The 72,089-nt window shown below is 37.5% G+C and overlaps 2 protein-coding genes across 12 annotated transcripts; one reads left to right on the top strand and one right to left on the bottom strand.

Moving 5' to 3' along the window:
* The first annotated feature begins 1,591 nt into the window (after positions 1 to 1,591).
* Positions 1,592 to 19,421, top strand: LOC119779801 (homocysteine-responsive endoplasmic reticulum-resident ubiquitin-like domain member 2 protein). Of its 8 annotated transcripts, none has more exons than XM_038279602.1 (10): positions 1,592 to 1,712; positions 3,210 to 3,270; positions 6,349 to 6,401; positions 8,509 to 8,574; positions 9,404 to 9,495; positions 13,384 to 13,553; positions 14,311 to 14,436; positions 14,556 to 14,879; positions 17,856 to 17,967; positions 18,726 to 19,421. In XM_038279602.1, the coding sequence occupies exons 5-10, from the start codon at positions 9,424 to 9,426 to the stop codon at positions 18,906 to 18,908; spliced, it is 987 nt and encodes a 328-aa protein (XP_038135530.1). In that variant the 5' UTR covers positions 1,592 to 1,712; positions 3,210 to 3,270; positions 6,349 to 6,401; positions 8,509 to 8,574; positions 9,404 to 9,423; the 3' UTR covers positions 18,909 to 19,421. The 8 variants fall into 8 exon arrangements, with proteins under 8 accessions (XP_038135530.1, XP_038135529.1, XP_038135526.1 ...); XM_038279601.1 differs by having other exon boundaries at positions 9,401 to 9,495; XM_038279603.1 differs by lacking the exon at positions 1,592 to 1,712 and adding an exon at positions 1,718 to 1,732 and having other exon boundaries at positions 3,220 to 3,270; positions 9,401 to 9,495.
* Positions 19,422 to 32,467: 13,046 nt separating this feature from the next.
* tbx20 (T-box transcription factor 20) lies at positions 32,468 to 48,839 on the bottom strand. 4 transcript variants are annotated; one of them, XM_038279595.1, is made up of 8 exons: positions 48,347 to 48,839; positions 47,395 to 47,632; positions 46,096 to 46,260; positions 45,337 to 45,445; positions 43,303 to 43,461; positions 41,982 to 42,058; positions 37,529 to 37,641; positions 32,468 to 33,557 (listed from the first exon to the last, which is right to left on the bottom strand). In XM_038279595.1, the coding sequence occupies exons 1-8, from the start codon at positions 48,474 to 48,476 to the stop codon at positions 33,229 to 33,231; spliced, it is 1,320 nt and encodes a 439-aa protein (XP_038135523.1). In that variant the 5' UTR covers positions 48,477 to 48,839; the 3' UTR covers positions 32,468 to 33,228. The 4 variants fall into 4 exon arrangements, with proteins under 4 accessions (XP_038135523.1, XP_038135522.1, XP_038135519.1 ...); XM_038279594.1 differs by having other exon boundaries at positions 37,529 to 37,644; positions 48,347 to 48,838; XM_038279591.1 differs by having other exon boundaries at positions 32,468 to 33,560; positions 37,529 to 37,644; positions 48,347 to 48,836.
* Positions 48,840 to 72,089: the final 23,250 nt, after the last annotated feature.

Raw genomic sequence — 72,089 nt, 5'->3', positions numbered from 1 at the left:
CTTTGCCCCATTCGGTTTTCAAAACAATCAGTCTCAGTCGCTCTCGCGTCATCTTGTGCTGCATTCACTGCAGTCCGACATTGGAAATTAGCGGCCGTAATTCTCAAATGATCCATAATTTATAAGCCTCGCCACCCCTACCGCCAACTGGGGTGGCAGCTGGGGTGGCAAGGCAGTCATTTAGGGTGGCAGTTGCCACCCTATGCCACCCCAGTAGATCCGCCTATGCCGACTACGGAATGTATACTGAAGCTGTCGCAGTGGGTACCTTCAGAGTTTGCTACGCTGGTGAGTAAGTAAAATGTTGAATGAAAGGTGACGTTGTAATTTCGGAACTAGTGTAAATTACCGGGTGAATTGTTTGGAACTGCCGCCGCCATGACGGTCGGTCTGTGGTGCATGCTGGGAAATGTAGTGAAGGATGTGACACTGTGTGTGATAGACGGCTACACTTTGGGAACAGAGGGGGAAAACGGCTCCGTTTTCACAGTATTGATGACGTGAAAAATAATAACGGTAACTCCACTGAAATGATTCAAAACTAAAGTAACGAGCCAATTTTTTTAAATGTAAGGAGTAGAAAGTACAGATATTTGTGTAAAAATGTAAGGAGTAGAAGTAAAAAGTCGCCATAAAAATAAGTAGTAAAGTAAAGTAAAAATATCAAAAAAATCTACTTGAGTACAGTAATAAAGTATTTGTACTTCGTTACTTCCCATCTCTGAATCTCACAGATTATCCCACCCTGTCCTTAACAACCACAGGCGATGACTCACTAAACTGGGTTTAAAATCTGTCAACATGATAAATCTGCTTTAAAAAATATCTTTTTAAGCAGCCTAAAAACAATAGGAACGTTTCAGCCGTTGCGTTTTTATTTTCATTTTCTGATTATGTCATCCTTTTCCTCACAGTTTTCAACTTACCGAAATTAAAGTTAATTTCAAATCGACTATTTTATTAACTTTTTTTTTACTGCAAATATTGTTTTTAAAATATGATATAAGATATTTTCATTATTATATTAATATTTTTGAATTTGAATTAATATTTTCATTCAAATATAACAATATAACCTCAAATAACTTAAATGATATTGTATTAGGTCATCAAATCAATGGGCTCTATGCACAGCTCCACTACTTCCTGAATTTAAGGCAGCTCCTTTGTTTCCTGTCTTTCATTACTGGACAAACTGATTAATCCAGGTGTGTCTGGCCAGTTACTTAGGTCATACACACCTGGATTAATCAGTGCATCCAATCATGAAAGACAGGAAACAAAGGAGCTGCCTTAAATTCAGGAAGTAGTGGAGCTGTGCATAGAGCCTATTCAGTTCAGTCTGTAAAAATAAGCTGCCTGTAGTGTCTTTAAATGTCCAGCAGGGGTCACTATTATTCTGTGAGGCAGTACCAATAGTTTGGCAATGTGTTGAAACGCTTCATTAACCCATATAGGTATCGCCTCTGTCCGGATAATTCCTCCGTTTTCTCTCCCCGGTTAACGAAGGAAACTCTTGACATCCCTTTGTACTCGGCTTCAACACCCGACTGTAGCATAGAAACTTAGGATCGTGTGTTCATGACAGAAAAACGAGCAACAGTTGCATGTTTATCCTCCAGCATGGCCTCACCGGAAGCTACGTGTTGTCATCATCAGCTGTTATCGATGTAGAGGTCACGTGGGTTCCGCTCCAGAGTCGACATTACAACCGATTACAACAACAAGACAGGCGAGGAGACAACCACGGAACCGGGCCGGTGGTGCATGGCGCGTGTTTTGAAGCTGCTTGTGGAGAGATGTCCTGGGCCGTGAGTAGTGAGGAAACAGGAAGCGATTCTTGTGGGATGGAAGAAGGAAATAGTGACAATGAAGGTTGGAAGATAGCAACATCAAAAAATGAGAAAAAGCGGAAAAAACAGAGATCAGTTAAAGGGGAATCTAGTTCAGAACAATCCAGTGATGATCATTCCATACATTCCACAGCACAACAAAATGAATTCAAAGTCATATTCAAAGTCGTTAATCAGGCAGACTCTTTTACAAATTGGAATCCGGTTCACTTAACAAAAACCATCAATAAACTTGTCGGAGAAGTCAGAGGTGCCAGAATTCTGTACAGTGGAGACCTGCTAATTAACTGCAGAGACAGCGCCCAGCAAGGCAAAGCAATACGTATCAACAAAATTGACGGGATAAGAGTTCAGTGCAGCCTAATGGAGAACAAAAAGATCAGCAGGGGAGTCATTGGAGGAGTTCCTCTAAAAATTTCTGAAAAAGAGATTCTGGAAAACATAAGCGGTGCAAAAGTAAAAGAAGTAAAACGGTTAAAAACAACAAGAAACGGAGAAAGATCTGACAGTTTATCGGTGTTAATTAAATTCGAAGAAGAGCAATTACCAAGCAAAGTATTCATCGGTTACATAAGCTATAATGTCAAAATCTACAATCCTCCACCATTGAGATGTTTCAAATGCCAAAAATTCGGTCACATTGCAGCAGTTTGTAAAGGGAAACAGAGGTGTGGAAGGTGTGCAGGAGAACATGAGTACGGAAAATGTGGAAAAGAAGCTAAAATAAAATGCTGTAATTGTGGTGGAGAACACACTGCTGCTTATCGCGGCTGTGAAGCAAGCAAAAGGTCTGAGGAAATTAAAAAAATGAAATTTGAGCTCGGAATAACCTACGCTGAAGCTGCAAAAAGGATCCCATCTCAGTCAGAAAAACCCAATCCTACAGTTCAACACACAGCAAATTCCAAACCTCTAGAGAAATCTCCAAAAATTGATGAAGACTCACTAATTGTTAAAAAGACAAATTTTGTTCTTTTCATGGTAGAAGTGATTAATTGTACTGCACAGACAACAAAAAAAAACTGAAAAAATCAAAATAATAGTGAAGGCTGCAGAAAAATATCTGGACATTAAAGATTTGAACTGGGAGATGGTTGGAAGCATGATGGGAGGACCGATGGGACCATCAGAAACTGGCAGAATTACGATGACCTAGAGTAAATTAAAATTATATGGGCAAATGTGATTTAGTATTATGTTGGTTTAAGTTACACAGGTTTTTTTTTTTTTTTTTTTTTTTTTGGGGGGGGGGGGGGTGAATCGTTTCCTGTTTTCTTGCTTTACTCCATATCAGTTGGTGGCGGTAATGCACAATTCACAAGTCTGCCAACCGCCATAAAATCTCATTAGAAGAAGAAGAAGACAGGCGAGGCGAGCAGTTGAGGGTCAAGAGGACGGTGCTGGTTGGAGGAAAAAGGTACAGAAACGCAACTTTTTGACTATATTTGTAAAAGTAAATCGAACACATCTGATGTGAATAGCGCAGCGACCCGACTGCATAAATACTGAGCTAATTAAACTAGCTAACTAGCTAGCAGCTAACCGTGGCCCCAAAATGGTCTAAAAAAAACCTATCAGGCTTTAAAACTTAGCTTTTGTGCTTTTGAAAATACTAAAGCAAGCGGTTTAATTTGATAATGTCGAGGTTGTTTATTCCTATTTTATATTCCACGTCCTCTTGGGTAGATTTAGCTTTAGCGAACTGTTGAAGCAGTAAACAGAATATGCAACAAATATGGAAGGTGGTAGTGTTGAAATTTCGTTTCTGTTTTGTTTCTTTTTTTCTTTACTTTTCCGCGAAGAAAATTGTTCATTAAATTCAAATCCAAGACCAAGAACCACATTTCAGTTAGTTATGTTATGTCTTGTCTCCATGGCTTTAAAATTATATAATAGTTTTACAGTTTCATATGACGGTTAATAAAAAAAATATTTTCTAGTATCTTAAAACATTTTTTTTTTTTACAGTTTCAGACTTTTTATTCATTTTTATTTGTAAAAGTTGGTATTTATTCTTATTTAGGTCACAAAAATAGATAATAAAAATTGTATCTAATATTTTTGTTTTTTTTTTCTGAAGAAGGAAGGTGCAAGAAATCTACCAAACAAGAATGTTGTTCTTACTTAAATTTTTATTTTAATGGTGCAATCAGTAAGGTCCTGTTATTTGTATTTTATTTCCTCTATTGAGAGATGCCAGTTTTCCCCATATTTATTTTTATTTTTTGTTTTAATTTCCATATCTTGTTGTATAATCGCATTTTTTTCTCTCAAAATAAATAAAAAACACAAAATGTTTTATCCTTGTAGGATACATAACTATTGCAGCAAGTAAAAACTTTATAACCCCTTTTTGAAGATAAAAAAATTAGTTAATTAATGTGGTATTCGTGTTTTTGTTTTTTAAAGGTAACACTCTTAAACAAAATGCTTGTAACACATTAACCAAAATAGTTGGGCATATTTGCCTATTGTTTTGAGTTGGAAGTAAAACTGGTTTCTGAATAACTTGGCCTCATAGTTGCCTGAACAGACAGCTTCTTTTTCTTAATCATCGTTTTGGGTAGTAGACGGTAGATCATCTGCACGAAATTGTTTTCCTTTTTGCTTTCTCTTAGACCACTAGGAACGGAGTCTATGTTAGATAAGAAGAATATGCTTTGTCTCCTCTGTCTATGGAGAGGGTTGGCCTAGTTGTTAGAGCAATGTGCTTGTGCTCTGAGAAGGTTGCAAGAACCAGGTTCAATCACCATAGCCTGCACCCTGGGTCCCTGAGCAAAACCCTTAACCCCCACACTGGTGCCTGGGCCCTGCAGCCTACTGCTCCCCAAGGGGATGGGTTAAATGCCAGTATTGCACTGTTACCAGTATAGGGCAGGGCCCCGATCCAGCACTAAAAGGGTGGTATCTGCAAGTACCAATAAATAGGGCACTGATACCGTTTTGAGAGCCAAAAGTTTATTCAACAATTGTCAACCATTCCAGGTAGGCAATGAAAAGTTCTACTGGATTCACTTTGTATTAGTCTTTTTCCTGTTTCACAAAGGTAGGCAGCAGCTTGACAAGTTTGACTTTTATCAGTCATTTCACCCTGGACACACTACTTTGGAAATATACAGTGCCTTGCGAAAGTATTCCTATGATGGCAATTATTTTACATCGAAGTTGTATGTAGTTCTTCATATATATACACACATCAATTTCAAACATATATCTGTATGGTGTCTGCCAATACTGCACAGCTAGTATCGGTATCGGGGCCAAAAAATGGCATCGGCGCAACACTATTAAATGTGAGATGTGAAGAAAATTGTCTCAAAAACGCAAACTTGTGAAAAGTGAAAAAGTGAAGCCTCACACGAACAAGCAGACATGAGACAGCGGGGATACAGCAGACATGCATAAGCTGCATTATCTTCACTGCACAAACCGTATTTGCAGCGTTGTCTGTAACAACTAAAGGGTGGTTTGCTTGTCAGCCCCCATTTGTTAATGTCTTCAGTCAACCTATTGGCTATATTTGCAGCTGTCTGGCTTGAATTCATCTTGGTGGTCTGTAGCACGAGATGCGAGGCACCACTCATTATCAATGTACTGGGAAGTCACCTTAATGTCCCATGTCCAGCACATTATCTTTAGTTGTTTTAAATCTAAAATGGTTCCAGACATCAGACTTCAGTTGGGACAGCTTGCTGAGCGGTGTGTTACTCTGGTCGGTATTTGCACACACCTGCTCATTTGAATGTGAACGTCACGCGCATCACTATAAAACTAATCGATCTCATTCCTTACACATCAATTTTGCAAAAATGTAAAGGAATCGATCCAAAATCGATTAAAGCAATTTTTTTAACCAGCCCTAATTAAATGCAGAGGTAAATTTCTCCAACATGAGATAAATACATTTAATTTATTATAATTATCATTTTGAAATCATAGCCAGCCTGCTATTGTGTTTAAACCAACAAGTACTGTTTACTGTACAGAAAACTTCTGTTTGTTGCCTCACTTTGAAGCATTTTTTTCCCCAGCCAGTGGGTTGTTGGAAACCAGGCTAATCGTACCATTCCAGGAAGGCTCTTTTAACTCCTGCAAGTTGACATTTAGCCGCTCAAACACATTTCATGTTGTTTATGTTCGATTATAGCTAGTTTGTATTGTTGTTACTACAGTTGCTCCAGTTTAGGTCCGAAGTTGAGTAGCAGCAATGTTAATCAAGTACTTCAGTTTTAATGTTCAGAAATGAATGCGTACCCAGAAATCAGTTTTAAGCAGAGTTAAATGAAAAATGAATGAGCCAAATAATTCAAATTGAAAGTATGCTCTTGTATGTTCACTACTGAGAAGAAACAAGCCGAGAGGAAAGAGGGAAAAAAACCTAATGGGGAAAAAAAAAATCCAGATCAATAAGGGGATTTTGGGATGCAAACACATAGGAGTCACTTCTGGATGATTTAAATGATGTCAGCCTCATTTTTCAATCTTTCACTTTCAGAGCTCAATGTCGCACAGAAACAGCCGTCTTCAAACCAGACACCAAAGACAAAATTAAAAACCTCTGCTGTTTGCTTTTAATAAACACAGATAATGTTACAAGAGGTGAAAATACAGGTAATTGGCCAGCTGATGTTTGAAAAAAAAATTTAATAAATATTTAAACAATGAGGGTTATCATATATGAAAATTTCAAACTCATTATCAATATGCAGGAAAATATTTGATAACTAATGCTGATGAAGATTCTCAGTCATCCAGGTCATAGTCATTCCGTAAAAGTTTAAAAAACAATCCACTGGACTTGGTTTCCAAGGTTTGAAGACGTTTCACTTCCCCTCCAGAAAGCTTTCTCAGTTCAAATGTCTGGATCCGCAGTGAGTTTGAGGCTTTATATAGACAAGGTGTTTTATTGCTTGGAAACATGCAAATTGAAACCGACGAGCGGGTTGTTTGGTTCCATTGTTGGCCTGTATTATCTGAAACCTGTCTATGATTCTGAAGGTTGGTTTTTAAAGGAGGGATGGAAACCAAGTCCAGTGGATTGTTTTTTAAACTTTTATGGTTTGATAGCTAATATCATACTCAATTCAACTTGGATAAAAGTTAACAAATAATTAAAGGCTAGGAAAAAAAAGTAACTTGGAAAAGATTTTATCTTTTCATCTCATCATGGACCACGCTTTCGCAACAAAAAACCCAGAAAATAAATAACCCAGAAATCTGAAAATAACAATAGCAAAAATATCTAAACACCTCACTTTGGTATTGATATCATGCTAGCTTAGTATTGTATCAAGATATGAAGTTTACGTATCGACACCTTTAACAACCCTATTAACAATATAAAAAAAAAAAAACACTCTCTTCTGTTTCTGACTTAAATAAAAACATATTATAGTTGTCTATAAAGGCACAATCTAATTAATTAGAACCAGACAATAAAACCCCTGTTTATCATTGTTCTATGGGTTTGTTTCTTGCTGTAGGCCTGTGTCAGTATCTGCCACTATGGCTGAGTTTAATCAAGCCTTTCGGGGCTCAGAAATTTCTCCTCTTTGCTGTAGCCCTTCAAGCACACAGGGGTTGTTATCCTGAATCATTACCCAAGATCCAATGCGTTTTTTTTTTTTCCCTCTCTTGTATTCTGCTCCTGCTCGCCTGAACTGTTTCAGTTCATAATAGTTTTTATCACCTTTCACAGCAGCAGGTTTGTCATCACAACCTCCATCCTGAACAAATTATTTTTCCTTTATTTCTGCAGGGCGCCTGGAACAGGGAGTCTGGTTCCCCCATGGTTTATTTTCAGCTTTTTTTTTTCTTTTCACTACTGCACTGGACATGGTAGTAGAAACGCCTAAATAAAAACTGTAAATGGCTTTTTTAAAAGAAGCAATGAGGAAGACAAGACCTATATAATGTGCCTTAAAAGTTATTGTTTCAGAAAGTTGATTACTGGTGCTGCCCATATAAATAGAATATCATAAAAAGTAGATTTTTGTCATTAATTTCAGCACCACCTTCACATGCTGACAGTTTCTCAGCAGAGGTGAGTTTCTCTCCGTGAAACAGTCCCTCAGCTCTGATGCAAATGAATCCCCTCTGTCTCCAGTTCACTGAGCGCTAAATCATCAGGCTTGTTTTCATGTTAAGAACAAGCTCAGTTTACATATATGCTGTTTTACTTTACTCTTAGATGACTTCAAGTGATAGTCTTCAAAAATAAAACTGAATTACTTCTTTTTTTCTTTTTTTTTTGAGGGCCAAATGATTGGATGGCCCTGGTTTAAAGTTGGTTGACCCACCAATAATCATGGCCCTGATAGAAAAGGACATTCCCAACAAACGTCCCATGTTTTCCTAATATGTTTTTGTTTTATTGCAAATATAAAGCGTAGCTTTGCTCAGTTGACATAAACATATACATTTACTAAAACTTGTTGATAAACAGAATTTGATTTTATTTTATGCTTTTACATTTCAACAAATGTGAAATCCATTATAGTTGCCTATAAAGTAATGCATAAGGACACGAATTAAAATCTTCCAGCTTTTTTCGAAGATATGTTTGGTCATTATTATTTTGTTCTTGCTTCTCTTTAGTTTTGTCAATTGTCATGCAAATAAAGTAAACTTGGCTGTATTGTTGTTTGTTTTTAAGTTATTCAGAAAACTGGAGCTGATTTACTAAAGAACACTTCATCAGCACCACAATGGTATCGCAGAGGTAAGATATCCTATAACACTATCCGTAGTATACTTTATTATACTGGATTTTTTTTTTTTATCTATATTATATTCATGGGTTCTTAGTGTTTAATCTCAATATTTTGTAGATGGTTGTTTCTGTTTCAGGATGTTAGATGAATCCAAATGTTAGCATAATTACACTTAGCATGACATTTGTTTGCTAAATGTTGTATGGCCTCATTTTAATTTCTTCTCAAATTTTTAGATTAGCTGTTGGTTACTTTTACTATGTCTGGCTGGAGCCCAAAAATTTTTTTTTTTTCATTTATTTATTTAACCTTGTCCAATTATTTCTACCAGATCAAATCTACTTACTTGTTATAATAATTTTCTTACAATTTCTCCATGTGACTGCTCTGATGTCACAGTTTGTCCAACCTCTAATTTCTGGGTTACTCACCAGATCAAACCTAATCCCTTTATGTCCTTGTCATAGTTTTAGCATAGATGAATGGAAGCATTTCAGCTGAAGCAGTCTAGTTTGATAACACTTGTGGAGTTTCATCAACATATTGTCCTGCAGTACGTTTTAATAATTAGACATTGGGCAAACCTTTCATTTTACAGATCCAGCTTTTTAGGGAACTGATAATCTGCAGTGGCTTTGGTTAAGTTGTTTTGCGTGCTTCTTTGTACGTCAGTCTGTGCGGGAACTGAAACGGGCTGTCTCTCAAACAATGGCTGATCTCGTGTGTTACTAACAAAATGGGTTTACTGTGTGGGACTTCCCTCCTCGTTCTCTCTAATTTCTCCCCTGCTGTTTTTTTTTTTTTTTTTCAACTCTAAAATGGCAAACCATTCAGCAGGACCGCATGATGCATCCAGTATGTCTTCTCTTAGTCCCTCCAGCTCGCCAATGCCTCAGAGTCCCTCCAACTCCTCTGCTTCTGACTCCAGCGTAAGTAAACAACACTTTCCTCTGTACAAGAACAGTCACAAACCACATCTAGTAGATGCTGTTCTTTGACCTTTTAATAATAATAATAATAATAATAATACATTTTATTTAACAGCGCCTTTCTTGACACTCAAGGTCACTTTACAAATAATACAAAAAAAATAAATAAAAAGAGATGAAAATACAGATACAGGAACATAAAAAACAAAAAAACAATCATGGATAGGGAAAAGAGCAGTATATCACAAATAAGCGAGCTGGAACAGATGGGTTTTGAGTCTGGCTTTGAATAAGGGGAGAGAGTCAATACTGCGGAGGTCGGGAGGAAGTGAGTTCCAGAGCTGGGGAGCAGAGCGGCTGAAGGCTCTGCTCCCCATGGTGACAAGTCGAGCTGGGGGTACAGTGAGGTGGATGGAGGAGGAGGATCTAAGGGAGCGGGAGGAGGTGGCAATGTGAAGGAGGTCTGACAGATATGGAGGAGCAAGGTTATGGATGGCTTTGAAAGTATAGAGAAGGATTTTAAATTGAATTCTGAATTGAACTGGGAGCCAATGGAGTTGGTGAAGAACAGGGGAAATATGATGGAAGGAGGGGGTTCTGGTGATGACACGAGCAGCAGAGTTCTGAAGAAGTCGAAGTTTATGGAGAGATTTATGAGGGAGGCCAAAAAGAAGAGAATTGCAATAATCAATACGGGAGGTGATGAGGCTGTGGATAAGGACAGAGGCAGTATGAGTGGTGAGGGAGGAACGGAGACGGTTAATGTTGCGAAGGTGGAAGTATGCAGACCTGGTAATTTTATTTATGTGAGACTGAAAGGAGAGGGAGGAGTCGAGGATGACACCCAGACTCTTGACCTGAGGGGAGGGGGAGACTAAGGAGTTGTCAATGGGTAGTGAGAAACTTTTGATTTTAGATAGGGTGGATTTAGTGGCAACGAGGAGGAGTTCTGTTTTATCACTGTTTAGTTTAAGGAAGTTTGAGGTGAACCAGTCTTTAATTTCAAGTAGGCAGTTAGTAAGGGACAAGGGGGGGAGTGAGGAAGTGGGTTTACTGGATAAATAAAGCAGGGTGTCATCCGCATAACAGTGAAAGTGAATGTTGAATTTCCGGAAAATACTGCCAAGGGGAAGAAGGTAGGTGATGAAGAGGAGGGGGCCAAGAACTGAGCCTTGAGGAACACCAGAAGTGACAGGGGAAGGGTGCGAAGTGAAAGATTTGAGCTGAATAAACTGAGTGCGGTCGGAGAGATATGAGCGGAACCAGTCAAGAGGGATGTGAGAGATGCCAAGAGAGGATAATCTATTGAGGAGAATGGGATGAGAAATGGTATCAAAGGCTGCACTGAGATCGAGAAGGATGAGGATGGAGAGGAGTCCGGAGTCAGCAGCTATAAGGATATCGTTTGTGATTTTTATAAGAGCAGTTTCAGTACTATGAGAGGGGCGAAAACCAGACTGGAAAGGCTCGTAAAGACTGTTGAGGGTAAGAAAGGTGTGGAGTTGAGCAGACACAGTTTTTTCAAGTATTTTAGAGATAAAGGGAAGATTAGAAATGGGACGAAGATTATTAAAGTTAGTGGGATCAGAACCAGGTTTTTTCAGAATCGGGGAGACAGATGCAGTTTTGAAAAGTGAAGGAACAATACCAGAAGAGAGTGAGGAATGAATAATGGAAGTAATGAAGGGGAGGAGGGAGGTAAGACAGGTTTTGACCAGAGCTGTTGGGAGGGGGTCAAGAGAACAGGTAGAGGACTTGGATTTTTGAATGAGGTCAGAAATTTCAGAAGAAGTGGGCAGTAGGAAGGAGGAAAATGACTGGCTACGGGGGAGGGGCGGAGGGGAAGTGGGAGGCAAGGTGGTCATATGTAATTGCTGGTGAATGGAGCAGATTTTTTCATTAAAGAAGGTTGACAAAGAATTACAGGTCTGAGTAGAATACATGTAAGAAGGCAGGGTGTCAGGGGGGTCAAAGATCTTATGCATTATGGAAAAGAGAGACTTGGAATTTCCATCATTGGAACAGATAAGGTCAGAATAGTAATTTGATTTAGTAATGGCTATTGAATTTGAATATTGAAGTAGATGAGTTTTATGCATTTCTTTGTGTATGGAGAGACCAGTTTTTTTGTGGAGGCGTTCCAGTTGCCGACCTTTGGCTTTCATGAGGCGGAGCTCAGGAGTAAACCAAGGGGCAGAGCGGGAAAAGGATACAGACCGGGTTTTGAGAGGGGCAAGGGAATTGAGAATATTGGAAAGCCCAGAGTTGTAGTGTGTGACAAGGTGGTCCGGAGAGGAAAGAGCAGGGATTGGGATATTGTCAATGTGGGAGGATAAAATGTCTGTGTTTATGTTCTTAATATTGCGGAAGGAAATCTGACGGACAGGCTTGATTATGGAGAGAGACAGGGAAACGTTGAAGGATAAAAGAAAGTGATCTGAAATATGGACATCATCAGCAGAACAGTTAGATGGGATTAAACCAGAGCAGCAAATCAAGTCCAGCGAATGTCCTTTTATATGGGTGGGAAAATAAACATACTGATGAAATCCAGAACTGTCCAGGCAGGAGGAAAAGTCTCTGGTCAGTGAAAGGTTTACATTGTCCATATGGATATTGAAATCACAGAGGAGAATGACATTAGGAGAGAGAGTAGTCAGATGGGTAAGTAGTATGGATAATTCATTTAAAAAGTCACAATGTGGTTTGGGGGGACGGTAGACTATGGAAATAAATATTGGAGTAGGACCAGGCAGTTCAAATGCAAAGCATTCCATAGAGCGGAAAACAGGAATAGAAACAGGCAACAACTTTCACTTCTCGCGATGAAGTAACGCGAGACCTCCCCCGCGGCCGGAAACACGAGGAAGAGAGTGGTAAACAAACCCAGGTGGAGAGGAGGCGTTGAGCTGGGAGAAGTCTTTAGGTTGTTGCCACGTCTCCGTGAGGCAGAGGAAGTCCAGCTTACGGTCATTGATGGGATCCTCGATGAGCTGACCCTTGTTTGTGAGAGAGCGGATATTCAGGAGTCCAAAGTTGACGGGAGAGTTGATATGACCGGAGGCGGGGCTTGCTGCCTTAGCCAGGCTAGCAAGCGAACTGAAGTCAGCGGTCCGACCGGGATATCGGCGAGAGCGGCGTGAAGTGGACCAGAATGATGGTATTGGATTGGAGTCATCGATGTGGAAATTCCGACGGGATCCGCGGTGGATGTATCTCCGGCGGGGAAGGAGCATGATCTCCGGGTGTAGCTGGAGAACTGGCGGTGGAGGCGCAGACAGAAGCCCACGGAGCAGGAGGAGATCAGCAGCCGAATACTGGAACCGACCAGCCCCAGGTCGGTGTAGAATGGAGAGGACAGTCCAGAGGAGGATACACCAGATGTAGAACTTGGAGGTTGACATTGTTAACGGCAGCGGGTGGCTAACCAACAGCAGCAATGGCGTCGAGTCAGGAGAACAGTTGGAGAGTGAGGTTAGTTAAACACACTCAGACACAAAAACAACGGGATGGCAGCGGGAGTTAGGATGATCAAAGCGAAGGCAAGTGTCTTTGCTCTCACTTGAATGTGAGTACACGGCCCAAAGTTCCGTAAAAACACTTAAAAACAGGTAGCGGAGAGCAGCGGCTGCAAAAACGCGCCAGCGTCCACTCAGCGCATGCGCATCAACTAAATTACAAAAAAGAAATGCTTGGTTAAGTGATGAGTGATGATTTAAGTGATGATTTTGTCCAAATTATCATAAAGTTGCACCAAAGTATTTGAATTCTGTTAGTTTTTATTTTTTTATTTTAAGTTTTTCTACTTTTGGTTCAATTTTAAATCCTTTGTTTGTACAAAGCTGTATTTTCCCTTTGTTGCCATGTAATGTTTGCATGTGGTTCCAGAGTTCAGACAGCACCAGCTCCTCCTCGCCTGCCTCAATGCCGAATCTGGACAGCCAGTCATCCTCTTCCTCCTCTGCTAATTCCTCTTTCCCAGGAACTAATGATGGGTTGAGGTATCGAAGTGGCTTTCCCTCCTACCATCCTCATACTCCCCCTGGTGTCCCTCACTGGTAAGCAGTTTTAGTTGATAGTTATGTTTAACCCACCATAAATTTTGAGAGACAACCAATACAAATGACCCTCCCAGCTGCGCTGATAAAAAATCCTTGTCAGGATCCTGGTGTTTGTCAGAATAACCTTTAATAGCAGCCCCAAAACGTCATCTGTTTGTAGAAGTTATTCTAATGCTGCAGTTTGATTTTTAACGCACACTTCAAAAGGTTGGCTTTAAATATCACAGATCTTCTAAACATCCATGGATTGTTGAATGGTTATTAGCTAGCAACATTTTTAGATTTATTATTTGGTTTATTATTATAGATTTTATCGGGCGTGCTTTGGTGCCGCAGTGGTTAGTGCACATGACCCATTTACAGAGGCCTTAGTCCTCGACGGGCGACTGGGGTTCAAATCCAGCCTACGGTCCTTTCCTGCATGTCTCTCCCCCTCTCTCATTTCCCCTTTCCTGTCAGCCTACTGTCCATTAAAAACGAGCAACTAGTGCTGTAAAAACTCAAAAAAAAAAAATATATAACCATACTATAACTTCAAACCATTGGTGTTTTTAGATCATGACCTTTTGGGTAAATGTCTGCATTAAAAACCGTATAACCATTAAGAAGTAACAGATACAAACCCAGTCACAAATCATTCAACAAAGAATTAAATGAGTAGAGAAAAAAAAAACATTGTTGACTTTTTTTTTTTCTTTGCTGTTTTCTTTTTTGGCTCATTGTTAAATAATGAATATAAACAAATATTCCACAGCCCAGATGCAGCAGAGTTCCCTCTGCAAGGTGGCCTCCCGGCCAGCATGCCCCCCCATCCAGCCTACATCCCCATGCAGATGCTGTGGTGGCAGCAGATGTATGCACGCCAATACTACATGCAGTAGTAAGTGTATTGTTAGAGCTGATCTTTACCTCCTTATTTTTTTTTAGCAAACTTCCCAGTGGGAATCTCTTCTTGGAATTTCCCACAATTTGATTTTTTTTATTCTTACCTCTTTGTAGTCAGGCTGCAGTAGCTGCCTCACAGCCTCCCAGCAGTTTGTCTCCCTCCTCATCACCCCATCAGCCAGCCCAACCCAATGAAGCTGTGCAGGCTCCGCTGGGTCCCAACCCAGCCCAGGACCCTAATCAGGAGAACCTACCTGCCAACCCCATCCAGATGAACGCACAGGGTGGGGCGCTGCTGGATGATGACGAGTTGAATCGGGACTGGCTGGACTGGTTGTACACAGTGTCACGTGCTGGTGTTCTGCTGAGCATCGTCTACTTCTACTCCTCCTTTAGTCACTTTGTCATGGTGGTTGGTGCCATGTTGCTCGTCTACTTGTAAGTCCCTCCACAGAACTGTCTGAAACCCTTAACACACACCTAATTTCTTTACTCATTACTTGGAAAAATGCACCGCTTAGTTTAGTTTAGGGCGACAGTGGCGTTGGATGTAGGAGTTTGCCCTGAAATTGAAGGATTGACGGTCCAAGCCCCGTCTCCGACTTTCAGTGTCGTTGTGTTCTTGGGCAAGACACCTGCATTGTCTATTGATGGTGGTCAGAGGGCCCGATGGCACCAGTGTACGGCAGCCCCGCTTCTGTCAGTGAGTCCCAGGGCAGCTGTGGCTACAATGTAGCTTGCCACCTTTAGTGTGTGAGTGTGTGCGTGAATTGGTGAATGAATGTAGTGTAAAGCGCTTTGGTCAAGTCTCCTGACTTGAATAAAGGTGCTATATAAGTACATGCCATTTACCATTTACCATCTATTAAAACAGATTCTAAGATTCGTTAAAAGGATTTGGATCTCAAATTGGTTGCCATTCAAAATTTCCCCACTTTCCTAGATGGACCCTTGGCTGGTCCCTTAAAATTCCTTTTTTAAACATCAATATTCTTTCTATCATGATTTGTGGACCTTAAGATCTAAAGAGAAGCGCCTTCTCCTGGTCAGACCCTGTAATTCAGGGAAGGGTGGAGTCGGAGTAAAAAAAATATGCACGCCAAGGGGAAGGAGGGGGTCACTCAAGTGGCTGGAAGTTGGAGAGGATTTTGCCGGGAGTTGTAGGGATGTGGGCTGCTATTCGGCTGGCGTTTCACTGGGACGGGCCGTTTTTAACGGCTGCTATTGAATGTGACCCGTGTAGATCCAAACGTATGCAGAGCATTGGAGTTATTGCTGAAATAATTTTATTGATGTTTTTTGGATGATTCCTTGACGTTGGTTTGATATTGAACTAACTGGTAGGGAGCCCCGATTTCAATAACATATTTATCTAATAGAACTACAGCATTAACATATGAGCGTGAATACTGCAATCTGGTTGGATTGTGCTGACCAGAGCGGGAGCAGCCAACAGTTACAACTCTGTGATTTGAAAACTTGGACTTTCGTGGACGTTGAAGGATCCAGCTTGAGAAGTTTTAAAGTGATGTTGACTAACAAGCTACCATTAGCTTTAGTGGCTAAACTAGCTGCCTACATTATGAATAGGGGTTAAAATAAACCGCTAGTGCGAACCTTAGAAGTCAGCAAGGGTACCCAGTACTGGCCACAAACTGCTGCCTATTGTAATGAGGCTTATTTTTGTTTCACCAGCTTCAGCACACAGTTGCCAATCTAAGTATATAAGGAGACTGGTTTGCTTTCCAGTCTGGCATACAGTCTCAATAGGTGTCTGACATACACTAAACTGACAAACTCTACTTCTACGGAAAAGCCTGTTAACATCAGCTGTTTACTCAACTGTCTCTGCATTCATCAGTTGATATACTGTATGCAAACTATGCTACTAGCCACGTATGAAAAAAATTTTTTCTTCAGAATTTTATTTCTCTTTCTTCCTGCTCCTGAGGGGTTATGCAAAATGTCGTTTGTTTGGATGCTTGTACTTACCCAGAATAAATGTTTGCATTATCTCCCACTAGATCTCTCTCCTAGTTCCCCTATTTCTGTTTAAGATGTAAACATTTCTTTGTATTTTCACAAAGAAAAAGATCTCTTCTAGTTTCTTTGTCAGTTCTTACATTATAGTTTATATTATTAAATAAAGCTCTTATTTTTCACAACATTTTTAGGTAGTGTCACAGACTCTTTGTAATTGGCATATTAGGTTAATAATAGGAAAGTCAGAAATTTCAGTGGGTGTGACGCGGCCAAACTGTTAGAACTGTAAAAGTCTGGTTTTCATTCATCTGAAGATAAAATAACTGCTAATCTTTTAGATATTTCTGTCAATTAATGGTTTTGTGGGTGTTGAACTAGTTAATGTTAAGCTAAAAAAAATAAAAATATCCCTTGCAAGGTTTATGTAAAAGGTGTGTAATAAATGAAAGGCTGGGATTATGAGAAATAGTCTGCAGGTAAAGAATGTCTGCATCTTTTAACTTTGCTTGATTTTTCTGTAAAATGCACTAAATTAGCACTTTTAATTTAAATGCCACAAAATATTCTTCCAGGGATGCATGCCCACAGACTTAATGGCTTTAATCCTCCCACCTTTTTCACCCCTGACTTGTTTTCTCAGCTCACATAAAGACAAGTAATTTCAACAGTTTAAGCTTTGGTTTCCTCATCATTCAAAATCACCTTGAGATAACAAAGCACTTATCCAAAGACAATAAGATTGGGAGACTTTTTTAACATGGCAACTGAAGTGAAAAATTGTGTCAAATAATAAAAAGATGACCATGGCAAAAAGAAACAAATAAAATTGAATAAAATCTGTCATAATGAGAGCGCTAACTAGAATATTAATAATGTGATATCAGATATCTCATCCAGTGGTTTTTTCATGGGCCTCTTATTTCTTTTTTTTTTCTTTTTTTTTCTGCTTATTTATTAATTAATAATATAAAGTACATTTACATCAATGTTAAATTGTTAACCTTTTGTGAACAACGTTTAAGGCAAGGCTAAAGCCTTCACTCATATGGCCAGATATATGGTTCATCCATTGAACAGGTGAATCGGATAAATCAATACGTTCAGCCCAGGTATCGATACGACTGGATCGGAAAAAATAGATCGGTGCATCTCTAGAAATAAGCTTGATCTCTAATCCTCATATATAAACAATACAACAGGCAAGCTTAAAATATTGTTTATGAAAGATAAACAACTTGTCTCTGTCTACACAAGTGGGCCCCAGCCAGGATGAGACTGAACCTGCAATATCCTGCATGTTTTATATTTTAAGTGTCAAGTATGCTCGTGTTTTAAAAAAAACGTTTTTAAAAATGTTTTGTTTTGTTTTTTCTTTTTATAATTTTTTTATCTTATTTTAATTTTAGCTTACAAGGCTGTTTATGGTTTCAGGCACCAGGCTCAGTGGTTTCCCTTCAGACCACAGCAGCAACACTTTAGAGGAGAAGAAAGGGCCGACGCTCCTCCAGGAGAAGCTCAGAGGCAGCAGGACATTGAGGAAATTGTAAGTTTTTAAGTGTAATTTTTCTGTTTTGTGTGTCTCGTTATTCTTGGAAGACAAACTAAATGCTCTTATAAGTCCTAAATCCAACAGATGGAAACCACTGAAAATAACTCTGTATCCTTCATTCTTTCCTCTATATTTGGTTTCCCCTAAAAATCTATTTAAGAATTAGAATGGAAATCTTCAGGGTTTAATCCCCTAAAGAGCCATAATAAAAATATAATTAACTACACAAAATACAAAAGTCATGTGAGATGTAGAGAAATATCTTTGTTTACTATTCTAACAAATTTTGCTGTGTTGCACTGCAGTGAATCTCATTAACCCTACTGACATGCAAATAGATTTATTTATAACTCAGTGATGGGTAATCTACCAATACATTTCATGCAGTCAGCAATCCCTCTGATGTGGACCTGGTTTCTTTTATACTTGTAAGCTAAAGCTAGAAAGACCAGCTCCTCAAAAAATGGGCTAAAAAAAACCATAAAGTGGCTACAGCATCTGTTTCCTACACGTTGTTCTAATAGCTAGCCTGACCCTGTGAACGCCTCTTTTAGCAGCTGAGTGGTACAGCAGCTGCAGGCTGAGTTTATCTAAGCACAAACTTATTTTTTTTTGGCAATAATGGTTTATTAACACATAATTCATTAAAATTCGTTGTCATTCAACAACTAAATGCAAGAAAAAGGTTTTCTTTTCCAGTTTTGAAAAATAAATCATTAGTATCTGATTATTGATGCTTGCGATTGTCACAGGAACGACTGATGGATGAGGGATTGGAGGATGATGACAGTGGGGAGGAAGGTGGTGTAGGGAGCAGAGATGGGGCTCTGGGTGCTGCTCTGCCTGAGCCAAACATCCTCACCGTAGCGTGGTCCTTCATCAGCACCTTCTTCACTTCACTCATCCCTGAGGTTCAGCCCCACCCAGCTAACTAGGAAGACATTCTGCCTTTCTTCCTCCTGCCAGGCTGGTACCGCTCTACAGTTTCCAACCTTCATCTTCGCTGTAATACAAAGTTAAGTCTGCAAAAACAGCTTGAATGGTAACAGCCGGTTTAGTAGATGCCTCCTACTAATGGGAGCTGAGGAGAGCTGCGAAGTGACCTTGCTGAAAGGAAAGGAACTGGGAAATGGATAAACAGGAAATGTGTTTTAAGGTGTCAACTATGAAGAAAAGGATAAAAGAAAAGAGAACTGTTGCTGTTTCAAGCAAAGATTGAATTAAGTGGGTTTATTTTTTTTATTTTTTAGATGAGACTGACATAAAACGGACATCAATAGGTTTGTCCTTTTGAAATACTTTGACATATGCACACCTGCTGCATATAAACATTGCAGCTACTAAAGCTCAATTTTACACACTTTATCATCTAATTACACATGTAAATAAATACATCTATAAATTTAGTGTATATGCCTTTTGAATAAAGTTTTGCCTGCATACAGAAACTGTTTATCTCATGGAGTTCTTTAGGTGTCCTACAGATGGCAGCATCTTCTCACAAATGTTTTATTTTATTTTGTTGGGTTTTCTTCGAGTTGTTTTTTTGTTGTTATGTCTTGGATATATTTAATACCTCTGGTTACAAAAGACACTTTGTGTAGCAGATCAGAATCTCAGAATGCATCTAATGGCTGCCTTTTTTAAGTATAACCAGATTAATTAGGCAACTGATGAATCAAGCTAAGCAGCATTATTTTAGTTTTTGCATTTAATTTCAAATGCTAAATAAACTGGTTGTTTGTATAGTTTCCAATTCAGCTATTATTCTGCTTGTGTAAATGTGACTAGGGTTTTTCTGCAGCCTTTTCATATTTAACCCCTCCAGGTCATAAAGAGAATACCTGAGAACATTCAACAGAGGAAAAAGACTTTAAAAACACAAGTTATTTTAGTTCTAATCAGTTGGTATTGATCAGGAAAGAGGCAGCACTTCACGTTCCTGAACAATTTATTGATAAAGTATTTGTTGCAGAAATTGACTAGGTAGTAATGTGTTATCTTGATTCTTTATACATACAAGTCATATTTCCTAGAGAATTCTAAGGTCTAAATATTTTATAGGCTTAAAGGCTAATTTTGAATCCTTATTTGAAAATCAAACATAGTTTTTTAAATAATTGGATTTAAAATATTTTTACAAACAAAGTAGTCTGGAAAAAAAAGACCCACTGGATAACAAAAGTTTACTAGAACTAAAGTCCTTGTTTGAAGTAATTATTTAATATTTCTAAAATTTGCTTTTTAAATCTGATCAAATATTGTTAGATTCTTTGGACCTAATCTGTTTAGTGCATTTAATTTTTTTGCTAAACCAATAGGTTTTTTACACAACTGAAGCCAGCTTCTAAGGCGACACTAAAACAAAGCATAACAGTGGAGAAATAAAGGTTTGCTGAGCAAAACTTTATCAGCATATGTATCTTTCAACATTAACAAGGTAAGTTCTTCAATCTGATTTCCCTACCTGAAGCTATGTCCCGCACAACAAAAACATCACAGATTCCAGTGAAAAAATATCTGATCTCCAAATGGCTTCTTGTGGAACCCAAGCAGCTGAAATACTATTGCCTCTGATGATTAGGGGGTAATCCTAACGGTATAATCAATTCGTCCAGGCTTTGGCTGCTGGTTTGGTGCTTATGAAGAATCTTTATCACTATGGATCCATAATGACAGATAAACATACCAGCTACAAAGAAGGATGAATCATACTATATACATTGGATCTAGAATGATATACTTGCATAAAATGCATCTTCTGCCAGAGCAGCCTGTGGTCATGAACTTGACTATTTTGTGTTTGGGGGGGGTGCTTTCACTGCTCTAGGAAACAAAGCAGTTTTTAAGTCTATTTATTCTGGATGTGATCCTCCCAAATCGTTTTCCTGGGAGAAGTGGGACAATCGGCTCATAGCCCAGGACTAGGTGATCAGCAGCAATACGTCTGAATCTTTTCCTGACAGTAATATAAAGAGTCCAGATCTGCCACACTTCATCCCACAATCCTTTGTGCAAAGTGGGATTTCTCCTGTGCCGTGCAGCCCCCATACAACCCTGCAATGAGTGGGCAGATGCGATTTGCCCTATCCTCACCACCTGGGGACTGTTTAAGATGGAGTCACTGATCCAGGAGGAAAGCGGTACTGATGATCCCAGGTTTAGCTTGAGGGGCAGCATGTCTGAAAAGAAAGTATTAAAGGATGAGCTGAAGTCTGCAAAAAGCATCCTGAGGTAGGTGTTAGGAAGCTGCAGCTGAGTTAGAGCTGAGGGGTTTGCTAACGACAGCATCCCCTGTAGATGCTCTGCATGCATCGGCTCTTTGTTCTACTTCAAGAAGATCCTCTGAAAGAACTTAAAGATGTGGGGTCGGAGCAACAAGGCTGTAATCATAGAGGCAGTAATGTTAGTTTTTTTGGGGCACATGCACAATAATGTAGGACTACAGGCAGACAGGGCCCATGGAAAAATGCAGGTAGAGGCTAGAGATGTCTAGAAAAACGCAGAATTTGAGGGTCCGACCTTACACCATGTCTGGACATGCAGCCTTGTTGATGTAGAAGGAGAGCCAGATACTGTAGCTCTGACCGTGGGTGATATTCACACTTCCTGCTGCTTAGAAGATTGAAGCTGATAAGGTGTCAGGCGCAGCTAGATCACAGCCGGGCTGCTGTTCCCTGCTCCTATCGCCCGGGATGGCCGTAATGCCTTTCTATATGTTACCTGGGTTGTTATGGAAGTCAGTTTGCTGCTGGTGTGCTTGCTTTGCCCTTCCTCAGTTCCCTTTGGGCCTCGCTACAGGACAGTTTGTCTCATGATCGAAAAAGCTGCATCTTTGGAGGAAAAAAAAAAAGCAAAAAGCAAGTAGTTCCTGTGGGTAGAGATGTGCTACATTACTAAAAAATAAATAACTAAATATCCAGATGGTTCTTTACTTTCCACCTTTTTTTAGTTTTAGACCATGAGAAAATCTAATCTATTTCATCAATTGAAACATATTTAGTGTACTGCAAACTGAAATAAAATTATATCAAGACTTTTGAATTTATTTTTCATGATTGAATTTTTTCCAAAATTGTGAAGAACCAAGGCTTGAAAGCCTGCATACTATTGCAAACAAATTTTTTAGAGCATGTTAAGGTGACACAGAGACAAATTGTGTCTAACCTGCCTGTTTATGATTAACTTGCTGGTTACAGCTGTCTACATATTATAAACTAATCCTGAACTTCCAGTCTTAAATCTTCTTCAGCTTTTAACATTAATATTTTCCCTACAGCATATGTGTAAGATGCTAAGGGCTTAATGAGGGGCTCAATATACTGTATATGCAAGTGTTTATGTTTGTTGCTTTTAGTATTTCTTTATTACAATTAATGAACCTGAAAAAGATGTTTGATCTGAGGGACCCAGGTGTCAGGAAGGACACAAGAAGACTTTAAAACTCTCTAATCTGTATGACAGTTGATACGAATCACTGGTGGCAACCTAGGACTTCCTCGTATTAGAATTAAAAATGTTGTTTTAAATATGGAAATGTTTCTGCCATGTCGCAGATGCAACAGTTATCCAGCAGCCAGTGACGTCCTCTACAAGATGAGAAAATAACAAATGGTTCATTGCAAAAGAACCTGGCTGTTCAGAAAGTGCTGTATCACAGCTGATTCATCGAAAGCTCAGTGGAAGGAAAAAATAAATTACATTAATAAACTCAGTTAGACGAGAAGGGTCTCAAAGCAAGTATTGAATATGTGCACTGAACAGTACATAAACACTTTTTCTTAGCTTGGCATTTCGATAATAATTTTATAGTTTTTCGCTGGTGTGATATTGAACTGTATTGAGGAACAAAATTTCCATTTATTAAATGTATGCTTTATTTAACCATGCAACAACAATTCAAAATATGAAATGAATGCTCTAAATGGATAACTTTGTATAATTGGACTAATTAAATTACTAAAGCAGTAAAACATGTTGTTTTGTGAAAAAAAAAATTCTTAGTTGAAGGTTTCTGCTAACTTCATAATTTAAAAGCAGTTCACCTTGGAGTTTTTTGGCACTGTGTGCTTTGAATTTAGGCCAAAAGGTTTAGTTTAGGTCTGTCTCATCTGATCCAGATGACCTGCTTTGTTCCTGTTCCTCCTCTCTTGTAACAAACTGCGCACAAGGGACATGTAATGCTTATTTTTAAACAGTTGTTCTCTTCTTGCCTCTCTTACATAAAAGCCAGAGTTGTGCATCTTTCCCTGGTTCCTCTTTGTCATTTTTCTTTGCTCAATTAAACGGTATTAGATTACTTTAGAGATTTTGACAGATTTTTCAGAAGTTGGAACTTGTACCTTTTTGATCAGCTTTGGCGTTACTTCCATCTGCAGGTCATGGCTCTGCAGAATTCACTCATGCTGCCCTCAAAAAGACAGTTAAATCACCAAGAGCAGGTTCGACTTCAACATCCAGCTGAAACAAAACTTAAACTTTGAAATTGGTTGACGTTTCTCTGACACCGTCCTCATTGGGGATGGTGTGGAAGCAGCTCAGACAGCGATGCACTTCAGAGTCCTCCATACCCCCTCTAATCAAATGACCATGGATTTTTCTGTACTTTGTCGTAGAAGGCCCAATTAATTATGCATGACACAGGCTTGACAGCCATTTGATTTTGTTACATGCGCCCCCTCAAAGCTGCCGATCCAATCAGGTTAGAACCCTTCCCTCCTCCTCCTCTGCAGAGGGGGTCTACTGCTAGACTTCCCTTATCGAAGGTAGAGATTTCTTTAAGAGGGTGTTTGGGAGCTTGTAGGACATTTCATCATCATAATAAGTCCTTGTTATGCAGCAGACTCACTCCTGTTTCTCTGCTATCAGGACTCGTTGTCTTTGGAGGGGCAGCAGTTGGGCTGGACACCTGCCACGGCGCAGAGAGGAGATAGACTGAGTTTATTAGGGGGACAGAGAGGGGAGATGGGGGATGACACCTATGTATATGGGATGGTGATGCATCGCAGCACTAAAAGTGCCCCCTAAGACTAGCTGCACATTTTATTCCAGCTGTATCTCCATATATATATATTTCTGTGTTGTAGTTTTCTCTGTGGAACTCGTATCTAATCTAATTGATATCACAGAAATATAAAACTGATTACATTTTATATTAATGGTATAATAAAGGTTCATAATATAGTATATATATTTGTTTTGTATGATTTTTAAAACTTTTAGAAAAGAAATCTGGGATTATTACTTCTCCGGTTTTGAACATTTTAATATTAAAATATTAAAATCTAAAAGATATTACTTATACTTCAGCGATAGTGTCAAGGTGTTACTTTATTGTATCTCTTATACTGTATCTGTTGTGGTTGTGCTGTTCTTTTTACATCTCTTTTTGCAGGTGATGAAACAGACTGAAGATGTTTTATCATTACCTCCTTTTTATCTCCCCTTTTATCTGCTCTTTCTTTCATCCTTTCTCCTTTTTTCTGTTTTTCCTTTCCTGTTTTACTTACATTGCAGTGTCCATATAATCTGTAATACTCCCTGGATGAATTATAATAGAGGTATTTATATGTATAAACCAAACGGAACACTATGGTGATAGCCGTACTGCTCTATTTGTGAAAGCAAAATCTGTTGGGCTCTTTTTGGCATCAAGACAGTTATTCTTATTGCCACATTTGCAGACAGGACACTGTAAAATAAAATAAAAAGAAAATATAAGCATCACATCTGCTTGATTAAAATTTCTTCATGATATTAAAACGGCTAAATAGTTGAATCCCTGGATCTTGTAATTATGCCCACACATGATAGTATTAATCAGTTTCTTCTTTTTAATATAGAGATGGATTTTCTAGCATTTAAATCCAGAAAAAAACAGTTTTATGTAGAAGCTCTCAGTCTATGCGCATTTAAATGTTAATAGAGGTGCCATTACGGAAAAAATAAAAAGGAAACCTTCTTTTATGAGCATTTATATATTGGTGTATAACTGCTAGAGTTTAAGTACAATTTAAAAATAAGTCACTGACTTGGACAGTTGTTTATGGACAGGCAGCAGGTTTTCTCAGAGGGCCTTTACACCCCTGAGTCTCTGATAGGCTCTTGAAGTCCGATATTGAGGGCTCTTCATAGTTCACTATTCTTATAAAACAAATAAAGAACCTTTGTTGTCCCACCCACCCAAGTCTGGAAGTCTCTCCCTTTAGCCCTGAGATAGATCGACTGTGTACATTTTATTTGTTTACCTTGTTGGAGTAGTGGAGCAGTTTGTAGGGTTGCTACCTTGCAGCAAGAATGTTCTGGGTTCGATTCCTGGCCTTGGGTCTTTCTGCATGGAGTTTCCTTTTCTCCTTGTGCATGCACAGATTCTGTCTGGGTACTCTTGCTTCCTCCCACAGTCCAAAAACATGACTGTTAGGTTAATTGGCTGCTCTAAACTCACCTTAGGTGTTAGTGTGTGCATAAATGGTTGTTTGTAGCGTTGCCCCGATACTGCACTAAAATGGTGGTATCAGTATTGGCGAGTACCAAACAATAGGGCACCGATACCGTTTTGAGAGCCAAAAAGTTTATTCAACTATTGTCACCCATTCCAGGTAGGCAATAAAAAGTTCTACTGGATTCACTTTGTATTAGTCTTTTTCCTTCTTCACAAAGGTAGGCAGCAGCTTGACAAAGCCATGATGGCAATTATTTTACATCCAAGTAGTATGCAGTTCTTCATATATACACACACACATCAATTTCAAACATATGGCATCTGTATGGTACGGGTATCGGCCAATACTGCACAGCCAAGTATGGAGTATCGGGGCCAAAAAATGGCATCAGCACAACACTAGTTGTTTGTCCTGTTTGTCTCTGTGTTGCCCTTCGATAGAATTGTGCCCTGTCCAGTGTGTACCCTGCCTCTCGCCCATAGAACATGGATGGATAGAATATTTCAAGAAGCTTTTTGTTTTTAAATTTGGAACCAAAAACTTGGACCTGGCACCCCATCTTCTCTGTTATCCATGGACTACCTTTTATAATTTGGGATATCAAATTCTTAGCATCATACTCATTTGAATAAACTCCCACTTCTTCGGAAAACTTAAAACTGTAAAGTAGTTCTGTGTAGCAAAAGGCCTAGAGGCATTGCATCAAAGTTGTTGTGTCAAGGTTATGTCTTATCTTTACTTTGCTAATTTAAAGTTATAATAAAAACAAGCATCAGAAATAATCTGTCCATTCTGTTCTCAAGGTCAAACTAAATTTGGCAGAAATCATCTCCATTTGATATAAGACCAGTTTCTTAAAGGAAGTTAAATTAACTTGGGCTCTGACAGGAAGCCTTGTCATCTCCGTTTGTCCTCGGATCATTTTGTTTCAATGTGAATCTCCTCTAAAACGACTTTCCATTGTTTGCCAACAGGTTTCACGTTTCACCACAAACATGTCGGTGTCCACGTCCTTTGTGCTGCCTGAAGCAGTTTGTGGCCTGTTTGTTAAAAGCACTTTATCGCTAAATTTGACTTGGCACGTCTTGTCAGGAGAGATGGCAGCTGATGAGACTCCTGACCTGCAGATAAAACATCCATTAAGTGGCTTGTCTGGGGCTATTCGGTGCTCTTAACCTATTAGCATATTGTTAGCCATTTCCAAGATGGTGCAGCGGATATACAATACAGCAGCCAGTCACCACGCAATAAAGAACCACCTCTTACTCTGTCGCTGCGCTAAATGTCGTCTCCGACATTGTAATGCTTGCTGGCCGTCGTCCTCCAGATGATTCAGATGACCGCTAAAAGCCTTAGGGAAGGGGAAAAAAGGGCCAAAATGCAAAATTGATGGAAATGACATTAGATTCAGCTCATGCTCCTCACTGTGTAAATTATACCCCAAAATGGACTCTCTGGCCCAACTGTTAGCTCCAATTTGCTTGGCCATACCTCATGGTGGCTTGTCTTGCCCTTCCCTTCTCCCTTTAATCCAATCAGAGCCACACTGGATGTTATTTATTTGTTTATTTATTTATTTTCAAAGGATGTAACCGATTCTTATCAGGACAGAAGTAGTGGCTTCTTCCTGGTGAAACGGTGACTAACGTCCAGCCATCGATCCGTCAGTTTGTCTGCGGTGGCGGCTGATGGCTCTGGTGATAGACTGCTTTGTGTGTGTGTTTATATGTATGAGTGTTTGCCCTGAAGTCAATAATGCACATATGGACATATTTATCAAGCTGTGGCACTTTATCTTCTGTTTGGTTTTCCAGTTCATTCGTTTTTGTCTGTTGTGATAAGCAGAGGCCTACACTCGGGATGAGCAGTTTTGCCTCACCACAGGAAGTTTGATGATCTAAATGTTTTTGCAGCATCCTCAACAGATGGAAACCTGTCTTTGGTGTGCCTCACCTTCGGTCTCCAGCATCCTCACAGCTCTAAGCAGCTCCAGAGACTAGATTAATTATAAGTAGGTTTTATTTAGGTTATTTTTTTTTTTCAACAATTGACAAATAAAACATTGCTATCATATGATGTTGCTTTGATTAAGTCAGATATTCATAAATAGGCTAAAGCCCTGTGTTAAAAAAGAATGCATATGGAATTAGATTTTTTTTTTTTTTTTCATGTGTGGATAAGTAACCATGGAAATAGAAAATGGGGTGTATGCAAATATTTGGGCTATATTAGACTTAATTTAATACCTGTTAACCCATAATCAGAATTGCTTAATCTTGAGGATAATGTTTTAGGCATTGGTACCAAAGTTAGTAAATTATGGTTTTAAGGATTATCTTATTCCATTTTTGAAGCCATAAGTTGTTTAAATGGGAGTTTTACAGTCTTATATGGAGGAGAAGTAACTTTCCATCTTTGATTGTCAATAGGAAGTTGGTAATAGATTCCCAGCTTCACAATCACGCAAATGTTATCATCTTGGTCACTGAAAGATTTTATGATCATTACAGATTGTCCAAAACAGAGAACACTGTTATATTTGTAAAGCACAAATAATTGCAACTTTTTTTTCTCTTTAAGGGATGCGTTGATGGAAAGTTTTGGTTGCCACAACTTAAAGTTATTCTGGACTTTATATTTTGAAGAGAGTAGCACAGATAATGGTCACAGCCCTTGCTGCTTGGATAGCGATTTTTCAACCCGGTCATGAGGGTCTACTTTCCACTTTAGATGGATCTATACTCTACCACACCTGATTCTAAAAATGTCAGTACCTCGTCAGCATGCCATTTACGGCTTTAGGAGTTTTTTGATTTGTATTTAAAATTAGATTTTAAAGGTTTGGTGGAGAATGTTCTTTTTCTGGGTGGATATGAATTCAGGTGATATGTTTATGTAAAGCCATTCTATGTGCTCATCCCCATTTTCACTTATCGGTGGTGAGTCTGACATGGTGGAAAAATTATAAATCTTCTTTTAGAAAGTAAGGTTGTATGAGGGATGCAAACAGCAACTTTTAAACAGAGCGTTCATGAGGAGAAATGGGCTCATGCATGCTCTCACACGCGTTTAATAGAAGCTGCCTCTTGGGAGCAGGTACAGGGTTGTGCATGTGCATTTTTTTTTTTTTAAGTGGAGAGGACAGTAGATCCTGAGAACCAGGATTGAGAGCCCCTGTGCTAGAGACTTGTTTACTTTATCCATCCCTGCAGGCAGATGATCCTTAAAAATGATTCATATCATGAAATAAATTTTGTCAATTTATCATGAAATAAATATTTTAAGAGATTGTCAGCTATAGTTTTTTGCTTTAAATGTTCTTACTTACTAGTTTAGATGCACCAAAAATCATCAAAGTAACTAGAATTTAAAGGTGTGCAATACATGGCAAGTATTGCCAATATAAATAGCAATAGCAGTATTTTTTTTATGTTTAGGTTTGAGATATTATCACACCTATGATCTTTAAATGTTTTGCGTCTTTTTTACCTTGTTAAACATCTGGATAAAGCTTATAGGTAAAAAATCTTCTAATATAATATGAAGATGGAGAATAACAAAAAAAAAACAAAAAAAAAAACGGTATGCATATTTCTTAAAGTGCAAAACAATTTGATAACAAATTGAAATGAAATCTATGTTTGGTAGAGAATTCATAAATCACAAGAAAAAAATAAAACTAAATTTGACCCAAGTGCTGGTATTTTCTGGATTTATCTATCAGATCAAACTATCACGGTTAGATGGATACTTCAGTTTAAGATTCAATTTTTTATGCACTGTTCTGTTATGCTTTGCCTTGCTATTATTCTTTAATTCAACATGGATATTTTCTTGCTTTTCTTCGAAATTTTTTTATTACTAATTTAAAGACTCTGGTCCAAAGACAATAATCTCAGTTTTTTCCGCATTAAAAATCAGAACATTTAAAGTCATCCAGGTTTTTAGTTCTTTAGACATGCCCGTAGTCTATGTAATGGGTTAGTATCATATGGATTTATTGACAAATATAGCTGAGTATCATCAGCATACAAATATAGAGGAAATAATACCATGCCGTCTACGCTGCAAAACATTTAAATATAAGCAAGTAAATTTTTCTTGCAATATGTGCATTTTTTCTTGAGCACGTAAGACACATGCCAATGCAATAAGACAAATTACATTTAAAACAAATTAAAAATAAAACAATTGCATTCTATTAATTCATGCATATAATATCTAAATATATTAATTTAAGGTTAAAAATATTTATTCCACAGGCAGACCATCTGATTTACCTGCTCGAATTAGGGGTAAATACACATATTTTAAGAAAGTTTTACTGATCTTTTGTGTATTTTTGCAGTGTAGAATTCTATTAAGTGGGACCACGTATATATACTGTAGTAAAGAGATCTGAACCTAGCACTGATCCCTGCGGTACTCCACAGGTAACGATGAGGAAAAGCTATCATCAACTTGAACAAACTGAAATCTGTTAATCTATAAATACGATTCAAACCAGCCTAGCGCTGTTCCCTTAAATTCTACAAAATATTGAAGCTGTATGTTATTATGATCGACTGTATCAAATGTAGCACTGAGATCTAACAGGACAATTACAGATACAAGTCAATTATCTGGGGCCATGAGAATATCATTAGTGACTTTCATCAGAGCTGTTTTTGCGGCTTGATGAGTGTTAAAACCTGACTGAAATTCAAACGGGTCAATATATTGATTGTTTATTCTTCAAATGATGGAACAGTATTTATATTTGTAAAAACACTGTACAGTACATGTTAATTTTTTTTTTCAACTGTCATTTATTCTGTTATTTTTATACACTTCTTAAGGTCCGCATTTGTGTGACCACTTTTACTGTAACCTTTTGCTGCTGCTGTAATGCCAAAATTTCTTCATTGTCGACAATAAAAGGATTTTCTATGTTCTAATACAGTGTAAATGCTTACAAATATAATTTTAAAAATACAACAATGTTGTCGCGCTGGTTGATGATTTAAACATATTGATGATTCTGTCTTTGATTATCTATAAACATATTAATCATGTCAATATTTAAATGTGACACCTATTTGTTATCTGGACATACTTTTTTGTGTAATAGTGAGGTAACAAAAAACGTATTTTATGCTAACACGAATTGTCTAAACAGATACAACAACCCTAAGCTAAGTGGTCAAGTATGTTTGCACTAAGAGGTACCGGTAGTCATAAATTAAGGGTTATTTCATTTGATGTTGAGAAGATTTTTCTTTAAGTTAAGTGCACAATTTCTGCAAATATTGATGAGTCCAGCAGGTGGTTCTAAACAATTTATTCACCAACCCAAAATAAATTATGTATAATATTATATATCTCTGCTTATGAAAGTTTATCTGATGTAAATGTTAGCAATAAATTAACCTATTTAAATTCTCTACCAAGCAAACTTCCCAGAGAATTTTAGTGACAGGACTGGAAAAGCAAAAAAAAGCTAAATATTTGGTGGTGGTAATATATATATATATATTTCTCAGGATTTTTTACAAATAACTTTAAATGTGATACAAGGCATTACAGATCATATCAACAGAGCAAAATAAATATATTGCACTTAAAATAAGCCAAAACAGAAACGTTCTAGGGTCCGATTATGTCAAACAAAACATAAGAAAATTATCTTCAATTTCAAACTCAAAGGCGTCAATGTTTACATCAAAAATTGACTGTACATCAGATAAGGCTGTGAAAGATATACTCCCTTTCAAACCAAGAACAGATCAAACCAAAAGCTGGATGGAAAACAGGTTGCACAAGTCATTTTACAGTGTTTGTTTACCTGGCTCTTTTAAAACCTCTCTGAATAATCAGATCTTCATGCAACCACAAAGTATTATTAGAAGCAACACCTTTCTGTTTTTTTGTTTACAAAAAGCTGTAAATGATGCGTAAAAAGACCAGCCATTCTTTTCTGTACATGGCATCCTTCCGTGATTTCAGCCCTTTTCCAGTGTGAAAAAAAAATTCCCCATGTAGACTATAACAGACCAAATAAATCCAAATATCCAGGAACATTTTGTTGTTTGTCCAGAACAGATTTTCAAATCTAGTGTCTCTTTTTCAATACCTGACAGTGCCACTGTCACTATGCAGGTCAGCTCTCTATGCTTCCGCCGTTTTTCTCTCTCTGTGCTTTAGATGGGGCCCCACAGAGTCATTATTTTAAGGTGTTGATGTTCTGTCGGCCCATGCTGCCACGGCCATGAATCAACTCCACCTGCTGAGGATTGCCTGCAGGTGCTTTCAGCTTGTTATGTAGAGGCCATCAGCATAAGGCTTCAGGTGTCTGAGCTGTTTGTCTCCTCTTCTTAAGTTGCTAAATAGAGTCCATCCTAACCAGTTGATGTTTCTGTTTTTCTTCTCTTATGTTGTTGTTATTTCTTCTGACTGTTTGCCTGAAGCCACCTTTAACTGTTTCTTAAGAAGACTGGCATTATAAAGATCCGATATGATTATTAATTTCATTCTTTTTATTTTGCTCTGCACCAAAGGAGGTTGAAATATGGTCCCTATTTTCTGTATCAGCTTCCTTGTAGAAAAAAGGCTTCTCATATAAGAAGTAATATTCAGCTTTGGTACCACACATGAATATATTTTATACAGATGGTCTGAAGTAGATATGAATCAGATTTTTTTGTGTTTTATCCTTCAGTGAAAATGCCTTGATTTTGCAGTATTTGTATTATTTATGCTCTTTGCTGATGTAGCATTTAGATGCTAATCGGATATGCTGTTTATAGCTTTCCAATTGTAGATTTAAAACATCATAGGCTTAATTAATGCTGGCTCTCCATTTTAATTCCCAAACAGCCAAGCATGGGAAGAATGCAACAGCCATCCTTCAGCTAGCTGACCAGCAGTGTGTGGCAACAGGTTCTGCCTTACTCTATCTCCCAAAGAGTGGGAGGGACCTTAAACCCCTGCAATTACTCTGGCATCTTATTTATAATATTTTAAACCATAAAAACGGTGTGATTTAAAAATGTTAGCAGTTTAAAACCTTTGCCTTTTTTTGAAGAATGTTTTACTGTATGCCATAAATGGTGGAGCATTGATAACATTGATAAGCAGGTTTGCAATTCCCGGTTTGACCGGGCCTTGAACAAAAATAAACATTTCCCTATCTTACTCACAGTCCTTCTATCTGTATTTCAACATGTTAAGCAATGTTTTGTCTACTGCAGTCAGCATGCGATCTATGACTCTTTTTTTTGGCAATTTACAGTGAGAAAAGGGATGTAGTGAAGCGTTTTCTTTTCTTCAGTTTCTTTAGACACAGATCTACATCATCCCCAGATTGTGGAGCTGTTATTCTGAACTGTACATATGGCTGGTTTCCTTCACACAGAGGAGTGAAGATAGCGTCTCTGCATGTCCTTCATATTGAAATGATCCCTCTATCTCCTTGTGTCATTTTTAGGAATCTCAGCAGCCGTTTAAAAACGATTAGAAAGTGTACTTTGAACTTGAGGGCTGAAATAAAACAAGCATGCACGTGTATTTGCCTTGCATCTCGTTTGCAATGAGGTTGTCAGTCTTTTCATATAACAGAACTGTTTTTTGGATTCAGATCCTGAGAGAGGAGCACAGTCTGTCTCGCTTCACTGTGCAGGTTCCTCTTCACATCTCGACCCTCATCTCAATCGCTGCAGTTCAGATATTTACAAAAAACAGTGGGTCAGGTGCAAATCAGATGAGGAGTTATGAGGATTAATGGTCTGCACCCAATCAATGGTCAGAGTTAGTTCTGGCCCTCTGTTCTTTACAGTCATACAAAGGGCGTCATGACCGTTGAGGAGTGGCGAAGTCCTTGGATGGCAGCGTAGGGCCCCTGCTGGAAGTAGTGGTGGTAGCGGGGCATGTGGAAGGAAGGGAAGGAAGGCCCGCTGCCCTGCATGGTTCCAGCCAGAGCAGTTGGTGTGAGCGGCATCCCTAGCCGGCTGTAAGGAGGGAGGGATCCTTGGATGGGGTGGGGTAGGGAGGCGGTTCCGGTGCCCATGGCTGACAAGGTCTGAGGATGCTGGAAGCCTGAGAAGCCGGAGGTGGTGGTGACCCAGGAACTCAAGGAGAGGTTGTCTGAGGCGGTAAACGCTGAGCCTGCTGGAAAAAGAAAGGTGGAAATAAAGACTTGGTATATCTGCAGATTAGTTTAAGCCTTGATAAAATGTATGCCTTAAGACTGCGTTTATATTTACGGGCTTTTTTAAAGACTCTGAACTTCACAGCAAACTATTTCTTTTATAGTGATTGTTTCTAGCACACCAAATCATTATTGAAAGGAATTATAGTGTGTTTTACTGAAAGGCTTAGAAAGTCTTTATGTAAATGTGTATAAAATTACATGCCATTCTTTCTTTTGTAGCATATACAAAAGTTACTACATATAATCTGTATTTTTTAGAGGGATTAAATTCAAGTCAATGAGTCGATGCAATCAGCTGGTTTTCCTTAGGTATAAAATGTGAACAATTTGTCTGGATGATCTGGTTGAATTGTCTCCTTAAAGAGCTTTGAGATGACATGTGTTGTGAATTGCTGCTATATAAATAAACTGAATTGAAATGAATTTGTCAGCAGGTGCTTGACTTATTCATTGTGATCTTCAATAATGTTTCTCCAAATAAGAAAAAAAATTGAATGAAATGTTAGCAACAAAATCAATAGTAACTAAATATTACACTGACTTTTAGGTTTATGTATTCATTTGAAAGAAAAGAAGGAAATGTAAAAAAAAAAAATCACTGACAAAGATAGGTTCCCCTTTTAACCCATTTAAACAAAAAGACAGACATTTTAAATGTATTATTTACTTTTTTAAGTTGCTCAAAGCATCTATGAACTGTCAATTCATTCCTCGCTCGCTGATGTATGAATAAGACACAACACAGGTTTATAACTGTTCAAAACAGAAAAGACAGGAACGCATATGTAGCATTAAGACAATGATTAAGTGTGTTAAACCTCATACGTCTCAAACTGGGTTAAAGGAAAAGGAGCTGCTTGTTTCAACTAATTAAGAGATAAGGTTAGAGTAAAATTAAAAAGTGTAAATAAATTGAAGAATCCAAACTAATCTTGACCACATAAAGTGGCAGCATAGCATATTGTTAGATCAATGCTACAGAGAGCTGCATATATGGGTTATAAAGTGTCTATAACACCATTAGATGTCAGCCCAATACATAATAACAAGCCTGACCAAAGGTTGTATGGTAAAATGTCATTTGGGGCCCTGACCTCTTTAGTACATCCCCTCCACTGATGGTGTTTTGATACAGATTTGGTGGAAGCTGGGAGACGGGGCCAAGTTCAACTGACTGAACTTTAAAGCAATCATGGATATTTAGCAGAGGTTGTTGTAATATAAACAAAAGAAAATCTTTAAAAAGTACTTCTTAATATTTTATTTGCAGGGTTGGAAGTTCCTTTCAAATTATGTTTTTTTCCCAGGATCTTTGAATGTTTTTTTTTTCCCCGCCGCAAGAAACAGAAGAAACAGAAGAAACTGTTTTTTTGTGAATATTTTTCCTTAAACAGGCCCAAATCCAGTAATAAGCTTAAGGTGGGGTTCAATATCTATAAAGCAGGGTTGTTTTGGGGCATGAATAGCAGAAGAAAGCCAACTGGCGTAATCTGAGTATACAGGTGCTGGTCATAAAATTAGAATATCATGAAAAAGTAGATTGATTTCAGTAATTCCATTTAAAAAGTGAAACTTGTATATTATATTCATACATTACATACAAACTCATATATTTCAGATGTTTATTTTGTTTAATTTTGATGATTACAAATGACAACAAATGAAAATCTCAAATTCATCATATCAGAAAATTAGAATATTGTGAAAAGGTTCAAAATTGATGGCCCCTGGTGCCACACTCTAATCAGCTAATTAACTCAAACCACCTGCAAAAGCCTTTAAATGGTCTTTCAGTCTAGTTCTATAGGCTACACAATCATGGGGAAGACTGCGGACTTGACAGTTGTCCAAAAGACGACCATCGACACCTTGCACAAGGAGGGCAAGACACAAAAGGTCATCGCTAAAGAGGCTGGCTGTTCACAGAGCTCAGTGTCCAAGCACATTAATAGAGAGGCGAAGGGAAGGAAAAGATGTGGTCGAAAAAAGTGTACAAGCAAGAGAGATAACCGCACCCTGGAGCGGATTGTGAAACAAAACCCCTTCAAAAATGTGGGGGAGATTCACAAAGAGTGGACTGCAGCTGGAGTGAGTGCTTCAAGAACCACCACACACAGACGTATGAAAGACATGGGTTTCTGCTGTCGCATTCCTTGTGTCAAGCCACTCTTGAACCACAGACAGCGTCAGAAGCGTCTTGCCTGGGCTAAAGAGAAACAGGACTGGACTGCTGGTGAGTGGTCCAAAGTCATGTTCTCTGATGAAAGTAAATTTTGCATTTCCTTTGGAAATCAAGGTCCCAGAGTCTGGAGGAAAAGAAGAGAGGCACTTCATCCACGTTGCTTGAAGTCCAGTGTAAAGTTTCCACAGTCAGTGATGGTTTGGGGTGCCATGTCATCTGCTGGTGTTGGTCCATTGTGTTTTCTGAGGTCCAGGGTCAACGCAGCCACATACCAGGAAGTTTTAGAGCACTTCATGCTTCCTGCAGCTGACCAACTTTTTGGAGATGCAGATTTCATTTTCCAACAGGACTTGGCACCTGCACACAGTGCCAAAGCTACCAGTACCTGGTTGAAGGACCATGGTATCCCTGTTCTTAATTGGCCAGCAAACTCTCCTGACCTTAACCCCATAGAAAATCTATGGGGTATTGTGAAGAAGAAGATGCAATACACCAGACCCAACAATTCAGAAGAGCTAAAAGCCACTATTAGAGCACCCTGGGCTATCATAACACCTGAGCAGTGCCACAGACTGATCGACTCCATGCCACGCCGCATTGCTGCAGTAATACAGGCCAAAGGAGGCCCAACTAAATACTGAGTGCTGTACATGCTCATACTTTTCATGTTCATACTTTTCAGTTGGCCAACATTTCTATAAATCCTTTGTTTTTATTGGTCTTCAGTAATATTCTAATTTTCTGATATGATGAATTTGAGATTTTCATTTGTTGTCATTTGTAATCATCAAAATTAAACAAAATAAACATCTGAAATATATGAGTTTGTATGTAATGTATGAATATAATATACAAGTTTCACTTTTTAAATGGAATTACTGAAATCAATCTACTTTTTCATGATATTCTAATTTTATGACCAGCACCTGTACAGATGTGACCAAATTATTCATTCATCTAGATTTGTTATACATACACTTAATAAATTCTTAATTTGTGTCACTGTGTGTATTCTCATAAAGATTTCTCCTTATGTAGCCTGGTGGATATGGTAAATTTACTTTTCATTGGAACTTTCTCTAAAATATGATCTATTACCAGGACTTTCTCCCAGTTTATTTCAGAAGAATTAGAAAAATAAAAACCTTTCTTCCAGTTTCTTCCACTTGAAGAAACTCAACCCTGTTTATTTATATCCATTATTTCTAAGTTAATCCAAATTAGATCATGAAAAATTCTAATTCTTTGTAATATTTATTGCTTTTTAAATCTTTGCCAAGACTGCATATACTAGTGCTGTTAAACAGAAGAAGTGGGGACCTTTTCATTTACAATTAATTCAAACTATGGAGCTAGACTTCATAAGGAAAGTAGATTTTCTCAGATTATATATTTTCACCTTTAGTCTTTCAGCAAACATATATCTCATCTAAAGCCAGATTCAGGAAATTAGAATATCTGTCTTGATGAGGTTTGTTTATCAGATATATCTGGATATATCAACTTTTAGGCCAAAATTAAAGCTTGCTTTTTATTAAGCCCAAATGTCTGTATTTGAAATGTTTTCTTATAATTCTGATGTGATATTCTGATCAGAAAATATTGAGTTTTAATTAGCTCAGAAATCACAGAAATAAAGGGTTAAAATATTGTGGTTCACTTATTGAATAGAGATAGTAGAATAAATGAACTTTTCAGTGATATTCTAATTTACTGAATGGATCCATTGTGGCGACGCCTCACCTCTGGTGTGTGTGGTGTGTCCGTCCTCATTCAGGTTCTCCTCGTCCCCAGCGTAGGTTCTGATCGGCGATCGGGCGTATGAGTGCTTGTGGATCAGATTCTCAACACTTTCCCTGCAGCAAAAGCCAAAGACAGAGCCCCAAAGTAAATCTCTTTGTTTCTTTTTTTTTTTTCATCCTCCTAGAAGCAGTGACATGTCCAGCTTACACCCACAGGTCCTTCACAAATCAGACACACACAGTGATATTTAACTTTGACTTGAACTTTTTCTTAATACAGTGAAACACAAAATGTTTGATGTTTTTGTTCTTTATCATTTAAGAAATAGTAGGATATTCAGATCTCTGCACGTTTCCCCGAAACTCCAGGATTTTCTCTGGACTTTAAATCATGTGGGAAACATATCAATTCAACTTGGTTGAAATGTATTTTCCAGTGGTTCATCTAATGTGAAGTGGTTTTAGAACAGCCATTATAGTTTGTATTTTAATGTGTAAAGTGTCTGTTTCATCCATCACATCAAGCAGAGATTTTTATTTTAATCTGCAACCAAAATAAGTATAAAAACCTTTTTTTTTTTTTTACAACTTAGTCAAATTAAAATTAATCAAGTTTTCACTTGTGTCTCTTTCATTATGTTGCAGTTTGGAGGTATGAAAGGAGAAATATCCCTTATTAAAAACATGGATTATTTCTCCCTGCCATTGTCACTATGAGGGGTTGCTGCAAGGTCGAAAACTAGAAGCAGAGAACAGTTTAACTAATAAACTTGACTCATCTAATCATTCGTATAAAACTGGACTGCCTTTTTTAATCGGTCTGTATGATTAGATTACATTGACTATGGACTTATGTAAATAAATTAGATTGTATTATAGAAAAACTTTCCTAACAATGAATGCACCATCGATAAACCCAGATGAAGATTGAGATCCAAACTAAACTACTAAATCCAAATGATGCACAAAATTATGGGTATTCTTAGAAAATTCTTACATAATGAATCTCACAAACTTAAATCTATCTTAATATATTTTATAGGGATCTTAATGATTTGAAGGGTAAAATATTGGATAATTGAACCCCCTGTAGAACCATCTTCACTGGTAGCTTTATCTGTATTAGCAACACTAAGAGCCCATTTAGGATTAAGTTTTGGCTCATTCACTTTTAGTAGCTTAAGCTCAATCAGATTGGATGGAGGACATCTGTAAACAGCAATTAAACTCGGGTCCTTAAGGGCCAGTGGTAAAAATGAATGAAATCAAATACTGGCCCTAATTGAACGCACCTGATTTAAAATAATTTAATGATTTTCTCAGTGTTTCTGCATAGTCTACAGTGGCATACATAAGCCCTATTAATTTAAAATAGGTGAGGTCAGGCAGGGAGAAGCTTTAAAAATATATAAACACTGTCCTGCTGTCCTGATCTAAAGTCTTTCAAGCTTCTCAGATGTTTTCTTACATATTTGTTTTGTGATTTGGTTAATTTATCTTCAAATAACCTTCAATCATCTTCCCTGTCCTGCCTGATTAAGTATCCCACTCCGAAATGCTATTACGGTGTCGATGATGTGTTCAAGTGCATCACTTTTCAACCAATGTAGGTTAAAATCTTCCATGTTAGTGAAGTTCCGCACGGAGTGTGGGGATCTGCTAATGGGTCAACTTATGGCTTCCATCTTGTGTCACATCTCCCAATGACATTTAGAGCACAAAAAAGTACAATAATTGAAAAATGTAAGAATATTTTGCAGAACACTCTATGTACGCTAACGCACAATAAAACAAGGATAAAATGCAGCTGAACTCTTTTTAACTTTCATTTTGCTCTATGCATTTAGCTTGTGTATTCATTTAGTTTTTCAGCCTGTGCATGTGGATTTAGGCAAGGGTGCGTCATGTATCTGTTCACAGCCCCACAAACTGCATTAGCTCATTTGAGACTTGTCAGGCAGCACTTCTAAACAACAGTGACAGATATGGTTGGTGTGTGTTCATGTGTGTGTTTGTCTGGATGGACAGGCATGTGTTCTACATCATGAGAGTCATGCGTTCACATTAGCAGTGTCCCTCACGCCCCGCACCTCCGCAGCCCAAACCTCTCCAATTAGGTTAGGAAAGTGCAATATCTGTCAGCAGAGGAGTACAAATGTGTGTGTTTTTATCAGTGTTGGGCCCCTGCGGCGCAGGAGCCAGAGCAAACTCCCACAGTGCATGGCAGTTGGTGGGGTAAGGCGGGGCATTCTGGTTTCAATCAGTCACTGCTGCCAATTGAATTACAGTGTGTTTTAGTGCAGTGGCCGACTCCAGACTAATGTGATTTCTGCAGCTCCCGAAGACCAATTGATCAGGTCTAATTCACAGCCCTCACAAAGAGAAAGACGGAGAAGTACAAGGAGGGGGGTGGAGCTGTCTGGATGCGTTTCAGCGGTCTCTGTTTGGGATCTTTGATTGAGGGAAATGGGCAGATGGTTTGATTTTGTCAGCTGATTTTGGCCACAGTGCCGGAATCGGGATTTACGAGAAGTATGTGTTTTGGCCGCATCTGCAGAAATCTGCAGAGGCGTGGTTCTTGGTGTCTGCATTTGTCTGGGACTCAGATTGGATGCATTTTAATGTTAAGAAAAAACGGACAGGTGTGAACTAAGAAAAAAGTGTTAGTAGAGTAGTAGAGACAGTAGGAGAAGACAAGAAATGCACACACACACATATATATATATATATATATATATATATATATATATATATATATATATATATATATATATATATATATATATATATATATATATATATATATATATATATATATATATACAAAAAAGGAAGCTGGAAAAACAACATGCTTTAAATTAAAACATTTCATGTTTTTTTTTATGGAATGGAATAAAAGACTTTCATCGTTTTCAAGAACAAAAATAGACTTTTGTGTTGAAAACTAGAAAAGATTGAGAAGCTATATATTGAATTAATTATTTTTTATAGTTTTTGTTGTATAATAATTAGACTTTATAAGTATATTTAACATTGACATTTGTAGCTATGGAAGTTATAAATACATACACTGTTTAATTACATTTCGTTACATTGACTGATGCACAATGTATTTCAAAAACTATATTATATACATACTTATATACGTAAAAAAAAAAAGAATATATATATATATATATATATATATATATATATATATATATATATATATATATATATATATATATATATATATATATATATATATATATATATAATATATATATATATATATATATAATATATATAACCAAAGCCAAAGTCATCCAGCGACCAATAGATAAGCTCTGTCTTTTAATGGAGGCAGCTGGATGAAATAAGACTTTCTATGGACTGCTTTAAGCATTAGAAATGTTGAGAAGCTCTAGGTAACATTTATGGACAAAAGAATGAATTTTATGTAATGTTTTTGCTAGATGTTAGGCTCCTGTGAATATTATTTTTGTAATTGTTATTTTGCTAAGGCTAACAATTAGGGGCCGGGATGTTGGAGCCTATTAAGAATTAGATTCATTTATCTTTTGCAAAATTATTAATGTTAAAGAGCTAAGGTTATGTGAATGGTAGAGTTATTGTTTATTTGTTTATGTATTTGTTTTGCTTTGACCCTCCTCCTTGTCAGTCCGCCTCCTGCTGAGATTAACAAGTAGAAGCAATTGATGAGGTGGATCTGATTGTTTGTTTGAAGGAGTGAGGAGTGCAACAGTTTTTTCACACACATCACTTAACTTTATATTTGAATTTTTGTAAGTCAACTCTGAGAATATTTCTGTTATTTTTTATTAGTAAAGAAAACACCCTTATTTTGAAACAAGAAAATTCTCCACGAGTGCTTTTTGTTTTGTGAGTCGAAAAACCTCCTCCTAAGACTACTCTGGCAATTTTTGATTTTTTTGGAAACTTTTTTGATGCAAGAGTAGCCGCAACAATATATATATATATAATTTATATAATATGCTCCTGACCACGTTTGATATGTAGATCTTTTATCAAATTCCTATTTAATTGAAACCAAATTTACTCTCTGTGCACCGTTTTTAACTGTTTTGTTTCTGATAAAGTGCATAAATCAAGATGAAAAACATACTCTGTGTGGTTTTGGTTGGCTCAAGAGTTAGAAAAACACTAATCTGTCAGAGCATATTATAACAAGCTGTAAGGAAAGAAAGAAGTAGAATAAGGGGTTAAGGAATGAGGAAAGGGCAGAAGACTGATATAACAGAATGGAAGATTTAGTATGGGCAACAACAAGAAAAAGTGTAAACTATGAACTAGGATAAAACACAGGAATTGTCCATTAGACAAAGAAGCAACAGAGATCCTGATGAACAGGAATAAAATCTCCTCCCTTCTTTAGTGTCTTTTTAGTGAGAACAAAGCCAAACAAACACTTCTGGGCCCAGAATCCCCAGTACCTCTCCATGTCCGTCAGCCGGGAAGAATCCCTGAAGCCTTTGGCAAAAGGGTTGCTGTCGATCTTCAGCTTAGTTATCTGGGGGGACAGAAGCATAAAACAATTTAGACCAATCTGCTTTTCTTCTCTGCTCCCAACTTTGTTTTGCTTCTCCTAGAAATTATTCTTCAGTTACCACATCAGAAAATATCAATTCCATATTTCAAAACAAATATTAAAAGCCAATTTTTGGAAAGTCTTATTAAGACACATTAAAATATGTTAAATATACAGGTTTCATTGGATGTTTTTAGTCAAATTTTCACATAATCAAAGCCCTGGTTAAAAAAAATGCTTTAAGAAAAGTAAGTGTTCGATAAACACATTGCTTTATATTCCAACATTGCTGCATGTAGCATTTAATAAACAACATGTAATTAAATATTTAAAAATTATAATCTAATGTAAATTAATTAAACATTTTTGTTCAGTTATGTTCACATTTTATTTCATTCTTGAATGAGAATCTAAGTAAAATACCTAAATAAAATCATGTAAATATATAAGTTTGCACAAATCATAAATTGGTAAGAGAAATCTCAAAGGGTGTACGTTGTGAGTATATACCACAATCCTTACACCAGGGGGCGCAACAAGTAGGAACTTTTTGCTGCCCAAAAATAAACCCCATCTTCAGTCCTTCATAACAGGTGTCTGAGACTTCTAGATGCGTCTCTGCTGTAACACACCTGACTCCGATTTTAGCATCACTTAGCATCATCATCATCATAATAAGGTGATTTAGCTATTTTATTCAGGTGTGTAGTGCAATAGTCACATCTAAAGGTTACAGGATACCCCTAAGGATGTAAGTTTTATACGAGTAAACTTAACCTTCTTATCCATCCAGGGTCACATTTATTTGTCTGTCTATATGTAACATTTTTTGGAGAGTACAGCACAGTATTAATATATATTTATGTAACAATAATTGAACTTTATTGATCTCACATTGGATAAATTTATCTCTGCATTTAACCCATCTCCTTGTGGAGCAGTGGGCTGCCATTGTGCGGCACTCAGGGAGCAGTGTGGGGTTAAGGTTTTTGCTCAGGAATCCAGAGTGAAGACTGGGGGAATCAAACCAGGTAAATTAAATGACCTTCTCTTAAGATTTCCATTTTCTGATTTAGATTGCAATTTTAACCGCAGTTTAAACAGAAGTTCTGTCTTAAAAAGGTTCATGTGACTCATTTGAGCATGCCTGAACATCTAATATAGAAAAACAAAAATATTAGAGCTTAAGCAGGGACATATGATCAAGAACTGACAGTTTTACTCACCAGCTGGTTCTGATAAGCTGTGACAGCAGTAAAGACGGTCTCAACAAACACAAAGGTGCGAAACTCCTCAGATTTGAGGTTGAGCAACGAGGCGGTGTGGTCTTTCTTTTTGATAATGTGAACTCGTGGCTGATACTTGTGCATAGAATTCAGGATGATCTGCAAAGGGAAAGAATAAGAAACAATAAAGAAAATGTTTTCATACTGCAGACACCAATGGTCCGTCAAAAAGTAGCAAATGCTTTTCTTTCTATTCATTTGAAGTTGACCATTCTGCATGAGTCCCCCCATCAGTTAGCCTCACACATTGTTCCATCGGACATTTCCCTTCATGTTTATACTTGAAATCACTCCCACAGACACTATCTGGGTAACCTCTAGGTCCTTTACAAATACAGGGCTTGTTTTTCCATCTTCCCAAAGATGTATTCCTGACCAATAAACAACTTTTATACATGTATTAATATACACTGAAAAACTAAACAAAAATTTCATCATAAATTTAAAAATAAAAACAATCTGAATATGATTGTTTGCATTTTCTGATGTGAAACGAAACAAACGAAAGATTTTGGTTCTGTAAAAAAAAAAAAAAGCTGTGTTTACTCTCAGCTAGCTTTAACCCTATGTGCTATGATGAGTTGATAAGTAAAGTCTTCACACCAAAGATGGTAACATTTATAATTATGTTACAAACAATGACTTTCATTCACGCCTCAAAAATACTCTTAAATGTTCTTATTTCATAAATAGGGTATAATAAAGCATGTATTGGTCACTGAGAATATGAGTAAATATTGAATTACGGTAAGGTATTGGAGAAATTGTCAACAACAGGATGTTATATGCCTACAATTAGAATGTATTTTATTTTAGGTAATGAATTGGAAGTCTGCAGCCTTTATAATCCAAAGAGAATTAAAAAGAAATAAATTATCCTCAGTCCACCTAAAAAGGAAAACTTGTTACATGATCTTTTGAAAAAATATGACTTGAATGTTAAATTTATATTATCCTCATTAAAATATAAAATACCGAAAATAATTTCATAAATAAACTAAAACGCGGCTGAAACCTGCATTAAATATATCTTAAAAAAAAAAAAAATATGCATCTTTTTTTTTTAAATCAATTTTAACTCAAGTTATTTGTGGAAGGTCCAAGGTGCTTCTTAATGCTCTGTAGCTGCGGCCTTCAAATCTAGATTGTATAATGAGAGAAAAATTATAAAGAAGAATAGAAAAATCTTGGAACACATTTAAGGGAGGTACAATAAATATATTTTTCTCAATCTGCGAATAATATCTTATTTATCCACTAAAAGCAAAGGATGCATCAGCTACAGATGGAGACCTCTTAGGTTTCTCATTTTGTTACAGAAATACTAGCAGTTATTTTTCTTTATGGTATTTCAAAAATAATAATGACATAAGTTGCTTGTTGCACATATTTCTAATAATCTGCTATGTCTTTACATTCATGAAATCCCTTTGCTATTTTTAATTTTTTGACTTTTTCAAAATTTTACTGTTTATCTATAGTTTAATTTGCCTGTTTGTTTTGCAATTAATACAGCTCTTTTCCCATCGTGTCTGACAGTAAAAGTAATCTCTTATGTATTTTCATTCTGGGTAATTACCCTATAAAATCCGTAGATTTCTTTTCAGTTTTAGAAAAATAAAATGTTAAATTTTCATATTACTGAGACTGTGAGCAAATAAAATGAAGTAACAAGTGATATTTTATTTATATATTTATATATATATATATATATATATATATTTATATATATATATATATATATATATATATATATATATATATATATATATATATATCTAACGGACAATTTGCCTCCTATAGACAAAAAAAAATGACTTAATAAAAGTAAAAGCTAAACAAAAACTGAAAAAAAGCATAAATGAAGCCAAATATTGTCTAACACTTGGACCTGAGCCAGACCTTTATTTTTTTTAATGGTTATATTTCTTTCTGTAAAAACAGGAAATTGTAAAAGAGAAAAGCCGCGCTCACGTGTCCGTGCTGGTCCAGCTCGTTGTTTGTCAGCTTGACCTTCTCGAAGGAAACCATCTGCTTCATCAGCTGCTCCCCGGTGAACGGAGAGTCCGGGTGGACGTATAACCTGCAGCGGGAGAACACATCTCACATCTGATTGGCTCAGAGGAATTCGAAGCGCGGGTCGCTTGACCAATGAACGCGCAGAACTTAATTGACTTTAATTGACACAAAGTGTATCGTCATAAAACGTCTGACTAAATCTTCTCATTTTCTGAGGTTGGTGAAAAACGGTCGTACGTTTGTAATGAAAATTTACCCTTTTTTTCTTATGTCACCACAAGCAGCCGTTTCTTTATTTTCAAGCAAATAAGGAAAGCATTCAAGACTTTTATCTTTCAGCATCAGAAAACTGGGTTTTTTAAGGTACTGATTAATTGCTTTTAACGTGATATTATTATTATACTGTTGAATTATAATTGTAGCCCATGATAATTGCAGAGGCAAATGCTGGTTCTTATAAAGATGTTGATTATATTGGGAATAAATAATTGATAAATATATCCATGTTGGATGAGGAGACTAAACAGTTTGTATTGTCCCTGGTATAAGGAAAATGAAAACAGCATAAAATAAAAAAAATGTTTTTAATTTTTTTTTTTTTTTTTTTTTTACTGTTTTTTTTGTTTGTTTTTTGTTTTAATCTTAACCTTTGCTATAGAAAGAAAATATGATAAAAATCCAGAATAATGTCCTGTTTGGTGGTGTTTAGGCTACCTGGCGGGCAGAGGAGGGTCGGCCTTGCCGGCCACCAACCAGGAGGAGCGGTGGTAGGCGTAGCGGTACCGCTTGTTGTCCACCGGGACGATGTCCATCAGGACGATGTACTTGGAGTCCTGGTCAACCCCGGAGAAAGAAACCCGGATGGTAGGAAACATCCGCCTGTAGGATAATATTCTTCTTATTATTATTGCGATAAATAAAATAATAAATAAACAAAAAAGAAAATATAAAAATAAAATGTAAAGGGAATATTTGGATGATTCAGCGTTAGAGACGGATTTAACTCCATAAAAACAACAGGATATGTAATAAAGGTTGAATAAACCTTCTTTGATCCTAGACACAGCAGACAAATGGGATCAGATTAATGGGATTTTAGATTGGATTTTAAAAAGAAAAAAATAAATACAACCAAACATTATGCAAACAGCCTGTTTATCAAATCATGAAAATAATAAAATATATCAGGTTGGATATATGTTTAAAAAATTTATTTTAATGTGGCTACAAAAAAAATATTGTGGTAAAGTGATGCCTTTAGAGTAAAATAAATTGTGCTGAAAATGTTGGACTTCTTTATCACAATTAACCCATTGCATTAAATTTAAAGAAAGTATTTTCGTTTGAAAAATAACCATTTTGTAAAATTAACCCTTGTTGTGTGTAGCACAAAAAAAAACCGCCCCAAAAAACCCGACAATAGTTATAACCTCTACTGAAAGTGAAGACTTAGAAAGATTTTAGTTGTCATTTTGTTTATACCAGCGTAAAACAAAAAGAAATTTCGTTTGTAACAGCTCTCTGGACAATTTAATCTGCAGCCTTGATAGTAAAAAAAAAAAATACAAAAATAAATAAATAAAAAATAAAAATGTGTGTGTATATATATATATATATATATATATATATATATATATATATATATATATATATATATATATATATATATATATATATATATATATATATATATATATATATATATATAGATAGTAAAAAGTGTTTTTTAAAAAAAAAGTGAAATTGGTTTCTATATCTCTGCGCTGTCTGACCAGTACATAAATAAATAGAGAGCAGCAAATTTTTTATTTATTTCATTTTAAAAAATATAAAAAAATAAAACAATTTAATAAAAACATAACATGTAGCACAGACAGACACAAATCCTAAAACAATAAATTTAAAGACAAGAAGGGAAGAGGCCATCTTTATTTATATTTTCCACATTTCATACATATTCTATGTGTTCAGAGTGACTAGCAGTATCTGCATGAATGCATTCAAACACTTTACCTTCCAGACTTGGTGATGATCATCTCAGTACCGAGCTCGTGGAATTTGTCCCAAAGCTCTTTGGTCTCCAGGCTGCACGAGATCTTGGCCATCTCCTCGCTGGGGATGCCGGGATTGGTGGGGATGAGCGGCTCCGTGCACACTGCGGGCGCGTTCCCGCTGAAGTCCCCGTGCCCGTCCAGGGAGGACAAGTCAGCCAGGGACTGCTGGTTGCAGGAGGATTTCTCCACGAATTGCTCTGATATTAGGAGGATGAGTAAAAAAGAAAAGAAATGCAGAATAAAAATGAGGATAGTTCTTATTTCACATTACAACCTTTAAGCAGAGAGAATGATAGGCCTACATAAAAAAATCCCTAAGACGTAAAAGTCTCAGCAATACAAGTAAATAGGCAAGGGTAAAAAAAAAAGAAGAAGAAAAAAAAGCAAAGGCAACAAAATAAAAACAAAAAGCAAAATTCGTGGAATAATTAACCTTTGATATTCTGGAATTTAAATCCATAAACGTGTCAATAAAAATGAGAACAATCATCATGGATTCATAATATATGAGTTTTTATTCGTGTACCTGATAATAAGTAAGCCCTCTCAGAGTAAAAACGACAACAATATAAAAAATGTATTTAGGTAAAAACTTCACAACTTTTTTTTAACAGAAAAAAAAAAAAAAAAAAACGAATAACTTTTTTCAGCAAATTGATAAGACCAAATATCAATATAATGTAAAAAACGACGATCGTGTATCAAACGTTCTCAGGTGATAAATGGACCAAGCTGTGCGTAAAAGCTTAAATGTGCGTTTCCACATCAACGTTTATTTGACATTTTTCTTTCACATAAAAAATAAAAAGAAGCAAAGCCTTTTCTCTTATTTTAATGTTACATATTCAATATTTAACTGCCATTTTTTCTCAACAGGATCCAGCAGTGATTGAGATAAAATAGATTCTTACCCAGAGGTTTGATGGTGTTCTCCTCCGCCTCCTTGTCCTTGCTGGACTTCCCGCTGGACATCAGGGCGGCTATGGAGAAAGCATTGGCCCGGGATGAGAGCTGCGGCTTGGGAGATGACGTGTACTCCATGTCGGTGCTGAAAAAAAGGCAAAATATTCCCCTCTGATCAAATAAAAGCAGAAAATCTCCAGAGATGCCGGCCGCCGTTTGGCTCCAAGCGGCAGAAAGTTGAAGAAATTTACGCGCTGTTCTTCCTTGGTTTAAGGACTTTCTGCGCAAAAATGCTTCGCTGAAGTGTGCAGGTTAACAGTCAAAAAGAAAGACAAGCAGTTTTATTGCAGCCTAACAGGAGGTCTTGTTGGATTCATGTTGAAGGAGGAACGCACAAGTGTCTCCTGGTGGATGTCAGACCTGAGGCCAGCGGCTGGGACGCATCAGTCCGCTACGGTTCAGCCTCTCCTTATTATTCCAGTCTGCCCTCCAATCACTGCCTCTGCCTCCACGTCACGCTCCCACTGTCTCACAGAGGCCCTGAAAGCGAGCAGCCAATTAAATCACCTGCTGCTGCCAGCAGAGACAGACAGGGAAACAGAGCTGGAGCAGAACAGGGAGAGAGAGAGAGATTGGAAGTAATAATGTGAGAATTTTATGACTGCAGAGGCTGATGACAGACTGAAATGACTAATATATGCAGGAGAACTCCTTTGATGTCTTGCAAAACAAAAAGGAATCCATATGAACCATCCTTTACATTTGCTTTACCTTGATCCCCTTTAAAGATAATGAAGGACATTTTAATGCATCACTTAATCCAGAGGGTGAAAATGACCAACAAAGGAAGTTCTTGGAGGAGAATAAGGAGAATAATAAAATAGATAATTAGATATATGTGGAAGTTTTTTAAAGGCCTTTTAACCTATGATAATTCCCCTGCTCTATACTTATTTAAATGTATTATTACAATTTAATTGGTGGTTTTATCCATTTCATCCAGAAAAAAAGGTGCATCAAACAGATTGGGACACAGGTCTACAAAAAAGTGCCTTGTTGTATTTTTTATAATAAAAAGAAAAGGTTTTGAAATTTAACTATATTTGGCCCAGCAATTATTTTGGTTAAAAAGAAAAAAACAAAAACAAAAACAAAAAAACTGCATGAACAATGTGTTTTGATTTTCATGTTTTTTTAAGTGTTTCTTTTCATCATTTGTTGTTTTATACATTTTTAAAATGTTTTATTGATTTTGAAAAAAATAGAGGACCATGCATATTAATGAACAATAGACAATATAAATATGCCAGATTACAGCTTTAGGCTAATTTCAATCTGTCCTCCTGGCAAGTTGTTGTCACAGGCAAATTAGATATTTAAAACACTAAACATAGACACCATAACGTACATCATAGTACAGTGAAACAATAAGGTCAATGACTATAATGAAGAAATCACAGCTCTTATACTGCACTGATCACACTGGTATTTTACTTAGTTATATATTGCACTGAAAGCATTAAAGATAAAAAATAGTCCATAGGTGTTAATCACTATAGTGCACCCCGATCACTCATGATCAAATGTTTGAGCATCTAGCAACCGCATTTTTTTATTTATTTAGAAGGTTTGAAAACTTTAGCATTCCCTTGCGGAAATAGGCTTAGTATTCCAGAAGGTTGAGGCCTGAAGTGACATGAGGTTTTGTGAAAAGGATGTCTGTCTAAATCAAGGTTCAAAATCACCTCTCACAGTGGCTTACTTTTTAATTAGCTCTGCAGTTATGTTATCGTATGTCGTATTATTAACTAATGAGAGAAAATAAAATAAAATAGATTAAAAGTAAAGAAAAGTTGTAAAGGTTTTAAAAAAAATGTACTGACATATATTAAGGAGGGATATTTAAAGTGTTATTTTGAATCCAATAGGTTGTAAGAATAGCTAAGATAGGATAAATAACACAGTGAGCATAATATGGAGTGCTGGTCAGAGGTACATTTCTGACTCACATGTAAGAAACCATTCAGGACAAAATGAACATTTTAAAAAATTTCAAGGAGAATTCAGGAAAGCAAGTTTCACCAAAGATTCACTTAGGCTTAATGTTCAGCAGGTCTGGTTCAGCCTCAGGTGAGGAATCGAATAGGCAATCTGCAAAATTTTCAAAAGTCTTCATCACACCTGCTGCCTTTCCGCAAATACAGAAAAAATATCAAGGCAAAACAGCGGAAGATGAGCTTTTTTCAGCAAAAGTCTAATTAGTGACAGCAGCCCTTGTTTATTCTGAAGCTTTCCCTGTCCCAACTATCAGTTTATAACTGCTCCTAGTCAGTCAAAAAAAATTAATACATGAAAAACAAATCCAACCAGAGGGAGGATGCACAATAAATGCAAGATCTGGCTCAAAACAACAATCTGTTACTAGTGTGAGTCCAATGCAAGCTGAAATTATTTCAAGGAGCATCTGGCACCATGTTCCCAAAGCAGTAACCTCTGTGTTGCATGTTTTTTTCAGTGTCCTCAAAGTCACTTTTACTCTTCTCAGGGAAACAGCAGCTAACCCAAACACAGAGCCAAAGACCGGCCAAGCAGCTAAACCTATTAGGGGACTCCTGAATGCAGATCTGCTGGTGCAGATATTTAATAAGAGACCTGCACTGGCAAATGAGATTACCTTGCAATTGGCAGTGGATAATGTGCTAAAAGCTTTCCCTCTTAAGCGTCACTCCTTACTGAATATTATTCACACTTTCAGGGGCCGCTGGCGCCTTAAAGAAACAGGCAGCATGGAGGTTAAAGCACAGATGGTGGTTAGTGATGGTGCTGCATGATGATTAACAAAGGAAACAGAAAAAAATGAAGGAACACTTGATGTCCTCTTTATATTAACATAGGCCTTTAGCGAGTAATAACATTTATATATTTAACATACATTTGAACTGAGATAGATATATAGATAATTAGATTTTAAAACAAGTTTCTTCTTTATGCAGCTCTGCATGCTTTCCTCGAGTTGATCTCACCAGCAGGAGGAGGAGGAGATAACAAGATAGGTGACGGCTCACCAAACCCAGAGCCAGCAGCACTCAGGGATATGACAATGAAACCGTCCAAACAATTCTTCTGAGGGGGATAAATGGCCATCGTGTAAAGAGGTCAGCAGCACACGAAAGCCAATTCCCTGCAGAGTGGAATCTGAGTAAAAATAATCGCCCTGTGATTGAATTAAACCCTGGGACATTTGAGCCACAGTAATGAAATGGCTGTTTGTTGTGACCCAGTCCTTTCACCTTCCTGACAGATTCCTTCTTTTCTTTGTCTTTTTTTTTTTTTTTTTTTACCAGATTAGAGGACAGGCAGCGGGAATATGTTTGATATATTGGTAAGCATTTGTTTTGTCAATGTAAATCCTCATTATCACCACTGCTTCTGCATATTACATGGCAGTGTTCACCTGCAGGGCTGAGGGGACACAGGGGGCCGATTTATGTTGCTTCAGCTAAAGGCTGCTGTTTGTGACTGTTACTGTGAATATAAAAGTATTTTATTCTAAAACACCTCATAGTTTCAAAATGCTTTTTCTACATTTAATGGAAGACACAACAACTAGAATTTAAATTAAAAAATAAAATACAAATGAAGATAACATATATAGAAAAATAAAAGGCACAGCTTTAAACCAAAACTTTGCCCAATTGTATTAAATTTTGCACATTAGTCTCACCTCACATCATTTATAATTTTAGACTGTTTTGAAATAAAATTTACTTTTTTTTAGTGGGACTTATCTGGCATTTGCTGATATGCTTCGTTTGGCTGGAGCCATTGTTCAAAATGATAACAAAGAGTCAAAATGGTCTCATTACTAAAAGCTAGGAGAATGGGACCCGGAAGATAAAAAGAATAGCATAAAGACAGCTTTCAGTAGTTAAAGAAATTATAAAATAGTGAAAAACTTACAACGGAACTGGAACCTTCTATGACAATATTCATAACAACAACAAGGAAGCTGGTAGGGAGGCTGGCAGGAGCAGCAGTTTTTTCTGAAAAGTGCCAGTTCTGTTCTAGGTGACAAAACAATCAACTGCCTTTTGAGGTTGGAAAATTAAAAGATGAAGACCTTCAAAACACGGAGGTGGAAGCATTGTGAAGAAACCCAGAGACTTAACCTCGAAACACCAGGTGTCTGCTAAAATGTAAAGACAGATTCAATTTTTTAAGCATCACTTGGATGCCTACGTAGTATGCGGCCGAGTCGATCACAGATTAGATTTTTTTAATGATGTTTTAAGTCAGACAAAAAAATTGACAGAAAATCTGTGGGGTCACATTGAAAGGGCTGTGGATATGAGACATCCACACGGTAGGATAGACCCACGTCAATTCAAAAAGCTCTTTAAATATATATCTGTAGCCCTTTTAAAACAAATCCAATTCAAACAAAAGCAGTTTTATAACTGAATGTCCTCCTATTTAAATGCACTAACAAGAAAAAAAAAAACTGCATCAAATACAAGAGCTTATATAATAAAAAGAAAACAAGCCATATAGCAAAATTAAACTGTGGGAAATCTGTCCTTGAAGTGCTTGAATTAACAAATGCAACAGAAAAGACAAAACAGTATCTCACCCGCTTTAGGTTTGTCTTTTTGCTGCAGAGCACATGATACTTCAAGGCAGCATAAGAAAAGGACAGGATTAAACTCAATGGAAATTAATTGACATGATAAAAAAAACAAACAATAAAAGGCCTTTAAAAACTTTAAAAGCTATACCATTATCCCTTATGTAGAAAATCTAACTTTAAACCTATTTTAATCAATTGATCTAGCACAGTGCTGCATTTGTACTTTATATACATTTCCAATGTTGGGTTAAACCTGGGCTTTAAAAGATCAACACTGCAATAAGTTTGTTTTTGCAGATATATAAACAATGTCTGTAAAAATAGCTGCAGGTTTTCTGCTCTCCTTTGAGTCCGTAGTAGGCAGTCCATTAAAGTGATTGTTTTAGAGTGAACGCTGCATTTCTGATGCTGTCTTGGTGACAGACTGGAATAGAGACCTTTGGAAACAATGACTTCTCTTCCTGATTGGCTCTTATCAGTCTCTGTGTGTCATCATGTTCCTATCACGTGTTCACAGCCAATCCCCAGCTTCCTGATATAGATATTTTTTTACTCCTGCTTTAAAAGCCAGATTATGATCCAAAGTGCTATTTTAATGAGTAATGGTGTTTAGAGTTCTTTACAGGAGTCTGAAGCAGTGACGGCGGCACAAGCGAATTATGTGTCAGGGGCAACGGAGGGTGTTTATTATATTAGGGATATTTTTATGCAAAACATTGCCTATTGTCACTCATGTGAAATATTCTTCTCTCTCACTGTTGCAATACATGCCAACTACTGTGTAGTCTGTGTAATTTTGTGCTCATGTATAAGGTCAGTACATCTCTGCAGTACAAGTGCAATAATCCAAGTCAAATACTGTGTAGTCTTTCCTTAGCTCTCTACAGTGCTGATATTTTTATATCTAAAGGAAACATATTCTAGGTCATTGGAACTTTATTATACTCTTTTGTACTATATACACTCTTTTTATATTGTCTGTTGCGTTTCTATCTTTAATGGCATCTTGCTTTAACTCTTTGTACTCTATATAAACTACTGGAACCAGAAATTCCCTGAAGGAGTAATTGAGTCTAAATCTAAGCTGAGTCTAAGGAGTTGGGTCTAAGTCTAAGTTTCTGGAGTATTTACTGATCCAAGCCTATAATGGCTAAGTACTGGAAATTACTTCAGTTATTTAGCAACAATTAAGACGCTAGAAATAAAGACACTTAATCTATTTTCAAGAGTGGAAAATACAAAATACTAAAATAATTTTCAGCCTTTCTTAGATCTTCATATTTTGTCCTTTTTATTCAGTTATTTATACATATGCTGTATACATAAATGGTTCTGCTTAATTTCTTTAGTTTAAATAATTGGGTCTCTGTCTGACTCAGTTTGCTCTGAAATGGGCTGCATGATTATCAGTGTTGTGACTTTAGTCCAGGTTGTGGTTGCAGAGAACACCCAGGTACTTAGAAAAGTCCTCTATGTTATTATCAGTTCCCTGAATGCTGCCAGTGGTGGGTCTGTGTTTCTGGAGATCCACCTCCAGCTCCTTGGTTTTTCTCCTGCTGTGATAATTTGGTGTCTTTTTGACACGAGTCTGCAAACTTCATTCACTGTAACTTTATTTATTTGGTGTATTTGATAGGGATAGAAACAACAAAATAAACAGACCGTTGTGCAGAAGTCTGCATCATAGACCTTATATCAGAAACTAATTCGCAGCACTTGTCTCTTGAATTTCCCACACCTGTAATGAAGCCATGTTCAGGCCCCCGTGCTGAAGACCAGCCACACAGTCCCCTTGTGGCCAGTGAGGTAATCCAGTATCAACTGGGACAGATGGTGGTCCAGTCCTGACAGCTCCAGCTTCTCTTTCAAAGGGCCGGTCTGGATGCTATTAAAAGAACTGGAGGAATCAAAGAACATGAGTTTCACAGGGCTTCCATCTATTCCAGGCAGATCAGAGCTCGGAGTGGGAGGTAAAGGATGATATCATCCATATTCAATTCCAGGCTGGTACGCAAACTGCAGAGGATCCAACAAAAACTTCACCAGGACCAATCTGATTAGATCTGTCAGAGCCACTAGCTTTCATCTGCTTAGATGTGCGGCTATGACCTGGAAGCATAAAGGTAGCTTAAAAATCCTAGGTGATTATATAATTCATATGTTGTTTGTTTTATAAAACTGTATCTCAAAAAACACGATTAATAAGAAATAATAAGTACATGCTGGATCTAATAGTAAAACTGCGATTTATTAGCAGATAACTTATGCAATTCATCTGTTTAATTAATTAAACCTCCCGAAAAAATAACTATTTTATGTTTATGATGTACTAACAAAACACTGTAAGTAATAAATGGTAAGCTGGTTTTTTTATTGAATGAGCAGGAGTAGGAAGGTGGTTCTTTAAATGTATCCAGATTATCTAAAATGTCCTTAGGTCATATTCATTTTTGAAATACCATGACCTAGATGACTGAGAATGTTGACCAGCATCATTAAAGTAGCAGATATTGGTTACGCATGTCAACATAATAAGAAAAAATTTTATTATCTTTTTTTTTTTTTTTTTTTTTTTTTACTTAAAACTCAATTAAGGCAACATTTAAGAAAGAAAGAAAACACAATACTGCATAAAGAAAACATTTTCATCTCCATGTCTTTCATAAGAGAATCAGTGTCAACATTTTCATACAGTTGTGCTTGAAAGTTTACTTACACTCCCATTAAAGGAAATTATGAATTCACACTAGCAATTCAGACAACACAAAAGTGAAAAAGTAATTATAAATAAAAAAGCGACTAAATGATAATTCTGTAAACCAAAATCCAGATTTTTTCATTTTTGCTAAAAAAATCATTTTGGAAAACTCTCAGACAAATTAAAGTACCTCACTGGAGAACTGTGAACCAACATACCTGTTAACAGGTGCAGAAATCTGATTTAACATTTCCTGAACATTACAGAAAATAACATTAAAGAACATTATAGAAACACCCTTGCAAGGATGGATGGCAGGATGGATGGATGATTTAAATTTAAATTTATTTTACTCTTGGCTGATTTTTTTTGTCTTTAATGGAAGAGTATGTAAACTTTCAAGCGCAAATGTAGTTGTCAAAAGTTTATCATAAGTTTCACATATTATATGTGAAGGCTACGCTTTTCAGGTTCTGATGCCTTGGACCTGTATCAAATGTTTTGTAAGGGGGAACAAAAATCGTCTATAAAAATTAAACAATCAGTTTACAGTCAGATTCATTTAAAGTTTACTATCTAAGGAAAACCAGTTGATAGCATCGACTTATTGATTCAAATGCAATCCCTCACACTAGGCATGCTTGTGGCGACAGTGGAGAGAAAAAAATTCCTTTTAAAAGGAAGAAACCTCCAGCAGAACCAGGCTCAGTATGAGCGGCCATCTGCCGAGGCCGACTGGGGTTCAAGGAGACAGAAGCAGAGATACAAAAAAACAACTGTAAAAGGCGGCTCCATCCAGGAAACACACAGCCAGGCAGACGAGCTCCGAGCTAGCTCCCATGTCAGAGGATGAAGAGAGCACATCCAGCCAGTCACAGTCAGAGAAACAGGACTACACTGGAAAACAGGCCGATCTCCAACATCTATAAACAAAGGTGTTGATGGCAGCAGCAAAGCTGGTACAGTATTTCTCTCCAGGATGGCGTCACAGCCAAACAGGAACAGACAAGGCACAGCTACTCTGAGGAAAAGCAGAGAGAGCAGATAGTTAGAGATTGAACTAACAGATTCTGCAGAGTGGGAGAATAGAGATAGATGAAGCAGAATGATGAAATGAGGGTCCCTATGTCCTCCAGAAGTCTAAGCCCATAGCAGCATAACTTTAGAGATAGCTCAGGATAACCTGAGCCACTCTAACTACAAGCTTTATCAAAAATGAGTTTTAAGCCCCTCTTAAAAATGGACAGGTTGTCTGCCTCACGGACTAAAACTGGTAGTTGGTTCCACAGGAGAGGAGCCTGATAACTATAAGATCTGCCTACAATTCTGTTTTTAGAAATTGTATGAACCACAAGTAAACCTGCAGATTCAGAGCGAAGTTCTCTGTTAGGAGCATAAGGAACAATCAGATCTCTGATATCAGATGGAGCTCGGCCATTTAAGGCTTTATATGTGAGAAGGAGGATTTTATTTTCTATTCTGGATTTAACATACATACATACTAACCCATACAGTATGTTAGTATAGACAACAAGCCTAACATAAGATTGCCTGCTATATACTGTGTATTATTAAAGAGAGGGTAAATCATGGATTTATTTTATTTTATTTACAATGTGCCAGGTGCAGTTTGCTTGCTAAATACATTTTGCTCATAAGTTAAATTTCAGAAATAGTTTTTTCAGAGGTTTGTAGGATGTTTCCATTGTGTTTCAGCAGATTAGTTCAGGTCACACATTCACTGACATTACAAAGCTTTGATCTGAAGCATGTCCTCACCAGCCTGGACTCTTATTCACCTGCTGTTGACTTAAGTGAGTCAGCCTCACACCCTCCCTATCCTCGCCCCCCTGTGTTACCCGAAGCATGCAGTGGTCAGTCTGTTCTGTTCATATGACTAACCAGACCAGCTTCACACTGCGCTTTTTCTTTTGATGCTGATCCTTGGTGCTAATTGCCTCCTCAGTCCCAGGCCACAGTCAGGTTAAGTTCAAAAGCAGGACCACCATTTCCACCATGCCTCTCATTTCTCATCCCAAGTATCAACATAGGAAATTTAAGATAATATACACTATATTGCCAAAAGTATTTGCTCACCCATCCAAATTATTGGAATCAGGTGTTCCAATCACTTCCATGGCCACAGGTGTATAAATTCAAGCACCTAGGCATGCAGACTGTTTTTACAAACATTTGTGAAAGAATGGGTCGCTCTCAGGAGCTCAGTGAATTCCAGCGTGGAACTGTGATAGGATGCCACCTGTGCAACAAATCCAGTCGTGAAATTTCCTCGCTCCTAAATATTCCACAGTCAACTGTCAGCTGTATTATAAGAAAATGGAAGTGTTTGGGAACGACAGCAACTCAGCCACGAAGTGGTAGGCCACGTAAACTGACGGAGCGGGGTCAGCGGATGCTGACGCGCATAGTGCGAAGAGGTCGCCAACTTTCTGCAGAGTCAATCACTACAGACCTCCAAACTTCATGTGGCCTTCAGATTAGCTCAAGAACAGTGCGCAGAGAGCTTCATGGAATGGGTTTCCATGGTCGAGCAGCTGCATCCAAGCCATACATCACCAAGTGCAATGCAAAGCGTCGGATGCGGTGGTGTAAAGCACGCCGCCACTGGACTCTAGAGCAGTGGAGACGCGTTCTCTGGAGTGACGAATCGCGCTTCTCCATCTGGCAATCTGATGGACGGGTCTGGGTTTGGCGGTTGCCAGGAGAACGGTACTTGTCTGACTGCATTGTGCCAAGTGTAAAGTTTGGTGGAGGGGGGATTATGGTGTGGGGTTGTTTTTCAGGAGCTGGGCTTGGCCCCTTAGTTCCAGTGAAAGGAACTCTGAATGCTTCAGCATACCAAGACATTTTGGACAATTCCATGCTCCCAACTTTGTGGGAACAGTTTGGAGCTGGCCCCTTCCTCTTCCAACATGACTGTGCACCAGTGCACAAAGCAAGGTCCATAAAGACATGGATGACAGAGTCTGGTGTGGATGAACTTGACTGGCCTGCACAGAGTCCTGACCTCAACCCGATAGAACACCTTTGGGATGAATTAGAGCGGAGACTGAGAGCCAGGCCTTCTCGTCCAACATCAGTGTGCGACCTCACAAATGCGCTTCTGGAAGAATGGTCAAAAATTCCCATAAACACACTCCTAAACCTTGTGGACAGCCTTCCCAGAAGAGTTGAAGCTGTTCTAGCTGCAAAGGGTGGACCGACGTCATATTGAACCCTATGGATTAGGAACGGGATGTCACTTAAGCTCATATGTGAGTCAAGGCAGGTGAGCAAATACTTTTGGCAATATAGTGTATATGTCTTTAATTCCCTCTCACATTTTTCAGAAACTTAAACAAACCTGTAAATACATAAGCTTTTAAATATTGGGGAATTAATTAGTAGAGAAAGCTATCTTAACTAGCTTGGTCCTTTGTGAAAAAGTCATTATGACCAGTGTTTATAAAGAATAAACTACAATTTGATCAGATGTTCTGGTAAGTTTGAGCTTGATCACGGAAAGAAGTGTAAAATAAAAAAACATCTACATATATTAAACTTGACATAAAGTAAGGTCAGAAGACGACCAAAAGCAACACATCATGTCCGATCAAAAGACAGATCTAAAAGAATGTTGCAGGTAAGTTTTTCCCTTGAAAAAGGTAATATAAGTCTCTTTTGCATGATCTGTTTGGTTCATAGTAAGTATGCCAGTGGTGGTTGTATGATGGTGTAGCAAAACAGAAATGTTTAATGATAAAAATAAAAAAAACCTACAAAACAGCTTGAAAATCAGAAAGCAATAATATAAAACAGCCAGCAAATGTGATGATGCCAGAAAAAAGACATGTTACTAAGAGCAGACATAATGGAATGGAAAAAAGGGGGGATCTGAAAAGGGGTGCTAAAAAATGGGGCATATAAACACTTGGGGAAGGTAGAAACAGGTCAGGAACCCAGGGGAGATTTGGTAAGGAATGAATAACTTGGAGAAATTATTCAACAAAATAAAAAATATATATATTCTTGTAGCATCATTGAATTTCCACCTCGCACTTCAGTGACATTAAAAGTTAAACTGCCTAAGTAAATAGCATTGACATTGCTCTGGATTTAAAATTGTAGCATACATATAAAGTCATCTCCAACTAAGCGGGATGGCTTTAGATCTTTTTGAGCTGGGTATAAGCATTGCAACTTCATCCTGTGGCACTGCTAAAACACATCACTATTACTGATTAAACATAAGCGCCTGTCAAATGTTGTGTCTGTGTAGATACTATGTCTGAACCGATAAAGCTTTATTTACAATGAACAGTTGGAACACCTGAAAAGGACACAGTCTAACCACCATTCTGATTAATTCAGCTATTTATTGATTATTTCTCTCTTTAGGAAAACTCACAAACTGTCAAAGACATGAAATTTCACCTCAAGATTATACTGAATAAAAAAGAGTTAAAACAGAAAGATAAAGATAAGAAGCGGGTCACAACTAATGTATAGAGTAGAATTGAATAGAATAGAAAATCCCTTTATTGTCCCACAATGGGGAAATGGTGATGCTGCAGCCCACAAGCATTACAGAAAAAAGTGACTACATAAATTTGGACCTTAAACATGTAGAAAAATAACAGAATAAGTATGTATCCTACCCTAAAAAAAAAAATATATATATATATATATATTAATTAAATGTTCTTCATTACCTCAATTTCTCAGGTTCTAAAGCAATGACTGATTTTGCAGAGATTCATGAATATAATACAAGACCTATACATTTTTTTAAAGGCTGAAGTTCTTCAACTCTGCAGGCACCTGTTGATTCTCAGCTGGTCAGAGATTCCCTGCAGAGAACAATAGTAAATGAAGGACACTGCTGATATGATGAGGATTTAAGACTTAAAAATGTATTTAACAGTAGAAAATACAAACATGTGTGATAAAATTAGAGTTATGCTTTAGTGTTGGAGCTATTTATTCTTTATTTCTTTATCCATTTGAATTGTGTTAATTCCTAAACTTATATATTTTTTGTATTATTTACAGACTTAATTTATAGGTTAATTGTTGCATTTTTGTGCATCTATTTTTTGTTGTTTTATTATTTTTCTTTATTTTATGTAAAACAGGAAGAAATGTGGGCGGTCCACTTTCTATAATTGTAGGAGCCTGGTAAGGACCAGCAGGCATTTGGGTTAGGGGCCTATGGGTTTTTACCAGTGCAAGAGAGGTAACAGGGCAAGGAAAGTTTGAACTCTGTAATGTGACAAAATATAGGAAATAAATCAACTAAACATCTACAAGTTTGGACTTCCACTTCTTTTGCCTGCGTCAAGAAAACGTGACCCCAGTGCCTATAGTGGCTTATTGGAACTTAATTGGATGTTTGGTTTGACAAACAATTGCCACTACACTTTAGTATTAAGAAATTAGTTTCTTGTGGGTTCTCCTTCCTATCTGTCAGTCCATCCTGTCTTCTCTCTATAACCAGCGCTGATTCCTGAGTTACTGTCTGCTGCAGTTCATCAGCTGCATGGTCCTAGATATTTAGCCTTCACACTCAACTTTATTTGCAGACTGAATACAATTTAAAGACACAATAACTTGGAGCTCTTTTCTAATTGTTGTTTGATAAACATCAGGATTTTGGCTCCTGGATCATACTCACCTGGACTGCACAAATTCATTAGAGACCCCTACTCATCTTAAGGTCTAATTTGCATCTGCAACCCACATCAATAAACATCAACTCTTAAGCATTTCTGGGATTCCTGCCACCCTCCAGAGGCTGCAACCAATAGCAAACCAGTAAGACTAGCACTGAAGACTTGTTTCCTTATTCTGTATAAACAGCATTTCATTTGGTCTCAAATTCTTTCAGGTATTTAAAAGACAAACCTCTAAACCAGCAAGCTGAGGAAAATGGGAAGCTTGGTAGGTAGAGAGAATGTTCAGGGCGTTTAATTCCAATGTGTTCTAGTGTTTAATCACTTTTCTTAGAAATCAGCAGGGCTATAAATGTTATCTGGATTAGAAAGTAAAAGCCTCAGCTGAATGCCACTACGGCTGCAAGTTCATGTCTTGGCCCTCTGGTTAAAACAACACGTTTTCCCCTGACCTCACCCCCACTGTCACCCCTCCCTCTGCCTCCAGCTCTGTTTTGCCCAAACTTAGTTGGATTACGCTGGGCCTTGGTGAAGGCAAATGAAAAGAGTAGGAGTCGGGGGGGAGCAGTATGTGATGGATGAGTCACTGAACTGAAGCATGAAGAAGTCTGATGTTTCTGAGGACTTCATAAAGGGCAGTTTTAACTTTCATTTTTTGCTGTATGTTTTTGTTTTAAAGGTTTTACAGCCATTCCAGGATTGGAAAACATTTATGATCCACTTTAAAAAACACCACATATTTGATCCACAAAACACCAGCACATACACTTTAAATTATGATGGTACTGAGACAAAAAATAAATATAACTGCAGGAAAATATGTTTCAAAATATAAAATAATTTACAAACAGATCTCAAACACCCCCTAACATGGCATTTTCTCTGTCCTTTCTTATGTATGATAATTTTGCATGTTAAATTAACCTTTTTTTTGTACAATTCTACAACTTGTCTCTTGTAATTATTTAAGCAACTTTTAAAATAATTCTCATATTTTCAGTGATAGCATTAATGTACTGATGCCGTGTCCCTTTCTTGTTTTGTCAAGTTTTCCCAAGTTTTTTTTAGGCTTTATTTAGTCCGACTTAAATTAAAAGTAATCCTGACACAAATTTTTATCAAAGAAAGACTAACTATTCAGATGTTTTTTAATTGACTCTATTAATGAAACCCAAACATTGTGAGGAATCCAGTCTGTGTGGGTTGTGTTTTCCCCCTCCACCACCAGGTGGCGCCCTGTTCTCGTTGGTCCTCCTACACACCTGCAGCTGGTTGGCTCATTACTAAGTACTTTTTAAGCGGTGGACTGTCACTACTTTGATGCCAGAGTGTTTGATTTTTGTCTTTTGCCTTTTGGCAGGAAGTCATCCTGCATACTGGATGTTTGGCCTTCTTCCCCTGGAAGGATTGTTTGAGCTTCACACTGAGCAGGGGATTAATCTCCACACGTCCCGTTCAAGTTCTCCAGGAAATCTAAGTGGCAGTCTGCTCCATTGCTCCTCAGGAACCAACCAAACCAAAACCTGTCCGCCCTCCAACGAGCCCTTCTATCTACGAAAAAACCCACACCGACTGGATTCTGGGAAGAAACCTTTCTCCGCAATTGTGAGTCCCGTTTATCTCAGTTTTTGCAAGACGTTGTTCAAAGTTCCCACGGATCCTGAACTAACCTCTGTGAACGTCCCTTCTCGCATCCAGTTCTGGTTCACCAGCTCTCTAAATTCCCCTGAATCCAATCCATTTGAACTCCGCAATAAACCTGTTGAACTTTTAATTTGGTTTTCTCTGAGTGGTTTTCTGCATGTGGGTCAGATCTCTTAGAACATCATGACAAACATTCAGCCATGATCATCATTCTAAACAGGTTCTGGTTCTGTTTAAGTTGTCATTTTGGGTTCTCAGTTACACTTTATTTTATGTTGTTCTGTGTTGTCAAGATTTATATATATTTTTTTGTTTTACTCTTCCTTGTGAACTCTTTTCAGCATTTTTGCTATTATTTATTCCTTGGTCTAGCTTTAGTTAGTTATTCATTCTCTAATTCTTAGGTTATGTGTTCCATGGCTTCAGTTATCTCCAGTCCCTTCTCTTATCCAGTAGTTTTCCCCTGGATTATCTTTTATTTTTTATTGATTAGTTTTTTCCGCTTTAGTCCAGTTTAAACAGTTAAACCCTGGTTACTCTTTGGCTACGTTCACACTGCAGCCTGAAGGGACCAAAATTTTTTGGCCCATATGCGACCTGTATCTGATTTTTCATGGCTGTCTGAACACCACAGATCTGATTTTTTCCAATTTGACCCAGGCTACTTGGCTATGTGGACCTGAATGCGATACGAATATGATCTTTTCAAATCCGACCTGTGTGTGAACGGCCAGGTCGCATTCATCCGACCTGAACTCCATTAATACTTGACAACGGTCAGTATTCTGGGTCTTGCTATGAAGACGTGGCAAGAAAAACAACAGCCATGGCAGACAATGATGCGGAGAGCAGTATACATGTTTAACCATATTGAAAATATTGAGTTTTTATAGTTGGGAAAGATCGCTAGATGCGCTCCGGCACTACCATCGGTGTTTACTTCCGTAAACGCATACCACGCTGACCTGTGATGTCATTGCATCCTCTACTGTGAATGCGGGGTACTTGCGTTGTATGACTGCAGTTCACACTGGAGAACACATAAAAGTAGCATATATTTGGAGATGTGAACAGCAACGCCAAAAATTCGGATTTCACAAAAAAATATTGAATTGAGCATCAAGGTCTGCAGTGTGAACATAGCCTTTGTTGCCCCGTAGTGCCCCTTTCCTTTTCCCCTCAGTTCCTCTCTAGCTGCTTCTGTCCACAGCTGCTCCCTATTAACTGATTACTCCACTCCTTGTTCTGTCTCCTATATATACTTGTCCTCTGCAGTTCCTTAGTGCTGGTTTCTCTGAATTTCTCTTAGTATGTTTCTCTAAAGGTTAATTGGCTTCTCTAGATTCTCCTTAGGTGTGAGTGTGTGCATGAATGGTTGTATGTCCTGTTTGTCTCTGTGTTGTCCTGCAATGGACTGGCGACCTGTCCAGGGTGTACCCCGTCTCTCGCCCATTGACTGCTGGAGATAGGCACCAGCACCCCTCGCGATCCCAATTGGGACAAGCGTGTCAGATAATGGATGGATGGATGGATGGATGGATGGATGGATGGATGGATGGATGGATGGATGGATGGATGGATGGATGGATGGATGTTTCTCCCAAGCTTCTCTAGTTTTGGGTTCCTGAGTCCCCATTTTTTTTTTTTTTTCTGGTTTTATGTTTTTGTACCATCTACTTCACCATTAAAACTATCTTCTCTGCCTCCTTACTCTGCATTTGGGTCCACAACAACATCCACCAACCCTGACACATCCACAGTACCTCTGCATTCCACTGTTAAGATGTGGGTACTCCTGAAGAGAAAGCTGGCACATGCATACATTTTGTACACTTGGCTATAATTCCCAACCTCTTGCCACATATTTTGTTTTTTAAAACAATGATCTAAAATTGCTTACCTAATATTTTTTTTTCCGTCTGAATCGCTTTGTTAGGCTTCTCAAGTAGTTACAACAAAGTTACATAAAGCATAGCTTTAATGAACAAAATGTACCTTCAATGCATGAGCACAGTGAGTCAAAATGTTTTATGGTTTTTTAACAGGCTTTGCTGAAATCCATTGCAGAAAATGTTAAGAAAGTTTCTTTTATTTAAGGATTCTGTGGCTAAATTACATTTCTGGAGTGACCCACAGAGATATCGGAAAGATCTTGCATCTGTTTTTAAACCATTGCTATCACTTTTCCAATATGCTTTAATGTGAGTCATGGTTGATGCTCAATTTCAACCATTTGTGTCGATAAAGTCAGACAAGCATTGCGTTTCCGATGTTATGTCTGCTCTAACAGCTGAGAAGTTTTATTTTTAACTAATGGATTTATTGAACGCTGTCTGATAGGAATATTTAATTCTCATGTATCACAACTAGAACAAATGCTTTTGATTGAAACCAATGTTTTAGCATTGGTAAGAATAAAACATAACAAAACAGATTTCTTTGAAGAACTAAAACTTTGTAGAGTTGCTTGATGGGTTACGCGTTACGCTTTTATTGTTTAACTAGAGTCTTTATAACATTACACAACTTGTCGGATCCCACTCGCCCTTCACCCGTCCATCTGCTACGTCTGTCGCTACAGCTATCGAACATCGAGCTGGTCAAACAAGTGTAACATGTTTAAAAGGAAATGTTTGACTCCACAGAGCTTGTGAATAATTGAAGAGCAATGTGGTTAAAAAAAGAGATGAATTAACACAAGACTTCAGTCTCTCTACAGTGTTTGCCATAAGGAGTGTGAAAGACGTCGATATCGAGAGATTAATAACACGCTTACCGTGACACGCAAATCCTTTTTGCAACATGGCATGGACAACTATGAGGTTTTAGCAGCAGTGGTGCTAAAAGCTAACAGAGGGACTTTAGAAACACAGCCCTCCACCTTTTGCTTTACCCCCCTTTGTACATCTCTTTAAGCAGAGCTGTAATCATGTTGTGATTCTGCAGACCAAATCGACCCCCTTAAACCCTCCAGGGGAGCGTTTCCTGAGATGTGCCAAGAGTCACATCTCTAAATATGGCCAGAGTGAGGGGGAGTCTTCCCAGCATGTTAGCCTGTGGACTTCACCTCTATGTCCTTCCATCAGTTTGACCCAACTTCAGAACTCCACACTTCACCTCCACAGATTTTCACTTTGGCGAAGAGAGAGAAGTACATCTGCTCACAGGAACCTTCACATCAAAACTTGACAAGTCAAGGTTAGTGTACAAGTTTAAGAACGGAGGAAACTTCTAGCAACCCCCCCAAAAAAACATAGATTTACAAACCTTAAAGTACTTTTTTAGAATTTGATGCAATAGACTAACAGAACATAACATGATTTCCAAAATGAAAACAGAAGGAGGCCCAGCAGTGACTGTACTTCCTGCAGTCAATCAAGAAAGAATCACCCACCACAGGAGCTGCTGGTCATACTCTACCATTGCCAAGCGCATCCTGTGCTTATCCAACTCTGTTCATTGGATCTTCCACTAAACTGAACAAGTCAATGCTACAAAGAATAATGGGGATGTCAGAGAGGCTCATCGGGGCTGATCTTCCCTCCATCAAGAACTTATACGGGTCCAAGGTCAGGAAAAGGGCAGCTAGAATCTCTACAGATCATACCACATCCTGCACACACACTGTTCAGCCATACAGATAGCAGATGATAAATATGGCAAAGACTTGAGTTCAAAGACTTACAGCTGTAATTGCAGCAAACTACTGAGTTGGAACTGCAAACTAATGTATGCCACACTTTTCAAGTTTGCATTTGTACATTTTCTTTCAATTGTATATTACTTTTTTTCGGGATAATATTACAAAATTTCGATAAAAAACTGATCTATCTAACAGTGACATAACCAATCTTTGTATAAAATATTGGATACAAAAATAAATGTGAAATACTGAAAGATGAAAAAGATCAAACGCATATTGCCTTTACATACAAAACATTACATATGAAACAATATGCGATGAAATTAAAAATAGATGGCTTTCTTGCACATTTAAACCTTTGAGAATTCAAGAAAAACTGCTCAATGTATAGAAATATCTTACTAGAGATGGTCATTTGTGGAGAAACAGTTGGCTTCACTGAGTATTAATGCATAATACCAACAAAATTCCCTCATTTAAAATCTGTATTGATTCACTGAAGTAGAACTATATGCCCCATGCCTATTTCATTGAAATGAAAAACATTTAACAATTTGGGATTTTCAAAGGATCCAAGTCCATAATTCTTTAGAGAGAGAGATGATTTATAATAGTAATACATTAAAGACAGTTGTCAAATTCCCCCATGCCAGGCCGTGCACTGCTTAGGAAACTACAACACCTTAGAAACCTCTGGCATCAGTTTCCACAGTGAAATTACAACTTGTGATAATAACATCAGAAAAAGTAAGGTATGGTAGGGAACAAAAAGCCTTCTCCCTCTAAAATAAACGCGAATTGAAAACCTCTTAGACAATGTGCTTTTGACAGAGAAAAGCAAAGTAGAGATTATGGGTGATCAACGTAGAGCACCATGTTTGGAGAGAAAAGCAAGAATGCCTTCATATCAGCCTAAACTCCTCATACTGACTGTCAAGCTTGGGGTTGGATCAAGATTAAGATAAACATAATTGTCCCTAAGGGGCATTTATTTAATTTTTATTTTTTTGTAGCCAGAAAGAACAAATGTTAAAAACAAGTATAAAAACATTTGACAGAAACCCAAAAATAACCACTATTTTCATGACATAACCAAGATAAAAAAAAAAAGCATCGCCACAACAGTCTGTTTGGGCCTTTCAGCCTGAAAACAGATGATAGGGTTACAGTAATAGGCTCAAATAACACCTTTGACGTAGTTGAAGAGTAATTCTTCTATATTTCAAACATTTAAAAAAAGAATGCAGGTTGATCAGTCAGACAGCTAAATATTGGCCGAAAAAGGGCCGTCAAAATAAAACAATTACATATTGGGTAAACTGGGCCAAAGAATCTCAAGAGCGACGATACTGACCGAAACAGAAACATATTCTAAAACTTGTGAGTGAGTATTTTTATTGACATATAAAAAAAAAATCTAAGTTATTACCGTACACAAAAAATAACACAATTTCACATATACTTAGAAGTATGACCAAAAACATAATTCCTTATGTATAATTTCTCAAAATCCCTTCCTGTTAAATGCTACAAATGATAGTTTGCAAATAAAGTGTGCAAATAAAAACACCCAAAAACCACAACCTACGCAAGTTTAAAAAAAAGTTAGGTTTTTGGACAATAAAATCTATAAAATACACAATACACCAGCCAAACAACCAGTTCTGTCTGAGCTGCTATACTAACTGAGTGCTGCTCAAAGTGGGATTAGTATCACTACAAAAATAACTGAGGAAACTGGAGTGAAGCCAAACAGCCTGAAGAAAAGATCTATTGTTGTCCAAGTGTTGTTATTGCCTGGAATTATGTTTACTCACACAAAATGCACACACATAATGAGAGGATTGGGCACATGCACTAAGACACGTACAGACATCCAGCATCCAGTTTAATGTTCTGTTTTCACACAGGTATTATAGGCCATGATTTACACACATTCACCTCTAGTCTCTTGGGGGTTTATCATACAGTACATGAAGTGTCGGACAGAGTGATCACCCCCTCTTTTGTGTCCTAGTCAATATTATTGATCCACCAGCTTTTAATCTTCATGTTTATCCGCTTCAGGCACATACATTATTGTTAAATCCCCCCAAGTGTTAAAGATGTGAAGAAGCTTTAGTCCCAGCGTGTCAAAGTTAGCAATGCAGGTGAGGATCCAATAATGGTTGAGTGTTTGACCCTGTTTAAATATCTGTTGGACACCAGAATTCACTCAAGTATTCATGGCATCTTGTATGTGACCTGTTTGAACTCCAGTAGGTGACTTGGTGATGACTGAATAATAAAATGCAGTCAGTGCATTTTGAGTTTAGCACCTACAGCTTATATTATAGGTTATAGCCTTATGTTTAATGCCGATTTCTACTGATTGCTTTAGTGTAAAAACAGAATACCAAGTCCAAATTTATCCCAGAAAACACCCCTGGTGGAACAACAGCTCTCTATTTCACTTTGAATCTTTGGATGGAGATTTAAGGACAATAATAAAAAAAAATAATCCAACAGGCATATTTTTGTCCTGTAGGGAAAGGTTGACCAGAAAGAATCCATATTTTACATGCAGAGGAAGAACATTAAAATTGTCTGCTGAAAGGCCCCTGGGCTAGGATTCAAACCCAGGACCTTCTCGGTTTTAGGAAACTGAGGTTGTTTCTATCACAAGGAGAAAAAATGCTTATTGTTATTCCTTTGTTACTCAAATTTTGATGTGATGATTGGCCCTATTAGTAACAAAAATGCTTTATTACCTTAAAAAGTGTTATTTTGGTCAAATGTTCTGGTCCAGATACGGAACCCTGTGGCACACCTCTTGCATCTAATGAAAAGACTTGGTTTGAGCAAACAATCTGAAATCTTTAATAAATATGACCGATTTCAGCCAAATGGGATTTATGTGCTATTATTATTTAATTTCTGTCTTTACAAGTTAATATTGTGATTAGTCTTGTGCAACATTGAGCTTTATTTTTCCAAAGAAATACACCACACAGATGTCTTTTTTAAACATTTACCAGTCAAAATCAGAACAATAGGAAAATGGAGACCAGAACTTTCTCCAACAGTGACTTTGTTCAAATAGTCTCTGATAAAGGAACAGTTCTAAATCCTTTAAAAAAGTAGAAATGAGAAATTTTACAATTAAAATATAAACTAAGGAGTTTGTTGCGTAAGATAATGTACAAAAAAAGGTTAAAGAATAAAATCTTAAGAAAGAAAACAAATGACTTAAGATCTATTTAACTGAAGGCAAATTCAGGATGGCATTGAAAGTTGTAGTCTATTAACAAGAGAGAAGCAGAGTTTGAAAGACTGAGGTCTGAGGGGAAGCTGACGGTCAGATGGGGAGGGGGCAGGTAGAGAAGGGTGGCCTCTTCCTCGTGCCTCAAGTCAAGCAGAAAATCTCAGCAAATTAGTTACCGCGACGACGGCTGGTCGGAGAGCTTTCATCCAACGCAGCGGGAGAGCTGCCATGGGATCGGGGTAGGAAACACTGCCCCTAACAACATCTTCACTCACCCTTTCTCCCCCTCCTGTCTTCCACCCCAATTTAGTCACTCTCCAGCCATCCATTACTGTTTTGCAGCAGTGAGTCGAGGCACAGGGCTCATCGGCCCCTCTGGCTCCCCGGTAGCATTAGCACTCCTGAAAAGGTGTCACATAAACTCCAAGCAGCTGCTAAGAACTGCAACGATCTCAAGAGAGTCCACTTGAATGTGTCTATGTGTGCACTCAGTTCTGACTGGTGCACTAAGGTTAAAAAAAGAAAGAAAAAAAGCAGTGAATAGTTTCTTCATGAAGGTCAGTCTTTTGATTTTTGGTGAAACTGCCTTATAGAAAAGTTACCTCAAGGGTCTATCTACACAAGGTTTTTCTCTGACCTTTCTGGTTAAAAGAAAAAGGTACTAATAAAGAGTCAACATGTATAAATAAAGTGCAAAAACATTTCTAGTATAAAAATTACACATGTTAACATTGATTAAGCACATAACTCTACATCCAGTGTTACTCCTATAAGTCTGGCATCTCATCTTTTAACACCTTTAACAAACCACAGACTTACTGTAGTGTTAGATCTTTAGGAGTACCTGTTTTTCTGTGCTCTCCAATGGCCTCCAATGGGGACAAAACCAAGCTGTACTGAAGTCAATGTCCACAGCAAGGAAATGGCACCAAACATAAATCATACAAGAGCAACTCAATTTGAGCCATTGGACATATGTCTAAAATCATTGGTCATTTAAGCCACTGAAACTACATGCGACGGATTCCCCTCTGGATAAGAATAAGGCTGGTTGCTAGAAGACTTGGGGTGACTGTGAGTGTTTCAGGCTGCTGTTTAAAAATACAGTAGCAGCCACCCCAGCCTAATGGCAGCCCACTTCCCTGCGACTCCTGGGAAATCCCCTCCAACTTCCAGCCTCCTTGGTGTGCATTTTTTTACTCTGACTCCACCCTTTTACGTAATTACAGGGTCTGACCAGGAGAAGGCACTTCTCTTTAGATCTTAATGTCCACAAATCATGACAGAAGTAATATTTTAGAATTTTACAGAATTGGATGCTTAAAAAGGAGTTGTAGGGTCCAGCCAAGGACCAGCTAAGGACCAGCAAAAGGCCCATCAAGGAAAGTGGGGAAACTTTTATTGGCTACTACTGTAAAATATCTCTTTAATGTTGCCAGAAATGAAGCGCATCATTCTACTGTATGACAACTTCTCTGCATTGCATTAAAATTAAGCACAGGAGGGAGATTTTTTTTTATTTTTTATTCTGCAATGAAGCGCAGAAGCACAACTCAAAAAGCTTAATGTAATTGTCTAAGAGCAGGTGGTGAAAAATATGATTATTGTATTTGTGAGAACAAAGTCCTGCCCCAGCAGCATTAGCTTCCCTAGTCCTTTTGATAATCGTATGATAGACAGAGCCACAGACAGGCAATCTAAATATGTTTTTGCTGGTTGCAATTTGGGAGGATGGTGCAAAAGTATTATGAAACAAATATATATTTTTAAGTAGGTAGAGTATGATGGATGCAACATTTTAAGTGTTAACACTGAAATTAATTTCTTCTCTTTCAAGGCTGCTGCTTTTATTGTGTTGGAGACTGTATTGTGGTGTTGATCTAGCATGAAGTTGTTATGTGCGCCATCTGTACGCCTCTGGGGAAACACCAACTGAAATCCAACTTAAAGCACTGATGCATCCCAAAATTTCCAACACATCTAAAAATCATGTCAGAAATTTTTTGATTTGGCAGCCAGCCTGTGTCGTGTCTCCCAATGCTGAGAAATCAGAATCAGTCAATATCTAGAAATCACGATTTCTCTGTTTATAAACCAGAGTTGCTGATTCCCTAACCTTCTCCTAAGCAGCCCAAGGTCAGTAATGTAAAATGAAAGGAAAATTAATAAAAAGGTTACTTGGAACAATGAAAAAGTAGCTTTCCTTTTGCTTATGCATTCAAA

The sequence above is a fragment of the Cyprinodon tularosa genome, unplaced genomic scaffold (genome assembly GCF_016077235.1).
Source record: "Cyprinodon tularosa strain WSP-4 unplaced genomic scaffold, ASM1607723v1 ctg151, whole genome shotgun sequence".
Lineage (NCBI taxonomy): Eukaryota > Metazoa > Chordata > Actinopteri > Cyprinodontiformes > Cyprinodontidae > Cyprinodon > Cyprinodon tularosa.
Note: the sequence above shows the minus strand (reverse complement) of the source record. Positions and strands in the feature narration are given on the sequence as shown.

Coding starts and splice junctions, on each gene's coding strand:
- LOC119779801 (XM_038279602.1), top strand. CDS start 9,424: ATGTCTTCTCTTAGTCCCTCCAGCTCGCCAATGCCTCAGAGTCCCTCC. Junction 14,437..14,555: donor CGCCAATACTACATGCAGTA/GTAAGTGTATTG, acceptor ACCTCTTTGTAG/TCAGGCTGCAGTAGCTGCCT. Junction 17,968..18,725: donor AGCAGGACATTGAGGAAATT/GTAAGTTTTTAA, acceptor CGATTGTCACAG/GAACGACTGATGGATGAGGG.
- tbx20 (XM_038279591.1), bottom strand. CDS start 48,476: ATGGAGTACACGTCATCTCCCAAGCCGCAGCTCTCATCCCGGGCCAAT. Junction 45,446..46,095: donor GACCCTCCTCTGCCCGCCAG/GTAGCCTAAACA, acceptor CTCCCGCTGCAG/GTTATACGTCCACCCGGACT. Junction 42,059..43,302: donor CAGCTTATCAGAACCAGCTG/GTGAGTAAAACT, acceptor CTGTCCCCCCAG/ATAACTAAGCTGAAGATCGA.